General features: G+C 48.0%; 1 long non-coding RNA gene across 1 annotated transcript; it reads left to right on the forward strand.

Moving 5' to 3' along the window:
• The first annotated feature begins 4,879 nt into the window (after positions 1–4,879).
• Positions 4,880–48,650, forward strand: LOC117978601 (uncharacterized). The gene is made up of 5 exons (XR_008622941.1): positions 4,880–6,097; positions 6,499–6,814; positions 8,772–8,885; positions 9,460–9,536; positions 39,706–48,650. It is a non-coding gene; the product is annotated as an uncharacterized LOC117978601 (long non-coding RNA).
• The last annotated feature ends 23,086 nt before the right edge of the window (positions 48,651–71,736 follow it).

A 71,736-nucleotide genomic window follows, 5' to 3' on the forward strand; every position in this document is an offset into this window, starting at 1 on the left:
GATTGATGTCTCATGCCTTTCTAAAATGTATAAAACCAAGTTTTGCCCCAACCACCTTGGGTACGTGTCATCGGGACCTCCTTAGGGTGTGTCACAGGTGCCCGTCGTCAACCCTGAAAAGATAAACTTTCTAAACTTACCGCCACCTGTCTGACGTCTTCAGGGTTCACAAAAGCAATGGCAAAAACCACCATTAGTTTTCTTCAATCTGATGGAAGGGTCACCTTAACGTGAGGACGAAGCTCTGCTTTTTTTTTTTTTTTCTTTTATCTTGCCCAAATGCCTATCTAAGGGAGCTGGAAAGTCATGCCCTAGAAACCATCCATTCTCATTTGATTTATTTTTTTTTGAGACAGAGTCTCTCTCTGTCGCCCAGGCTGGAGTGCAGTGGCACAACCTCGGCTCACTGCAGCCTCCGCCTCCCAGGTTCAAGTGACAGGAAATAAAAGTGTCTGAACCACAAGGGCAGATCACCTGAGACTCTGTTACATGCGTGAGTTTTCAAAAACGTGTTAAAAATATAGCCGTCCAAAATGCACCTTCTTTTGGACTCTCCAAGTATTTATTTTAGCCTGGTGATGTTTCTTCTCTCCAGTGCTGTTCTGAAGGGGCCAGAAGGACTCAACTCCAACTGACTGCACTATTCTCAGTGCACCCAATCCCACAGCCCGGCACAATTGACATCGTTGCGTTATGTGCTGACTGTAATCATATGATTTTTGGTGGGAAATGTGTAAATGCAGATGCTGAAAGTAAACACAGCTGTGTTTTCCTAGTGTGTCCCTGTTGAAAATAATTTTGGATAATTTGAGCGATTGTATTTCATCGACAATGTCATTAGCCCTGGCAGCAGGTTGGAGGGTTTTTGAAAACACAGTGAACCAGGCGGGGTGGCTCACGTCTGGAATCCGAGCACTTTGGGAGGCTGAGGTGGGTGGATCGCTTGAGGTCAGGGGTTTGAGAACAGCCTGGGCAACATGGGGAAACCCCATTTCTACCAAAAATACAAAAAAACTACCTGGGCATGGTGTAAAAATTATGGAGTAAAAATAATTCAAGTTGTGAAATACTCCGTATGATACAATGTATCTACAAAACTTACAAAAGCAATCTATGTTGTTATAAGCACTTATTAATAATTATATATATTATATATGTCTCGCATGTACAGAAAAATATATACAGACGTATAGAGTTAGTAATATGTATTTATAGACACACATATCATATGCACAGTTTGAGTATATACACATCTACATGTACAAACAGTTTGTACACACACACACACAGACACACACATACACACACATCTCAAAATAGCATTTCCTGGGCAGGGTGGTGTGCACCTGTAATCCCAGCTACTCGGGAGGCTGAGGCAAGGGAATGGCTTGAACTCGGGAGGTGGAGGTTGCAGTGAGCTGAGATCATGCCACTGCACTCCAGTCTGGGCAACAGAGTGAGACTGTGTTTCAAAACAAACAAACAAAGAGACAGCCTCTTTTCGATGCAAAATAGAATAACACACGTCACCCATCCTGGAGCCCTAGATCTCCAAGTTACTTGGTGTCTGGACCTCTGAGAGGGAAAACATCCAAAAACGATTTAGCCAGGCAGGCACGGGTGGCCCATGTCTGTAGTCCTAGCTACTTGGGAGGCTGAGGCAGGAGGATGACTCCAGCCTGGGGGAAACTGCAACACCCTGTCTCAAAAATAAATAAAGATTAATACAATAAAATGAAAACCGAATGAATGGAACAGAAACAGGGCCTCCTCTCTATGATTGTACGGCTGCATATTGAAGGGAGATGGGTCTTTTCCCATCTCCTAGGTGATGTTTGTTCATAGTTCATATAAGAGATTTACGGCTGGGCGCGGTGGCTCACGCCTGGAATCCCAGCACTTTGGGAGGCTGAGGCGGGCGGATCACAAGGTCAGGAGGTCGAGACCATCCTGGCTAACACGGTGAAACCCCGTCTCTACTAAAAATACAAAAAATTAGCCGGGCGTGGTGGCGGGCGCCTGTAGTCCCAGCTACTTGGGAGGCCGAGGCGGGAGAATGGCGTGAAGCTGGGAGGCGGAGCTTGCAGTGAGCCGATATTGTGCCATTGCACTCCAGCCTGGGTGACAGACTGAGACTCTGTCTTAAAAAAAAAAAAAAAAAAAAAAGGGAGATTTATAAGGAAGTCACTAAAGGCTTTATTAATAATTATTATTATTGTGGTAAAAATCACATAACATAAAATCCACCCTAACTTTTTTTTGTAAGTGGTTTGGCAAATACACCTGCCACACAATTCCAAGAACCAGCAATTTGTCAGCAAGTCGGAATCAGAGTATTCTTACTTCTTGCCTTGAGAGGCTGCTTCTCAGCACAGGCAAAGCTGGATATAAAGACAGAAGGGTACGGATAACTGGAGTGAGGAGTGGGATGATAAGGAGATAAGCTGTCCTCATTCGTCTAAACCTGAGTGTCATTGCGGAGTCAACCACCACGTGCTGTACATAATCTGCTCCCTTTGTGGGGACGATGAGAAGTTTCTGGAACCAGCGTGAAGCAAGGACAATCCCCAGGGCAGAATGACTAAGCCACCAGGAATTCATTGTGGGGACGGTGAGAAGTTTCTGGAACCAGTGTGAAGCAAGGACAATCCCCAGGGCAGAATGACTAAGCCACCAGGAATTCATTGTGGGACGGTGAGAAGTTTCTGGAACCAGTGTGAAGCAAGGACAATCCCCAGGGCAGAATGACTAAGCCACCAGGAATTCATTGTGGGGACGGTGAGAAGTTTCTGGAACCAGTGTGAAGCAAGGACAATCCCCAGGGCAGAATGACTAAGCCACCAGGAATTCATTGTGGGGACGGTGAGAAGTTTCTGGAACCAGTGTGAAGCAAGGACAATCCCCAGGGCAGAATGACTAAGCCACCAGGAATTCATTGTGGGGGCCGTGAGAAGTTTCTGGAACCAGTGTGAAGCAAGGACAATCCCCAGGGCAGAATGACTAAGCCACCAGGAATTCATTGTGGGGGCCGTGAGGAGTTTCTGGAACCAGTGTGAAGCAAGGACAATCCCCAGGGCAGAATGACTAAGCCACCAGGAATTGAGCCTAACAAATATTTAAGTATACCCTACAGTATTGTTAAACGAACATACCTAGGACAGGTGCAGTGGCTCAAGCCTGTAATTCCAGCACTTTGGGAGGCCAAGGCGGGCGGATCACGAGGTCAGGAGTTCGAGACCGGCCTGGCCAACATGATGAAACCCCGTCTCTACTAAAAATACAAAAATTAGCTGGGGTGGGCGGATCACCTGAGGTCAGCAGTTCGAGACCAGCCTGGCCAACGTGGCAAAACCGCATTTCTACTAAAAAGACAAAAATTATCTGGACGTGGTGGTGGGAGCCCATAGTCCCACCTACTCGGGAGGCTGAGTCAGGAGAATCACTTGAACCCAGGAGGCAGAGGTTGCAGTGAGCAGAGATTGCACCACTGCACTCCAGCCTCGGTGACAGAGCGAGACTCCGCCTGAAAAAAAAAAAAAAGTAAGCAGTGCTGCTGATTTCCACAATCAATATGACATTATTCTGACCCATGGGGAAACATGGCAGGAAACCTCATCCCGAAGCTTTTCCCAGGAACCACAGCCCTGAGCCATCTGAGAAGGACAGAGCACTGGGAGGCAGGTACCTGAGGGTATCGTGCAAAGCAGCCCTGTTCAAAAGACCGGGATCCTGGGGACCAGGTAAGAACAGGTGTGTCCCAGAGCAGCCTCTGCCTCTCAGCAATATCCAGCGTGCCAGGAGTCAGGGCCCCTGGGTGTCAGTGCGGACTCCTGTAACGTCAGTGACCTTCTAACCTCAAGCGGGTTACAGCCCATCCCTGGGTGTTAGCTTTTGGGGCTATGATGAGTGGACATGAGGAAGACTGTCTCAGGGGTCTCTGCATGCCTGCAGGGCTGGTTCCCTATAGATAGGTAATGGGCAATGGGGCCCTCACTGCTGGGCTGGCAGGAGAAGGGATTTATGGATATAACAAGGGACTGAGTGTCCTTGAAGCACAAATAGGACGTTAAGAGGTGGTGGGAAGAGCGAGTGTCTCTCTAGCTTCAACCCTCTTCCTGTTTGCCCCGAGAATACTCACGGGCTGTACTTGTGGCAGCAGCATTTACTCTGAGATAACATTGCCACACAGTATCTTTTGTTTTTTTTGAGATGGATCCTCGCTCTGTTGCCCAGGCTGGAGTGCAATGGTTGTGATCTCGGCTCCCTGCAACCTCCGCCTCCTGGGTTCAAGCAATTCACCTGCCTCAGCCTTCCGAGTAGCTGGGATTACAGGCGCCCGCCACCACGTCGGGCTAATTTTTGTATTTTTAGTAGAGACGGAGTTTCACCGTCTTGGCCAGGCTGGTCTTGAACTCCTGACCTCAGGTGATCCGTCCACCTTGGCTTCCCAAAGTGCTAGGATGACCGGCGTGAGCCACCGTGCTCAGCCTCTGTATGTCATTTTTATGATTATTTTCTCATCATTCTAATATGTCAGCTTTGGAAACGGAAGACGTCATCCTATTTATACCATTCTGTCTTAATAGTGGTATTTCCATTTGAAATATAATCATTCTCGATCGCTGAAAATGTCGAATCCTAGAAAACATATCATTGCCACATGTGATATTAACATCGTTCTACAACAGTTGTTGGCTGAAGGTTCGTTGGATGAATCCAATTTTTCCAAACCAGATGAGTCTGATGATTCAGGCGATTCTGATGTAACATCTTTTTGGAAATAAATCCTAGAGCAGGTTTTATATTTTACGTTCATGTTGAAAATCAGTTAGATTTATGATGGAACATGTTTATGTAAAATTAAATGCGTGCTGGCGGAGAGAGCTCAGTTTATTTTTCTAAATGAGAAACATCTCCAACTCACCTTCTCTCTCTAGGGTGCCTGTGTGATACCACATGACGCTCAAGGCCCCCTGAGTCTCTTCCCCAATTTTAAGCCTGTCCCCAGCCCAGAGGTGTTGACGCCCTTTGCCATCATCCACCTTCTCAGCCTGTGCACGCACTTGGCTCACTCTTGCGTTTTGAGGACGTCCATGGTGCCTGATACACAGTAGGTGCCTAATCACTGTTTTCTGGAATGCTTCCATGAGCTCACCCCAGGCAGAGCAGGGCTCTGCCTTCCGCGGAGCTGCCTTCCCCAGCTCTGCGCTGGGCTCCGGGGCAAAGCAAATGGGTAGACGAATTTGCAAATTTGCATTTCTGCATCTCCACCGTTCCATCGCCCCCGGAGTCTGACTCACACTTCTGCCGTATTCTCTTTCTCCGATCGTCTCCCTCATGCCTTTATTAGTCCACAGCAGTGTGCAGCAGGCTGCTGGATGCTGAAGAGATAAAGGATCGTGGCAAACAGAAGGGGTGCACATCCTGAGTCCCAGTACCTACGAGTGAAACCCTGTTTGGACACAATTTTTTTTTTTTTTTGCAGGTGAAACTAACTTAACATGAGATCATCCTGGATTAGGGTGGGTCCTAAATACAACGACAGATGTCCTTCTAAAAGACAGAAGAGGAGACACACACACAGAGGAGAAGGCCACGTGGAGATGGAGGCAGAGACTGCAGTGACGCGGCCACAAGCCCAGGGATGCCTGGAGCCCCCAGGAGCTGGGAGAGGCAGGAAGGACCCTCCCCTAGATTCTCTGGAGGGAAATGGATACAATTGTAGTGGACTGAACTGTGGTTCCCCCAAAAGACATGTTCATGTCCTAATCCCCAGAACCTGTGAATGGGACCTTATTTGGAAAAGGAATCTCTGCAGATGTAATTGAATGAAAGATTTCAAGATAAGATCCTCTGGAATTATCTGGGTGGGGCATAAATCCAATGACAGGTGTCCTTGTAAGAGACAGAAGAGGAGACACAGACACAGAGGAGGAGGCCACGTGGAGACGGAGGCGGAGACTGGAGTGATGGGGCCACAAGCACAGGGACACCTGGAGCCCCCAGGAGCTGGGAGAGGCAGGAAGGACCCTCCCTGAGAGCCTCTGGAGGGAACTGGATACAAGCGAAGTAGATTCAACTGTGATCCCCCAAAAAGGTATGTCCATGTCCTAATCCTCAGAATCTGTGACTGAGACCTTATTTGAAAAAGGGGTGTTTGCAGATGTAACTAAATAAAGGACCTGAAGATGAGATCATCCTGAATTATCTGTGTGGTCCCTAAATCAATGACAGGTGTCCTTCTAAGAGACAGAGAGGAGACAGACACAGAGGAGAAGGCCACGTGGAGACAGAGGCAGAGACTAAAGTGACGCACCCACAAGCCCAGGGACACCTGGAGCCCCCAGGAGCTGGCAGAGGCAGAAAGGATCTTCCCCTAGAGTCTCTGGAGGGAGCATGTCCTTGAGATACCTTGATCTGAGACTACCAGCTTCCAGGACCGGGGGAGCATAGATTCTTGTAGTTTTAGCCACCGAATTTATGGCATTTTTTTTGCAGGAACCCCAGGAAGCTCCTGAAGCAATCTGCCCTTCCATCTCTGTGTCTGGCAGACACTACTGTGTGATTCCAGCGGGACAGCACCCACCACACTCACCTTCATTGCTCAGGGGGAAGGAACAGTCAGTCAGCTGTGAGCCACCAGAAGCCAAGAGTTTTCTTCATTTAGTTGCATCAGCTCTTCCTGGCAGCGTATGGATTTCCTGCAAAAGTGGCCTCATGATTTACTTAGGGAAACAACTCCAAGGATGGGAGATGGCTGCTCTCCACAATTTCCCTCCTGCAGCTAGAAAGGAAGTCAGGACTGTTCTGTGGGGTAAGTGAGATCAATAGTGTGCTTTCTTTTGTTGTGAGATGGAATCTCGCTCTGTCGCCCAGGCTGGAGTGCAGTGGCTCCATCTTGGGTCACTGCAATCTTCACCTCCTGGGTTCAAGCGATTCTCCTGCCTCAGCCTTTCGAGTAGCTGGGATCACAGGTGTACTGATGATTAATAAAGAAAAATAGAATTAAATTGATGATGCTGAGAAGATATTTTTTAAAAAGACTGATTGTATTCTGTTTACATGATATGCATGTAAAACAAAATCACATAAACTAATTAAAAACAAAACGAGAGGCCAGCCACGGTGGCTCACGCCTGTAATCCCAGTACTTTGAGAGGCCAAGGTGGACAGATCACCTGAGGTCAGGAGATCGAGACCATCTTGGCCAACATGGTGAAACCCCGTCTCTACTAAAAATACAAAGAATTAGCTGGGCGTGGTGGCGGGTGCCTCTAAATAGTCTCAGCTAGGTGGGAGGCTGAGGCAGGAGAATTGCTTGAACCCGGGAGGCGAAGGTTGCAGTGAGCTGAGATTGCACCACTGCACTCCAGCCTGGGTGACAGAGCGAGACTCCATCTCAAAAAAAAAAAAAAAAAGAAATGGAAATATCGGGCAAGAACTAGTCAACATCCTGCCAATGAAGTAACATTCGTGTGTGGTGCAAGAGTGTTTAGGGAGAAAAGCTTGCAACAATGTATTCTACATCAATAAAAGTAAAACTGTTTGAGGACGATGTAAGAGGTCAGTGTTCAATTCCCTGTACCATCATTAAACAGAAATGTGTGAAGAACCAGAGAATCAACCAGGTCAACTTGTTCAACGTATTGAGATTGCAAATATATTATGGAGTAAAAATAATTCAAGTTGCAAAATACTCCATATGATACAATTTATCTACAAAACTTACAAAAGCAATCTATGTTGCTATAAGCACTTATTAATAATTATATATTATATATGTCTCGCATGTACAGAAAAATATATACAGACATATAGAGTTAGTAATATGTATTTATAGACACACATATCATATGCACAGTTTGAGTGTATACACATCTATGTGTACAAACCGTGTGTGTACACACGCACACACATGCACACACATCTCAAAATAGCATTTCCTACTGAATGACGACATTGCCTGGTGACAAAAGAAGAGGTGCTTAACTTTATATAATATTACACATTTCAAAGTTGGATATGTTCACAAATTACTTACATAAATAATAATATTACAGAATAAACAATTCCCTAATAATTATTATATTTTTTTGAGACAAAAAAATTAGCCAGCTGTGGTAGTGCATGCCTGTAATTCCAGCTACTCGGGCGGCTGAGGCAGGAGAATGGCTTGAACCCGGGAGGCAGAGGTTGCAGTGAGCCAGGATGGCGCCATTGCACTCCAGCCTGGGCAACAAGAGTGAAACTCCACCTCAAAAAAAAAAAAAAAAAAAAAAAAGGTAAAGGCACAAACAACAGTCAATGGAATATATTTGGACAAGTATCCCCTCAAAAATCAACACCATGCTGAGGTCACATTTTTGTGATTTGTATTTGAATTGGAAAAGAGTGACTACATCCTTTTAGCCCAAATCATGCTGAAAGCAGTATTTACAACTTACTGCACAAACTGTTGCTAACCAAATACCATACTGAACACTAAATCAATCGTTAGTCACGATGCTGAACTAACTGTAATGGATAACAAGTAATCGGGATGCCATAATTGCATCTATCCCGACTATGTACGAAACCCACAAGGCCCTGATAACAGCCCCTTTTCCCCAAACTGTGGGAATTTCAGTTGCTTTCAGATCCAGCTGAACTTCATGAGATTCGCCAAGCAGTGCTTTGGAGCAGGAGTTGTTAGTAAAATAACAAGTAGGGATCTTTAGGAAAACTCTAAAAATTTGCTCATTTACACTCTGTGGATTGTATTTTCACAACAGGCTACTAGGAAACAGCCCTTAATCCAAAGTGGAATCTAACATCTGGGGAATCAGCCGTATCTGCCTGTGAGAAAGAAAGGGAGAAGCCATTCTTACATCAGCCCATGGTCCAAGGTCAGACAAGAGTCCCTTGCTTCTCTATGAAGTCTCCAATTTTCTCTTTCTTTTTATTTCTCTCTTTCTTTCTCCATCCCTGCCTTCCCTTCCCTTCCCTCCTTGCCTCCCTTCCTCCCTCCTTTCCTTCCTTCCTTCATTCCTTCCTTCCTTCTCTCGCTCCTTCCTTCCTTCCGTCCCTCCCTCCTTCCCTCCTTCCTTTCTTTCTTTTCTTTTCTCTTTTTCTTTCTTTCTTTCTTTCTCTTTCTTTCTTTCCTTCCTTCCTTCTTTCTTTTTCTTTCTTTTTCCCTTCTTTCTTTTTGTTTCTTTCACTCCTCCCCCATCCTCCTCCTTCCCTCCCTACCCCCTCTTTCACTCTTGCTTGCTTTCTTGCTTGCTTGCTTTCTGAGACCCCTTTCCCCATGTGATGAAAGCTCAGAAGCCTCCATCTAGACATGGTGCAGACATACTCATACGTGCAAAGTTTTGCACCTAATTTCAGATGATTCATGAGGCCCCCAGACCCTTTCCTGGACCCTATATTCCAGAATAAAATGTACCTTCTAGCTTTCACACAATTTCTTCCATGACCTAGGAATTCGACAGCGAAGACCCAAGATACTTCCAAGAGAAAGGCACGGTCCATTGAAGATTCTTTATAACCTCGGAAAGGTAAAGAGAGTCTTTATTTATTGAAGATGAAGATCCCTGAGTATTATTTTTTATGGCACCTCCGTGGGCTATGATGGGTGACCCTGAGGGTCTCTGCAGCCCTGAAGTGGGACGGATTTTTCTACTGAATCATGGCAACACTGAATAGGAGGTTGTCTCTTACCTCTGTCTGTTGATTTTCACTGTTTCCTTTCTCTTTGTGTTTTAAAATTTTTGTCTTTTGTGGGTACATGGTAGGTGTATATATTTATGTATATGTTGTGTGGATATATAGTAGCTGTATATATTTAGGGTGCGTGAGATTTTATTATTATTATTATTATGCTTTAAGTTCTGGGGTACATGGGCAGAACGTGCAGGTTTGTTACACAGGTATCCATGTGCCATGGTGGTTTGCTGCACCCATCAACCTGTCATCTACATTAGGTATTTCTCCTAATGCTTTCCCTCCCCTATCCCCCCACCCCCCGACAGGCCCTGGTGTGTGATGTTCCCCTCCCTGTGTCCATGTGTTCTCATTGTTCAACTCCCATTTTTCACACCCACACTGGGTGTGTCTGCGAGGGTGTTTTGGGAAGAGATGAGCATTTGAATAGGTAGACTGAGTAAAGACCACCCTCACCAATGGGGATGGGTACTGTCCTCTCCACTGAGGGATTTGCAGAGAATGAAAATGCAGATGAAGGGAGACTATATTCTCTTTTCCTTACCTGGAACCGGGACCTCCAGCTTCTCATGCTCTTGGACATTGGTGCTCCCGGTGTTTGGGCCTTGACCTCCGTTTTTGTATACATCAGATATCACACACAGTCAACATGGCATAATTCATGTTCAATGCACCGTGCAGAGAGGATGTTTTGATACAAGCATGCAATGCTATGAAGCATTGCATCACATCGTGGAGAATGGAGCTTGCATGCCCTCAAGCATTTATCCTTTGTGTTACAAACAATCCAGTTATACTCTAATATGATTTGGCTGTGTCCCTACTCAAATCTCATCTTGAATTGCATCTCCCATGATTCCCATGTGTTGTGGGAGGGACTGGGTGGGAGATAAATGAATCATGGGGCTGGTTTCCCCCAGACTGTTCTGGAGGTCGTGAATAAGTCTCATGAGATCTAATGGTTTTATCAGGGGAAACTGCTTTCACTGGGCTCTCATTGTCTTCTGCCTGCCACCATGTAAGATGTGCCTTTCTCCTTCCACGATGACTGTGAGGCCTCCCCAGCCACGTGGAACTGTGAGTCCATGGAACCTCATTTTCTTTATAAATTTCCCAGTCTTGGGTATGTCTCTTTTTTTAAATAAATTACCCAATCTAGGGTATGCTTTTTTTTTTTTTTTTTTTTTTTTTTGAGACCAAGTCTTACTCTGTTGCCCAGCCTGGACTGCAGTGGTGCAATCTCAGCTCACTGCCACCTCTGCCACCCATGTTCAAGTGATTCTCCAGCCTCAGCCTCATGATTAGCTGGGATAACAGGCACGGGCCACTACACCCAGCTAATTTTTGTATTTTTAGTAGAGATGGGGTTTCACCATGTTGGCTAGGCTGGTCTCAAACTCCTGACCTCAGGTGATCCTCCCACCTCAGCCTCCGAAAGTGCTGGGATTACAGGAGTGAGCCACCATGCCTGACTGGGTTTTTTTTTTTTTTTTTTGAGACTGATTCTCGCTCTGTCACCCAGGCTGGAGTGCAGTGGCATGATCTCGGCTCGCTGTAACCTCCACCTCCTGAGTTCAAGCAATTCTCCTGCCTCAGCCTCCTGATTAGCTGGGATTACAGGCATGGGCCACCACGCCCGGCTAAGTTTTGTATTTTTACTAGAGACGGGGTTTCACCATGTTGGCCAGGCTGGTCTCAAACTCCTGACCTCAGGTGATCTGCCCACCTCGGCCTCCCAAAGTGCTGGGATGACAGGTGTGAGCCACCGCACCCGGCTTTGGGTATGTCTTTATCAGCAGCATGAAAACGGACTAATACATACTCTTTTAGTTATCTTAAAATGTGCAATTAAAATATTTTGACGATAGTCACCCTGTTGTACTATCGAATACTAGGTATGAATAATTACATCACGGAGAATGGAATTCTTTTTCTATTTTCTTTTATCTTTTTCTATTTTCTTTTCGATGAAATGAAGCCTCAGATGAGTGTCCGACTGTGATAAGCTCTTCCGTGCCATTTTCAAACTCTCTTGTCCTGTCTTTCACTCCTTAGGCAACATGCTCTCTTCTTCGTTTTCAAACTACACTCTCAATACTGTCATACCAGGAAAAAAAGAGAAAAGCATCTTTTAGTGAACAATTGGGTGAATTTGGGTAATTTAGCCAGCCATACCAGGTGGCATTATTCATATTCAGAACACTATTTTTTTTTTAGATGGAGTCTCACTCTGTTGCCCAGGCTGGAGTGCAGTGGCGCCTTTTTGGCTCACTGCAACCTCTGCCTCCCAGGTTCAAGCAAAACACGATTTTTTTTTTTTTTTGTATAGAAGAAATGTCACACTCACATTGCATCTTTGAGCCAACCTGCATTTTCTCCTCTGCAAGACTGACCTCCGGAGAAAAAGGGAAGTGCAGATATAAGTGGTGTTCACCTGAACAGAATTAGGGGCAGCTAATCCCGACCTCACAGCTATTGTCACCGTTACACAAATCAAAACAGAAGCGAGAGGAATGTGACAAACAGAGCATGGAGGAGAAGAACCCTGGCTGGAGAACCAAAGGGCAGATTCAGTGAATGAGACTGACAGAAGAAAAGCCGAGGATGAAATGAAAGACTCCAGGGTGGCAGCTATGGAAAAAAAAAAATACAGACAGAGGGCACTGAGAAACAGAAACAAAGAAGAAAGGGAGAAAATTAAAGTTTATTTGTAAAAGTGTGTTTACTGGCCGGGCGCAGTGGCCCACGCCTGTCATCCCAGAACTTTGGGAGGCCGAGGCGGGTGGATCACAAGGTCAAGAGATCGAAACCAGCCTGGACAACATGGTAAAACCCCATCTCTACTAAAAATGCAAAAATTAGTCAGGCATGGTGGCGTGCGCCTGTAATCCCAGCTACTCAGGAGGCTGACACAGGAGAATCACTTGAGCTCGGGAGGCGGAGGTTGCAGTGAGCCTAGATCGCGCCACTGCGCCCCAGCCTGGCAAAAGAGCGAGACTCCTTCTAAAAAAAAAAAAGAAGTGTGTTTACTATTTCTTCCTGGGACAAAGGATGGTTGGCGATGTGGGGGCTTCCTGAATATGAAGACAGGGATGTACAGTTTGCAGACACCTGTAGCTATGACTGTTGACATGTCTAGTGAAACGGCTCAGGTTAGCACGGTGATGATATAAGCTTCACCGTGAGCCCACAAGGTGGCATGTTGTATGGGGCCCAGGCCTGCCTTTAGGAGACTGTATTTGTCAGTTCTCAGCCGGTTATAAAGAAATACCTGGCCGGGCGCGGTGGTTCACACCTGTAATCCCAGCACTTTGGGAGACCGAGGCGGGTGGATCACCTGAGGTCAGGAGTTCGAGACCAGCCTGGCCAACATGGTGAAACCCCGTCTCTACTAAAAATATAAAAATTAGCCGAGCATGGTCACGGACACCTGTACTCCCAGCTACTCAGGAGGCTGCGGCAGGAGAATCGCGTGAACCCAGCAGGTGGAGGTTGCAGTGAGCTGAGATAGCACCACTGCACTCCACTCTGGTCAACAAAGAGCGAAACTCTGTCTCAAAAAAAAAAAATTTCCACAAAAAAATGTTAAAATTAGTGGGGCATGGTAGTGCATGACAGCAGTCCTAGTTACTCGGGAGGCTGAGATAGGAGGATTACTTGAATCTGCAAGGTTGAGGCTGCAGTGGGCTGTGATTGTACCACTGCACTCCAGCCCGGGTGACAGAATGAAGTCTTGTCTCAAAACAACAACATAAACAAAAACAGAAATAAGGACAGAGGGCTGGATGTGGTGGCTCACGCCTGTAATCCCAGCACTTTGGGAGGCCGATGCCTGCGGATCACCTGAGGTCAGGCGTTCAAGACCAGCCTGACCAACATGGTGAAACCTCGTCTCTACTAAAAAATACAAAAATCAGCCGGGTGCGGTGGAGCATGCCTGTAGTCCCAGCTACTCAGGAGGCTAAGGTGGGAGAATCGCTTGAACCTGGGAGGGAGAGGTTGCAGTGAGCCGAGATCATACCACTGCATTTCAGCCTGGACGACAGAGCAAGACTCGGTTTCAAAAAAGACATAAGGGCAGAGTTTGCATCTACTGTGAGAAGGGTAATTACGCCAGTTACTAACAGGTATTCTGCTTTTTAATTAATTAAGTAATTAATTGACTAATAATTAGTTGAATTAATTAATTGACTAATTTATTGAGATTCCAGCTCTGTCGCCCAGGCTGAAGTACAGTGGCGCGATCTCAGCTCACTGCAGCCTCTGCCTCCTGGGTTCCAGCAATTATCATGTCTCAGCCTCTCAAGTAGCTGGGATTACAGGAGCGCCCCCACCATGCCTGGCTAATTTTTGTATTTTTAGTGGAGACAATGTTTCACCGTGTTGGCCAGGCTGGTCTCGAACTCCTGACCTCAGGTTACCCACCTGCCACGGCTTCTGAAAGTGCCGGGAAAACAGGCGTGGGCCGTGATGCCTGGCCAGTAGCTGTTCTGCTTTGAAAAGGAGAGTGAGGATTCACTTAATGAGAATTTTCTCTGGTGCAAGAATGAAACAAGAAAAACAAAGAAACAGACAAAAACGGGAGCTAGGGTTCACTTTAAAGCAAGCAGAAAAACGGAAACACACGTGATACAGGTGTGCCAATGACGTGCCTGGAGGTTTATGTCAAAGGGAGAGAAAATACAAAAAGAGCGAAAGGCCAGGTGCCATGGCTCACGCCTGTAATCCCAGCACTTTGGGAGGCCGAAGTGGGTGGATCATGAGGTCAGGAGTTCAAGACCAGCCTGATCAGCATGGTGAAACCCCGTCTCTACTAAAAATACAAAATTTAGCTGGGCGTGGTGGTGGACGCCTTTAATCCCAGCTACTCTGGAGGCTGAGGCAGGAGGATGGTGTCAACCTGGGAGGCAGAGCTTGCAGTGAGCTGAGATGACACCACTGCACTCCAGCCTGGGCGACAAGAGTGAAACTCCGTCTCAAAAAAACAAACAAACAACAACAACACAATCTGAGAGGTTTTTAATGGTGGTAAAATACACAAAACACACAATTTACCATTTTAACCATTTTATAGTGAACCATTCAGTGGTGTTTACTGCGTTCATGATGTTGTGTGATCACCCCCTGTATCCAGTTCCACAACATTTCTGGCACCCCCAGAGGAGAACCCATTCCCATTTGCAGGCACCCCCCTTCCCCTCATCCCTCAGCCCCTGGAAATGACCCAAATGTCCAACAGTGGATGACTGGATACTCACAATGTGGTTTATCTGTACCATGGAATATTATGCAGCCATGAAAAGGAATCAAGCTCTGATATGTGATTCAGCCCAGATAAGCATCGTTCCATTTTACTCTGCAGGTCACAGGGCCGTTTAAAGAAACACCTTGTGGTTAGATGAAAATAAAAGGGATACTCGGCCGAGCACGGTGGCTTATGCTCGTAATCCCAGCACTTTGGGAGGCTGAGGCAGGCCGATCACAAGGTCAACAGATGGAGACCATCCTGGCCAACACTGTGAAACCCTGTGTCTACTAAAAATACAAACACAAAAAAATTCGCTGGGCATGGTGGCATGCACCTGTAATCCCATCTACTCAGGAGACTGAGGCAGGAGGATCGCTTGAACCCAGAAGGCAGAGGTTGTAGTGAGCCAAGATTGCACCACTGCGCTCCAGGCTGGTGACAGAGCCAGACTCATCGCAAAAAAAAAAAAAAAAAAAAAAAAATACTCGTGATTACAAAGGATAACTAACTATAGACAGTGTTTGTAGGCATTCAGCTAAGCACCTGTTGCATGCATCCTTCCAGGTATTATCTCTTAATTCTTACAGCAAACTTTGCAGGTGTACGCTACCATCATCCCGGCCAGCCCACGGCCACGTTGTCACCAACAACTGAGTTCACCTGCAAGCAGGCCCCTCCCAGATGCATCAAAATCTCAACCCTGAATTCTTAAAAGCTGCACGACAGTGTCTCTCTCCCTGTGTCCTCACTTTGAGGAGACAAGACAGGGCTATGCAGAGAAGTGAACGGTGTTAGTGACGGACGGTTCTGGGTTTTGACCCCATCTCATTTCACGTTCCCTTTGCCGTGGGTATCTCAGTATCTCACAGCCTGATCTGCTGAGTTACCCTGACGTCGGCGGCTCAGAAAATAGAGATAAGAACAGAGATAAGAAAGTAAAAGGATATAGAGAGATGGACCTAATAGAATTCAGAAGCTGCTCTCAAGACGAGAATAAAGATTTGGGGATATGGATTGCCAGACACAGTACGTAGTGTGGTGGTTTCTTTTGAGGGCTGGGTATGAGAGAAAAGTGGAGAGAAGGAGAGGAAGAGAGAGAGGGAAGAAGGGGCATGGAGAAGACAGAGGAGAGAGAGAAAAAAGGAGAGAGGAAGAGAAACGGAGAGATGGAGAGTGGGGTAGAGAGGGAGGAAGAAAGAGAGAGGGTGAGAGGGGGAAGAGGGAGATTTTGAGAGAGAGAAAGAGAGAGGGAGAGGAGGGAAAAAGAGAGAGGGGAAACATACTGAGAAAGAGAGAGTCAGAAAGGAGAGGGAAAGAGAGAGAGAGAAAGGAGACTGAGAAAGGAGAGGGAAAGAGAGAGAGAAAGGAGAGAGAGGGAGTGGGGGAAAGACAGAAGAGAAATACTGAGAGAGAGAAAGGAGAGAGAGGGAGTGGGGGAAAGACAGAAGAGAAATACTGAGAGTGAAAAAGGAGAAGGAAAGAGAGACAAAGAGGGAGAAAAGACGGGCTGGGCGTGGTGGCTCACACCTGTAATCCTATCGCTTTGGGAGGCCGAGGTGGGAGGATTGCTTGAGGTCAGGAGTTCGAGACCAGCCTGGTCAACATGGCAAAACCCCATCTCTACTAAAAATACAAAAATTAGCCGGGTGTGGTGGCTCGCACCTGTAATCCCAGCTACTCGGGAGGCTGAGACAGGAGAATCAGCCCTCCTGAACTGAACCCGGGAGGCAGAGGTTTCAGTGAGCTGAGATTGCACCACGGCATTCCGCTCTGGGCGGCAGAGTGAGACTCCATCTCATGATCTCACGGAGGCAGGAAATGGAAGGTTACACCCATGTCGACTGTTTCACCAGCTTCTGTGAATTGAGCTGGGACGAATCATCAAGTTGAGGTTAAAACAGTCTCATATTCACAATATACAAAGAACTGAAACAGCTACAACAACAAACAAATAACACTATTAAGATGTGGGCAGGCCGGGCGCGGTGGCTCACAACTGTAATCCCAGCACTTTGAGAGGCCAAGGCGGGCAGATCCTGAGTTCAGGAGATCAAGACCATCCTGACCAACATGGTGAAACCCCATCTTTACTAAAACACAAAAAATTATCCAGGTGTGGTGGCTCGTGCCTATAGTTCCTGCTATTTGGGAGGCTGAGGCAGGGGAATCGCTTGAACCCAGGAAGTGGAGGTTGCAGTGAGCCAAGATGGAGCCACTGCACTCCAGCCTGGAGATAGAGCAAGACTCTGTCTCAAAAAACAAAAAGCAAAAAGAAAGTTACATTGGTTTTTAATCTACCATCCGTTTTTGTGGGTGACAGAAACATGATTTGTTTGCAGCAGAGTGGGGCTCCCTTCTTTGTTCCTGATCTCAGAGGAAAGATCTTGGTCAGTCTTCCATCCTATGAGTTACGGTTAGCTGTGGGTTTTCTGTCGAGCCCACTGTAGGGTTAAGCAGACTTGGCTCAGCATTTTTATTTCCAAGTTGATTTTCATTTTTGTCAAGTACTTCTGCTGCATGTTTTGAAAAGATCGTACACATTTTTCTCTTTAGTGGCTTGGTTGAGCTAATTACATTGATTTTTTCGATGTTAAAAAACAGCCCTTCTTGTGTTCATAAAATAAACCTCACAGGGTCATGGTGCCATATATCCAGACAGTGTTTTCCTTGATTTGTTGATAACGCTGTTGAGAATTTCTGCTTCTGGGTGAATGACGAATATCTGTCTGTGGTTTTCTTGTCTGACATTTTTCCTCTTTATGTTGATATTGTGGTAATAATGTTGGCTTTATACGATGGGTTGGGAAATGCTGTGTTCTTCTATTTTGGGAAGTGTTTGGGTAAAATTAGGTATCTTCCTCCAATAACTGTTTAATGGAATTGGCCAGGTGTGTTGGCACATGCCTGTCATCCCAGCACTTTGGGAGGCCAAGGCAGGTGAATCACGAGGTCAAGAGATCGAGACCATCCTGGCCAACATGGTGAAACCCCGTCTTTACTAAAATACAAAAATTAATTGGGTGTGGTGGTGCGTGCCCGTAGTTTCAGCTATTTGGGAGGCTGAGGCAGGAGAATTGCTTGAACCCAGGAGGCGGAGGTTGCAGTGAGCTGAGATCATACCACAGCACTCCAGCCTAGCGACAGGGCGAGATTCAGTCTCAAAATAAATTTTTTTTTTGATAGATATAGAACTATTCAGGTTATCGGTTTCTTCTTGAGTTAGGTTTGGTAGTGTGTGTCTCTCTAGGACTTTGCCTTTACATCAATGCTACCAATTTTATGTGCATAAAATCATTTGTAGTATCCTTTCATTACCCTTTTAGTATCAATAGGGGCTACAGGGATGTCCCTCTTGCATCCCTGATACTAGTGACGTTTATGGTTTATTTTTATTTTTTTCTTTCTGGTGAAAGCTCCATCCATATGTTTGATCCCTTCCATGAATCTGATTTTAGATTTATTCATTTTTTCATATATTTTTTTTTCTGTTTCTAATTATATCTTTATTATTTCTTTTCTTCTGCCTGACTTGGCTAAACTTTTCTCTTCTTTTAATAAATTTTTTAAGGATAGGACATCAGATAATTGATTGCAGACATTTTTCTAAAAAAAAAGTAAGCATATTATCTAATAAGTATTAGAATGTATTATAGAATATAAGCATTATATTATGTATATGCAATAAATTTTTTCAAAGTACTCCTGTACCTGTTTTTTTTTTTTTTTTGAGATGGAGTCATGCTCTGTCGCCCAGGCTGGAGTGCAGTGGCTTGATCTCAACTCACTGCAACCTCTGCCTCTTGACTCACTGCAACCTCCACCTCCCGGGTTCAAGCGATTCTCCTGCCTCAGCTTCCCAAGTAGCTGGGACTACAGGCACGCACCACCACGCCCAGCTAATTTTTGTATTTTTAATAGAGACGGGGTTTCACCATGTTGGCCAGGCTGGTGTCAAACTCCTCACCTAAAATGATCCACCGCCTCTTTGGCCTCCTGAAGTGCTGGGATTACAGGTATGAGCCACCGCGCCAGGCCCCGTGTTTCTCGACTTTTGATACATTGGTAATCTCATTTTCATTCAATTAAAAGTATTTCAAAATTTCCCTTCTTGCTTCTCCTCTGACCCATGAGTCATTTAGCTGATAACTTTTTAGTGTCCAAATATGTGGGCATTTTCCAGATATCTTCCTGCTGTTGATTAATGGTTTCATTATTTATAGGACTGTAGCAAGTATTATTTTAATTGTTTTAAATTCGTTAAGGTTTGTTTTACAGCTTAGAATATGTTGTATCTCTGTGGCATTCGCTGGGTACTTAAACTTCGTGCATTTTCTGCTGTCGCTTGGTGGAATGTTCTAGAAATGTCCATTGAGTCATTGATTGATTGGTTGATTGATAGTATTATTATTATTATTATTTTGAGACAGAGCCTCTCTCTGTCCCCCAGGCTGGAGTCCAGTGGTACGACCTCAGCCCACCACAACCTCCACCTCCCAGGTTCAAACGATTCTCGTGCCTCAGTCTTCCAAGTAGCTGGGATTACAGGTGCCCGCCAGTACGACCAGCTAATTTTTAGTAGAGAGGGGATTTCACCAGATTGGCCAGGTGGGTCTCGAACTCCTGGCCTCAAGTGATCCACCCGCCTCAGCCTCCTAAAGTGCTGGGATTATAGGTGTGACTCACCATGCCCAGGTGATAGTATTATTATTACTATTACTATTATTATTTTGAGACAGGGCCTTGCTCTGTCGCCCAGGCTGGAGTGCAGTGCTGTGATCTCGGCTCACTGCAACCTCCACTTCCCAGGCTCAAGGATCCTCCCACCTCAGCCTCCCGAGTACCTGGAACTATAGGTGTGCACCGCCATAGCCACCTAATTCTTATATTTTTTGTAGAGATGGAGTTTCGCCATATTGCTCAGGCTGGTCTCAAACTCCTGGACTCAAGCCATCCACTTGCCTCGACCTTCCAGAGTGCTGGGATTCCAGGCATGAGCCACCGTGCTCGGCCTAATGATTGATTGTGTTATTAAAAAGTCTCTACTTGATGTATCAATTATTGAAAGAGGAATGTTCGTGTTCCCAACTCTCAGGCGACAGAGAGAGACCGTATCTCTAAAAAGAAATGAATTATGCATTCACCTATTTCTCCTCTCAATTCTGTATCTTCTTTCGCTTTATGTATTTCGAGGATTTGTTTTGCGTTGAATACATCATCAAAATCATTTCGTCTTCTTGGTGAATTGCCCCCTTTGTCATTAGATAATGTCCCGTTTTACCGGTGGTAATTGTTATTCTTCTGAAGTGTACTTTGCCTGACGTTAACAGGATCTCTCCACTGCGTTTCCGTCTTTCTTTCTTTCTTTTTTTTCTTTTTTTTGAGATAGAGTCTTGTTCTGTCACCCAGGCTGGAGTGCAGAGGCACGATCTTGGCTCACTGCAACCTCCACCTCCCAGGTTCAAGCGATTCTCATGCCTCAGCCTCCTGAGTAGCTGGGATTACAGGCACATGCTACCACACCTGGCTAACTTTTATATTTTTAGTAGAGATGGGGTTTCACCATGTTGGCCAGGATGGTCTCGAACTCCTGATCTTGTGATATGCCCGCCTCGGCCTCCCAAAGTGCTGGGATTACAGGCATGAGCCACCACGCCCAGCCCCATATTTTCATATTGTTGCGGTAAACTGAGGAACGGAGAGACCAATACGGAGTATAGCAGGATTTGTTTATTTTAGGTACACACCTGCTCACAGGACTCACATCCAAAAGCTGAGCCCTGAACAAAGACAGAGCGGGGTTTTTATAAGCGGCTTTACAGAAGCAAAATAAAAGCAGTTAATCCTACAGTGGCAGGTCACGTCATCTATAGCATCACATAAGCTGTGACTGCGTAGCTGGTGGCCTTGTAACTGCATTGAAAGAAAAACAAGAACTGGCTAAATACAGACATTCGTAAAGCATGATCATGCTAATTATGCTTAAGAAGGCTGGGAAAAGGGTAACAGTGAAAGAATCTGTCTTTCTCTTTTTTCCTTCACCCTTGCTCTGGGAGGGAGGTGGGGTGTCTGGAGCCCATTCCTTTGGCCTTGGCTATTCGGACAGCCTTGTCTTCTAACTGTCCTTGAAGTGAGCTGCTAGGAGAGGAAAACTTCTTCTTTTCTTTCTAACCCTCACCTTGCCACATTCTGGGCCTTAGAGTTTACTTTTCTTGGAGTGAATAAATGCAGTACTTATTATTATTATTATTATTATTATTATTATTTTGAGGCAGAATCTCACTCTGTTGCCCAGGCTGGAGTGCAGTGGCACGATCTCGGCTCACTGCAAGCTCCACCTCCCAGGTTCACACCATTCTCCTGCCTCAGCCTCCCCAGCAGCTGGGACTGCAGGTGCCCGCCACCACGCCCGGCTAATTTTTTGTGTTTTTAGTAGAGATGGGGTTTCACCGTGTTAGCCAGGATGGTCTCGATGTCCTGACCTCGTGATCCGCCCGCTTCGGCCTCCTAAAGTGCTGGGATTACAGGCGTGAGCCACCGCGCCCAGTCCTTATTATGATTATTTTAAATTTCTGCCTCAGTATGTTTCTATTCCCGTATGTTTGCCTTTGCTACAAGGAGAAAATATGGAAAATATGTACTAAGCCTCCCTGGCTGTTTTGCAAATAGAAAACCCACAGTTGCAATGGAAAAACCCAGCGGGCTGCCGAGGTAAATAGCATCTTGGATGCTCCAGCTTGATACTAATAAAAGTAAAAATGGCAGGATTAAAAAAAAAAAAAAAAAAGACCAGGGTTTTCCTTTCTTGCTTGCAAACAAGGGAACCCAATAACATGTTTGGTGAAAGGGCCACATAGATTACAGCATTTGTACAAGAAAAATATTAATTCTAGCTGCTTTGCTGGGAAGATGCATTCTTTTTTTTTTTTTTTTTTTGAGATGGAGTTTCACTCTGTTGCCCAGGCTGGAGTACAGTGGCGTGATCTCGGCTTGCTGCAACCTCTGCCTCCCGGGTTCACGCCATTCTCCTGTCTCAGCCTCCCGAGTAGCTGGGATTACAGGTGTGCGCCACCATGCCTGGCTAATTTTTGTATTTTTTAGTAGAGATGGAGCTTCACCATATTGGCCAGGCTGGTCTCGAACTCCTGACCTCGTGATCCGCTGGCCTCGGCCTCCCAAAGTGCTGAGATTACAGGCGTGAGCCACTGCACCCAGCCTATGCATTCATTTTTTAAAAATGAATGTATTTCCATAAAATTTCCACAGAAATTGCAAAGTAACTGGGCCATGATGTCTTAATTTTTCCCTGCAATTGAGATGTCTGAACACATATGATTCCAGTAATTACAAAGTACATTTTAATATCCAGATGACAGGTAGCTTGAATTTTCCTCCTTGCTTGGAGGATTGTCCAAGCAATGGAGAAACCACATCGTTTCATCAAGGGCTTTACCGCTGAGTCCACGAGGGGATAGCAGAGCTTGGGCTTGCAAAAAATATGGGGCAGGGTGGGTTGAGAGGCCAGTTTGGCCTTCACGTTCTCTCCTGTACCACACCATGCACAGTTTAGCCAGGACTCAAAGGAGATGGCCGCTGGAGTCTCAGCCGCTGATTCTCGTTCCCCAGCTGACTTTACTGGGAAGAGGGAACAGGTACACCTTGTTTATCTCCAGGAGGTGGAATAGGATTAAATGTGGTTCTGCAGAAATGCAGGTGACAGTTCAGTCCAAATGGGGATTGTGATGTGGATATTTGTCCTTCACTGCCTCCTATGTAACAAGAGACCTGGAGGTCTCGGCCGGGCGCAGCGGCTCAAGCCTGTTATCCCAGCCCTTTGAGAGGCCAAGGCGGGTGGAATACGAGGTCAGGGGTTTGAGACCAGCCTGGCCAGCATGGTGAAACCCCATCTCTAATAAAAATACAAAAATTAACTGTGTATGGTGGTGAGTGCCTGTAATCCCAGCTACTGGGGAGGCTGAGGCAGGAGAATCTCTTGAACCCAGCAGGCAGAGGTTGCAGTGAGCCGAGATCGCGCCACTGCACTCCAGCCTGGGCAACAGAGCAAAACTTTGTCTCAGAAAAAAAAGAGAGAGAGAGAGAGAGAGACCTGGAGGTCTGACACTTACAATCACTGCTGATGTGGCTGGTACAGGACACACACGTAAACAATCCATAAATACACAGCAAACAGCCTGCTGGCGTGGCTGGTACAGGACACACACGTAAACAATCCATAAATATGCAGCAAACAGCCTAGTTATTTGACATGGTGCAAACACAAAACAAAATATGATTCTTAAATATTTTCTTTAGTTGAAGAATATGAGCCTGGCTGAGAGACGCTCATTAACCAGGTTAGATAATAGCAAAATTACAAAGAATCTCTGTGCAGAATTTGAGTGCTGTTTCCCCTGAATGCCTGTCTGTGGGGTAAGTGTTAGAATCATCAAAGGAATTGGTTAAAAGTACTATGAGGCCAGGCATGGTGGCTCATGCCTGTAATCTCTGCACATTGGGAGGCCAAGGTGGGAGGATCGTTTGAGCCTAGGAGTTCAAGACCAGCCTGGGCTATATAGGAACAAGCCCCTCTCTGCAAATAAATAAATAAATAAATAAATAAATAAATAAATAAATAAATAAGCTCGTGTTTGGGTGCACACCTGTAGTCCCAGCTACTCAGGATGCTTTGATGGGAGGACTGCCTGAGCCCAGGAATTCAAGAACAGCCTGGGCAACATAGTGAGACCCCTGTCACTACAAAAATAAAAATAAAAAAATCAGCTAGGTGTGGTGGTGCACACCTGTAGTTTCAGCTACTCAGGAGGCTGAGGTGGGAGGGGGGGATCACTTGAGCCCAGGAGTTTGATGCTGCAGTGAGCCATGATCACACCACTGCACTCCAGCCTGGGTGACAGAGCAAGAGCTTGTTTCTAAACAATTAAAAATTAATAAATCATTCTACTATAAAGACACATGCACTCATATGTTTATTGCAGCACTATTCACAATAGCAAAGACTTGGAACCAACCGAAATGTCCATCAATGATAGACTGGATGAAGAAAATGTGGCACATAGACACCAAGGAATACTATACAGCCATAAAAAAGGATGAGTTCATGTTCTTTGCAGGCACATGGATGAAGCTGGAAACCATCATTCTCAGCAAACTCACACAGGAACAGAAAACCAAACACCACATGTTCTCACTCATAAGTGGGAGTTGAACAATGAGAACACATGGACACAGAGAGGGGAACATCACACATCTGGGCCTGTTGGGGGCTGGGGGACAAGGACAGGGAGAGCATTAGGACAAATACGTAATGCACGCGGGGCTTAAAGCCTAGATGATGGGTTGATGGGTGCAGCAAACCACCATGGCACATGTATACCTGTGTAACACACCTGCACATTCTGCACATGTATCCAAGAACTTAAAGTAAATGAACAAACAACAAAAAAAGCATACGATAGACCTGGTGTCTAACCGAGTTATGGTCGTCGGAGATAGAAACCAGGAATATGCATTTTTATGGTACATCTGGAGTGAATTTGATGTACAGTCAGGCTGAGGAAACACTTCATGAAAGACGTCAGAAGACACAGATGTAAAACTCAACTGCTTTATTCATCCACTTGTGAGCCCTGGAGTTTCAGACGTTTGATAAAACAGGATGTTCATGGGGCCTGCCTAGTGCCTGGCGTCCGGAGAGAGTTCAGCGACAAAACAAATCTGAAAGTCCCTAAGAACTTGCGTTCCAAGACACAAACACACGACCTGCTCTGTGGATGTAACGACTTACGAGAAAAATGAAGTGTCAACATTTCGCACTAGCAATGTCCAAATAGGCAATCTAATATCAGATACATCGTCTCTGGGAGAGAAATGGAGTGAGTTCCCCAGAGGACAAAGAGAAATGGGGGTTTCTCCTACTCCCCTCCACCCAGGAGGTTTGACAATGCTGTTAAGAGTTCCCATATCATCCACGGGCAGAGTCGTTCTGAAAGCCAGAGGCGTATCTCACGGGAGCCAAGAGAAAAGGACGACACGTAAAATGGGAAGGATAAAAGGGAATAGACCCCCCAGTTGTGTGAAATGACGAAGTTCCCTGTCTGGGAAAACACCAGGTAATTATGTCCTATCCCTCAGCAGATTTCTCCTTCCTTCCTTCCTTCCTTCCTTTCTCTCTCTCTCTCCCCTCCCTTCCTCCCTCCCTCCCTCCCATGTGGCCAGGCTGCTCTCGAACTCCTGACCTCAAGTGATCTGCTTGCCTCGGCCTCCCAACATGCTGGGATTACAGGTGTGAGCCACCATGCCCGGCCTCAAATCAGAAAGTCTCTGAATCCACCTATGACCTGTGGGCCCCCGCTTCCAAATATCCCACCCTTTTAGGCCAAAACCAACGTATAACCTTCTTGTACTGTTTTATGACTTTACCTGTACCTTCTGCCTTCCTGAAATGTATCCCTGCTTGGGGTCAGGTGTGATGGCTCACACCTGTAATCCTAGCACTTTGCAGGACTGAGGCAGGAGGATCGCCTGAGGTTGGGAGTTTGAGGCCAGCCTGAGCAATCTAGTGAGACCCCATCTCTACAGGAAAATAAAAGAATTAGCCAGGCATGGTGGTGCACACCTGTGGTCCCAGCTACCTGAGAGACAGCGATGGAAGAATGGTTGCAGCCTGGGGGATCAAGGGTACAGTGAGCCGTGATGGCACAACTGCACTCCAGCCTGGGCGACAGACAGAGACCGTATCTCTAAAAAGAAATGAATACTTTTTAAAAAATTAAAAGCAGCCGGGCGCAGTGGCCCAAGCCCGTCATCCCAGCACTTCGGGAGGCCGAGGTGGGTGGATCACAAGGTCTGGAGTTCGAGACCAGCCTGGGCAACATGGTGAAACCACGTCTCAACTAAAAATACAAAAATTAGCTGGGTGTGGTGGTGGGTGCCTGTAACCCCAGCTACTGGTGAGGCTGAGGTAGGAGAATCGCTTGAACCCGGGAGGCGGAGGTTGCAGCGAGCCGAGATCACGCCACTACACCCAGCGTGGCAACAGTGAGACTCTGTCTCAAAAAAAAAAAAAAAATTAAAATTAAAAGCCATTAGAGGAGTCAGGGCTTAAGCATGAACTGCTCGATTCTCCTTGCTTGGCCCCTGCAAATAAACATCCCGTTTACTCCCACTGCAAAACCTCGGTGTGGATGTTTGGCCTCACGGTGCCCGGCTGGTGGACGCCAGTTCTGATCAGTAACCATTTTTGAAAAAATGCAGCAGGAAAGCGCCCGCCGCTGGATCTGAGCATCCTCTCTGGAGGTTCACTGTTAGCAGCAGAATCCGAACCTGAGCCAATTCTCTTCCCTCAAATCAGCAAGGGTCACAAAGACACTTGACAGACCAGGCAGGGAGGAACAGCTCCTGGGGGCCGCAGCTGGGCGTCGCTGATGTAGAAATGATTCCACACTGAGTCCAAGGGGAAGGATGGAGCAGGGAACGGGAGGAGGCTGAGGGGTTGCCGTGGGGATGACGCTGCCTGGAGATGAGCTGTCATCTTGTGGCAGATGACCAGGCTGCCTGGGAGGACTCAGCGAGTGCATCTCTACTGACACCAAGGTCAGGAGCCAAGTACAAGGGCAGGGTTTTTAGGGCAGACACAGCCTCACAACTCTCTCTTGCACGCTCATCCAGGGAGAAAATCCAGCCCCACGGAAAGAGGCTGGAGGCAGAGGGCCAAAGGAAGCAAACAGGAATGGTAGAAAGACACCATTTGTGCAGTCTCTTCAGAAACAGAGACACACCCATCACTTAAGAAGCAGGATGCTCCATCTTGCACCCTGTCTGTTCTGCAAAGAGGATTTCGGGCAGCAGACGGGACAAGCTGCCAGCGTCTCTGCTGTAAGGATGAGGCGCTGACAAAATGCCAAGGGGATGCTTTCACATCTGCAGTCCAATGACAGAGACTCGTAGGCGATCAAATGGAAGCAAGGGAGACTCGAGGCAGAGGTGAATGAGGACTCAAGTGAGCAATGAGCTTGACACCCTTTGAAGCGAGTGGAAGGGCAGCTTCCAAAAAGATAGGTCCGTGTGCCAAGCCCTGGTACCTGCAAATAGGACCTTATTTGGAAGTAAGAACTTTGCAGATGTCTTTAGTTAAAGTGCTCCAGATGAAATCATCTTAGATTCAGGTGCACCCTAAATCCAGTGAGCAGCGTCCTTTTAAGAGGCAGAAAACGGGCTGGGCGCAGTGGCTCAAGCCTGTCATCCCAGCACTTTGGGAGGCCGAGGCGGATGGATCACGAGGTCAGGAGTTCCAGACCAGCCTGGCCAATGTGGTGAAACCCTGTCTCTACTAAAAATACAAAAATTAGATGGGTGTGGTGTCGTGCACCTGTAGTCTCAGCTACTCGAGAGGCTGAGGCAGGAGGATTGCTTGAATTTGGGAGGTGGAGGTTGCAGTGAGCCGAGATCGTGCCACTGCACTCCAGCCTGGTGACAGAGAGAGACTCTCTCAAAGAAAAAACAAACAAACAAACAAACAAACAAAAACAGAGACAGAAAAGGAGGCAGAGACATAGAGAAAGCCACGTGGACATGGAGGCAGAGACTGGAGTGATGTGGCCACAGTCCCAGGGACATCTGTGGAGCCCCCAGGAGCTGGGAAAGGCAGGAAGGATGTTCCTCTATAGCCTCTGGGGAGAACTGGATATAATTATACTGGATGGAACAGTGGCCCCTAGAAAGATCTGTCCACATCCTAAAGCCCAGAACCTGGCAATGAGACCTTATTTGGAAATAGGGTCTTTGCACATGTGATTAACAGAAGGATCTTGAGATGAGATCATTCTGGAGTAAGGTGGGCCCTAAGTCCGATGACAGGTGTCCTTCCAAGAGACAGAAGAGGAGACACAGACACAGAGGAGAAGGCCACGTGGAGACGGAGGCAGAGACTGGAGTGATGCGGCCACAAGCCCAGGGATGCCTGGAGCCCCCAGGAGCTGAGAGAGGAAGGAAGGACCCTCCCCTAGAGCCTCCAGAGGGAACTGGATACAACTGTACTAGATTCAACAGTTGTCCTGGCAAAAGATATGTCCAGGTTCTGATCCCCAGAACGCATGGATAGCACCTTAATTGGTAGTAAAGCGCTTAGTATGTGTAATTAGTTAGGGGTCTTGAGATGAGATCATCCTGAATTAGGGTGGGCTCTAAATGCAATGGCAGGTGCCCTTGTAAGAGACAGAAGAGGAGACACAGTCACAGAGGAGAAGGCCACGTGGAGAAGGAGGCAGAGACTGGAGTGATGGGGCCACAAGCCCAGGGACACCTGGAGCCCGCAGGAGCTGGGAGAGGCAGGAAGGACCCTCCCCTAGAGCCTCCGGAGGGAGCACAGACGTGCAGGCACCTTGATCTCAGACTTCTGGTCTGCAGAAATGGGAGCGAATAAACTTGTGTTCAGCCCTGCAGTTTGTGGTAGGTTTTTAGAGCAGCCCTAGGAAAGTAGCATCCAGTGTTACAGACTTAGGAGAAAAAGTATTCTATCATCCATGGGACTCATGCAAATGCACACTTTTATTGGCTACAGACACCTGTCTGTTCAATCATCCACTCCACAGGTTTTATTTATTATTTATTTTTTTGAGACGGAGTCTCACTCTGTTGCCCAGCCTCGAGTGCAGTGGTGCGATCTCAGCTCGCTGCAGCCTCCGCCTCCGAGGTTCAAACGACTCTCTGCTTCAGCCTCCCGAGTAGCTGGGATTACAGGTGCCTGCCACCATGTCCAGCTATTTTTTTTTTTTTTTTTTTGACGGAGTCTTGCTCTGTCGCCCAGGCTGGAGTGCAGTGGAGTGATCTAGGCTCACTGCAAGCTCCGTCTCCCTGTTTCATGCCATTCTCCTGTCTCAGCCTCCGGAGTAGCTGGGACTACAGGCGCCCGCCACCACGCCCAGCTAATTTTTTTTTGTATTTTTAGTAGAGATGGGGTTTCACCGTGTTAGCCAGGATGGTCTCGATCTCCTGACCTTGTGATCCGCCCGCCTCGGCCTCCCAAAGTGCTGGGATTACAGGCATAAGCCACTGCACCTGGCCCACAGTTTCTTAGTGCCTCCTGAGAGCACGGCTTTTGGCTAAATTGAAGACACCAACTGCACTCCTGGCTGTGCAAAGGCTTTGAGCTCCAGACTTAATTAATATTCACATATTGATCCTTGTAAGCTCTCAGGGTCCAGGGAGAGCCATGTGAGTCTTCCTAACTTCATACACTTTGCACACAATACACAAGTCTTTCCCAGTGTTTGGCCAGTTCTCTAGTAAGGAGAAGCTGTGTGTGTCGGCTCGGGCTGAGGCTGGGCCAAAGTGTATGGATCTGGGGGGATGGAGTGAGAATCGGAAGAAAAGTTTCATCAATTCAGGTTGTAGATATAGTTAGTTAGGGATCTGGAGAAGAGTCATCCTCGATTAGGGTAAACCCTAAATTGAATGGCCAATGTCCCTGTAAGGCACAGAGGAAGGGACCGGGCATCGTGGCTCACACCTGTAATTCCAGCACTTTGGGACGCCGAGGCAGGCAGATTGCCTGAGGTCAGGAGTTCGAGACCAGCCTGGCCAACATGGAGAAACCCCCATCTCTACTAAAAATACAAAATTGGCCGGGTGTGGTGGTGCATGCCTGTAATCCCAGCTATTCGGGAGGCTGAGGCAGGAGAATCACTTGAATCCGGGAGGTGGAGGTAGCAGTGAGCCGAGGTCGTGCCATTGCACTCCAGCCTGGGCAACAAGAGCAAAACTCCTCTCAAAAAAAAAAGACAGAGGAGGAGACACAGACACAGAGGAGGAGGTCACATGGAGACAGAGGCAGAGACTGGAGTGATGTAGCCACAAGCCCAGGGACGCCTGGAGCCCCCAGGAGCTGGGAGAGGCAGGAAGGATCCTCCCCTAGAGCTTCTGGAGGGAGCATTTCCTTGAGACACCTTGATTTCAGACTAGGGAATTTTGTCTAGACTGGCAATGGGACAAGAAATTCAGCTCATCATTTACTAGACAAAGGTGGGGAATTTGGAGGTTTTGGATCTGGCTTTGTCTTAAGTAGAAAAAGAGACATCCACAAGTCTTATATGTAAGGCCTATGGGGAAGGGAACTCTTTGGAATAAGGTATTTTCTAGAAGACAAGGGTCAGGGTATTTCTTGGTTAGGATGTTTTCCAGGAGCATAGGTGCTGTGGTCTGAATGTTTCTGCCCCTTCACATTCCTCTATTGAAATCCTAATTCTCCAGGTGATGATATGAGGAGGTGGGGCCCTTGGGAGGTGACAAGGTCGTGAGGGAGGAACCTCATGAATGGGATGAGTGCCTGGGTGAGTCCATTTTATGTTGCTATAAAGGAATGCCAGCTGGACGCGGTGGCTCATGCCTGTAATCCCAGCACTTTGGGAGGCCAAGGTGAGTGTATCACCTGAGGTCAGGAGTTCGAGACCAGCCTGGCCAACACGGTGAAACCATGTCTCTACTAAACATACAAACAATTAGCCAGATGTGGTGGTGGGCACCTGTAATCCCAGCTACTCGGGAGGCTGAGGCAGGAGAATGGCTTGAACCTGGGAGGCAGAGGTTGCAGTGAGCTGAGACTATGCCACTGCACTCCAACCTGGGTGACAGAGAAGACTCCATTCAAAAAAAAAACAAAAACAAAAAAGGAATGCCTGAGGCTGGGTAACTTATGAAGTGAAGAGATTTATTTGGCTCACAGTTTTGCAGACTGCACAAGGAACACCAACGTTGACTGCTAGTGAGGCTCTCAGGAAGATTTCAACCGTGGTGGAAGGTGAAGAGCAGCTGGCACGTCACAGGGTGAGAGAGAAGACAGGAGGGAGAAGGCAGGGAGGTGTCAGGCTCGTTTTAGCAACCCGATCTCAAGTAGCCAAATGTCCAACAATGATAGACTGGATTAAGAAAATGTGGCACATATACACGATGGAATCCTATGCAGCCATAAAAAAGTATGAGTTCATGTCCTTTGTAGGGACATGGATGAAGCAGGAAACCATCATTCTCAGCAAACTATCGCAAGGACAAAAAACCAAACACCGCATGTTCTCACTCATAGGTGGGAAATGAACAATGAGAACACATGGACACAGGAAGGGGAACATCACACACCGGGGCCTGTTGTGGGGTGGCGGGAAGGGGGAGGGATAGCATTAGGAGATATACCTAATGTAAATGATGAGTTAATGGGTGCAGCACACCAACATGGCACATGTACACGTATGTAAGTAACCTGCACGTTGTGCACGTACCCTAAAACTTAAAGTATAATAAAACATAAAAAAATAAAAAAAACTCTGGAAAAAAAAAAAAAAAGAAATCATCCATTACCATGGGGAGGGCTCCAAGCCGTGTATGAGGAATCCACTTCTGTGACCCACATGCCTCCAGCCAGCCCTACCTCCAACATTGGGAATCAGATTTCAGCGTGAGATTTGGAGGCAACAGATACGCACACGATTATCAGCGTCCTTATAAAAGAGACCCCACAGAGCTCCCTCGTCTCTTCCACCATGTGAGGACACAGTGGGAAGGTGCCGTCTATGAACCAGGAAACGAGACCCCACAGAGCTCCCTCGTCTCTTCCACCATGTGAGGACACAGTGGGAAGGTGCCGTCTATGAACCAGGAAACGAGAACCCACAGAGCTCCCTCGTCTCTTCCACCATGTGAGGACACAGTGGGAAGGTGCCGTCTATGAACCAGGAAACGAGACCCCACAGAGCTCCCTCGTCTCTTCCACTATGTGAGGACACAGTGGGAAGGTGCCGTCTATGAACCAGGAAACGAGAACCCACAGAGCTCCCTCGTCTCTTCCACTATGTGAGGACACAGTGGGAAGGTGCCGTCTATGAACCAGGAAACGAGACCCCACAGAGCTCCCTCGTCTCTTCCACCATGTGAGGACACAGTGGGAAGGTGCCGTCTATGAACCAGGAAACGAGAACCCACAGAGCTCCCTCGTCTCTTCCACCATGTGAGGACACAGTGGGAAGGTGCCGTCTATGAACCAGGAAACGAGACCCCACAGAGCTCCCTCGTCTCTTCCACCATGTGAGGACACAGTGGGAAGGTGCCGTCTATGAACCAGGAAACGAGAACCCACAGAGCTCCCTCGTCTCTTCCACCATGTGAGGACACAGTGGGAAGGTGCCGTCTATGAACCAGGAAACGAGAACCCACAGAGCTCCCTCGTCTCTTCCACCATGTGAGGACACAGTGGGAAGGTGCCGTCTATGAACCAGGAAACGAGAACCCACAGAGCTCCCTCGTCTCTTCCACCATGTGAGGACACAGTGGGAAGGTGCCGTCTATGAACCAGGAAACGAGACCCCACAGAGCTCCCTCGTCTCTTCCACTATGTGAGGACACAGTGGGAAGGTGCCGTCTATGAACCAGGAAACGAGACCCCACAGAGCTCCCTCGTCTCTTCCACCATGTGAGGACACAGTGGGAAGGTGCCGTCTATGAACCAGGAAACGAGAACCCACAGAGCTCCCTCGTCTCTTCCACTATGTGAGGACACAGTGGGAAGGTGCCGTCTATGAACCAGGAAACGAGAACCCACAGAGCTCCCTCGTCTCTTCCACCATGTGAGGACACAGTGGGAAGGTGCCGTCTATGAACCAGGAAACGAGACCCCACAGAGCTCCCTCGTCTCTTCCACTATGTGAGGACACAGTGGGAAGGTGCCGTCTATGAACCAGGAAACGAGAACCCACAGAGCTCCCTCGTCTCTTCCACTATGTGAGGACACAGTGGGAAGGTGCCGTCTATGAACCAGGAAACGAGACCCCACAGAGCTCCCTCGTCTCTTCCACCATGTGAGGACACAGTGGGAAGGTGCCGTCTATGAACCAGGAAACGAGAACCCACAGAGCTCCCTCGTCTCTTCCACCATGTGAGGACACTGTGGGAAGGTGCCGTCTATGAACCAGGAAACGAGAACCCACAGAGCTCCCTCGTCTCTTCCACCATGTGAGGACACAGTGGGAAGGTGCCGTCTATGAACCAGGAAACGAGAACCCACAGAGCTCCCTCGTCTCTTCCACTATGTGAGGACACAGTGGGAAGGTGCCGTCTATGAACCAGGAAACGAGAACCCACAGAGCTCCCTCGTCTCTTCCACCATGTGAGGACACAGTGGGAAGGTGCCGTCTATGAACCAGGAAACGAGACCCCACAGAGCTCCCTCGTCTCTTCCACCATGTGAGGACACAGTGGGAAGGTGCCGTCTATGAACCAGGAAACGAGAACCCACAGAGCTCCCTCGTCTCTTCCACTATGTGAGGACACAGTGGGAAGGTGCCGTCTATGAACCAGGAAACGAGACCCCACAGAGCTCCCTCGTCTCTTCCACCATGTGAGGACACAGTGGGAAGGTGCCGTCTATGAACCAGGAAACGAGAACCCACAGAGCTCCCTCGTCTCTTCCACCATGTGAGGACACTGTGGGAAGGTGCCGTCTATGAACCAGGAAACGAGAACCCACAGAGCTCCCTCGTCTCTTCCACCATGTGAGGACACAGTGGGAAGGTGCCGTCTATGAACCAGGAAACGAGAACCCACAGAGCTCCCTCGTCTCTTCCACTATGTGAGGACACAGTGGGAAGGTGCCGTCTATGAACCAGGAAACGAGAACCCACAGAGCTCCCTCGTCTCTTCCACCATGTGAGGACACTGTGGGAAGGTGCCGTCTATGAACCAGGAAACGAGAACCCACAGAGCTCCCTCGTCTCTTCCACCATGTGAGGACACAGTGGGAAGGTGCCGTCTATGAACCAGGAAACGAGAACCCACAGAGCTCCCTCGTCTCTTCCACTATGTGAGGACACAGTGGGAAGGTGCCGTCTATGAACCAGGAAACGAGAACCCACAGAGCTCCCTCGTCTCTTCCACCATGTGAGGACACAGTGGGAAGGTGCCGTCTATGAACCAGGAAACGAGAACCCACAGAGCTCCCTCGTCTCTTCCACCATGTGAGGACACAGTGGGAAGGTGCCGTCTATGAACCAGGAAACGAGAACCCACAGAGCTCCCTCGTCTCTTCCACTATGTGAGGACACAGTGGGAAGGTGCCGTCTATGAACCAGGAAACGAGAACCCACAGAGCTCCCTCGTCTCTTCCACCATGTGAGGACACAGTGGGAAGGTGCCGTCTATGAACCAGGAAACGAGACCCCACAGAGCTCCCTCGTCTCTTCCACCATGTGAGGACACAGTGGGAAGGTGCCGTCTATGAACCAGGAAACGAGAACCCACAGAGCTCCCTCGTCTCTTCCACTATGTGAGGACACAGTGGGAAGGTGCCGTCTATGAACCAGGAAACGAGACCCCACAGAGCTCCCTCGTCTCTTCCACCATGTGAGGACACAGTGGGAAGGTGCCGTCTATGAACCAGGAAACGAGACCCCACAGAGCTCCCTCGTCTCTTCCACCATGTGAGGACACAGTGGGAAGGTGCCGTCTATGAACCAGGAAACGAGACCCCACAGAGCTCCCTCGTCTCTTCCACCATGTGAGGACACAGTGGGAAGGTGCCGTCTATGAACCAGGAAACGAGACCCCACAGAGCTCCCTCGTCTCTTCCACCATGTGAGGACACAGTGGGAAGGTGCCGTCTATGAACCAGGAAACGAGACCCCACAGAGCTCCCTCGTCTCTTCCACTATGTGAGGACACAGTGGGAAGGTGCCGTCTATGAACCAGGAAACGAGACCCCACAGAGCTCCCTCGTCTCTTCCACTATGTGAGGACACAGTGGGAAGGTGCCGTCTATGAACCAGGAAACGAGAACCCACAGAGCTCCCTCGTCTCTTCCACCATGTGAGGACACAGTGGGAAGGTGCCGTCTATGAACCAGGAAACGAGACCCCACAGAGCTCCCTCGTCTCTTCCACCATGTGAGGACACAGTGGGAAGGTGCCGTCTATGAACCAGGAAACGAGAACCCACAGAGCTCCCTCGTCTCTTCCACTATGTGAGGACACAGTGGGAAGGTGCCGTCTATGAACCAGGAAACGAGACCCCACAGAGCTCCCTCGTCTCTTCCACTATGTGAGGACACAGTGGGAAGGTGCCGTCTATGAACCAGGAAACGAGAACCCACAGAGCTCCCTCGTCTCTTCCACCATGTGAGGACACAGTGGGAAGGTGCCGTCTATGAACCAGGAAACGAGACCCCACAGAGCTCCCTCGTCTCTTCCACTATGTGAGGACACAGTGGGAAGGTGCCGTCTATGAACCAGGAAACGAGAACCCACAGAGCTCCCTCGTCTCTTCCACCATGTGAGGACACAGTGGGAAGGTGCCGTCTATGAACCAGGAAACGAGAACCCACAGAGCTCCCTCGTCTCTTCCACTATGTGAGGACACAGTGGGAAGGTGCCGTCTATGAACCAGGAAACGAGAACCCACAGAGCTCCCTCGTCTCTTCCACCATGTGAGGACACAGTGGGAAGGTGCCGTCTATGAACCAGGAAACGAGAACCCACAGAGCTCCCTCGTCTCTTCCACTATGTGAGGACACAGTGGGAAGGTGCCGTCTATGAACCAGGAAACGAGACCCCACAGAGCTCCCTCGTCTCTTCCACTATGTGAGGACACAGTGGGAAGGTGCCGTCTATGAACCAGGAAACGAGACCCCACAGAGCTCCCTCGTCTCTTCCACCATGTGAGGACACAGTGGGAAGGTGCCGTCTATGAACCAGGAAACGAGACCCCACAGAGCTCCCTCGTCTCTTCCACCATGTGAGGACACAGTGGGAAGGTGCCGTCTATGAACCAGGAAACGAGAACCCACAGAGCTCCCTCGTCTCTTCCACTATGTGAGGACACAGTGGGAAGGTGCCGTCTATGAACCAGGAAACGAGACCCCACAGAGCTCCCTCGTCTCTTCCACCATGTGAGGACACTGTGGGAAGGTGCCGTCTATGAACCAGGAAGTGGGTTCTCCCCAGGCTCTGAAGCTGCCAAGCCTTGATCTTGGATATTCAGCCTGCAGAACTATGAGCAATAAACGGCTGTTGTTTATAAGCAATGTGATATTTTGTTACAGCAAACTGAAAAGGCTGACACACAGTAGTGGCTCTCAAGTACTTAGAACTGGAGTAACTTAAATGGTAGAAATGGATGCTTCCAGGGGCAGAATTTTTTTGTTTGTTTGTTTGTGTGTGTGTGTGTGTGTTTTGAGATGGAGTCTTGCTCTGTGGCCCAGGCTGGAGTGCAATGGCATGATCTCGGCTCACTGCAACTTTCGCCTCCCAGGTTCAAGCTATTCTCCTGCCTCAGCCTCGTGAGTAGCTGGGACTACAGGCGCCCGCCACCACACCCGGCTAATTTTTTGTATTTTTAGTAGCGATGGGGTTTCACCATGTTAGCCAGGATGGTCTCGATCTCCTGACCTTGTGATCCACCTGCCTCAGCCTCCCAAAGTGCTGGGATTACAGGTGCCCACCACCAAGCCCGGCTAATTTTTTGTATTTTTAGTAGAGACAGGGTTTCACCATGTTGGCCACGATGCCCTCGCTCTCCTGACCTCATGATCCACCTGCCTCGGCCTCCCAAAGTGCTGGGGTTACAGGCATGAGCCACCGCGCCCGGCCTCAGAAGTTTTAAAATCAAGGTGTTAGCGGGGGGGTTGGTTTCTTCTGCAGTCTGCAGTAGAACTGGTACCATGCCTCTCTGCTAGCTTCTGGTAGCTCCAGTCATTCCTTGACTTGGAGGTGGTCTTGTCTCCATCTTCAAGTTGTCTTTCCTCAGTGCATGGGTATGTGTGTCTCTTCTCCTCTTCACATAAAAATACTGATCTACAGCTGAGCGCGGTGGCTCACACCTGTTATCCCAGCAGTTTGGGAGGCCAAGGCGGGCAGATCATGAGGTCAGGAGATCAGGACCATCCTGGTTAACACAGTGAAACCCCATCTCTGCTAAAATAAAAAAAATTAGCCAGGTGTGGTGGCACGCACCTGTAATCCCAGCTACCTGGGAGGCTGAGGCAGGAGAATCGGTTGAACCCAGGAGACGGAGGTTGCAGTGAGCTGAGATCACACCACTGCACTCCAGCCTCAGCAACAGAGCGAGACTCTGCCTCAAAAAAAAAAATGCTGATCCTCTCACATTAAGGTCCAGGAGATGTACAGTCGGCAAAGCTGACCGTCTTCAGTGAGATATTATGGTGTAGATATCATCAAACCATTATCCTTTCTCTTATGTTGCCTCTTGAATCATTCAATTTGCCTTCTAAGCCTTTTCAAAAGTCCTAATGAAGCTGCCCAAAGCATTGGTTACTTTATGTGATGTTCATAAAATAAATTAACTCCATTCCTGGGCTAATAATCAAAGAGAGAGATTCATGTCCTTGATCAATAGTTTCAATGATAACACAGGAAGAGGCTTGGTCTGCTGTGAATACAAGGAGCACATAACTTCCTGTATCTAGCAGAAAGCACAGGAGCCAACCAAATCCAAGATCAAAACTCATCATTTTCAAAGCATTTGCTTGGGGCAAGGACTGTGCCTGACAAGCTGATTACTCAGCTTGTTGCCAGTGGGAGGTTCCTGGTTTTCCTCTTGCATTTTCCAGCTGATGTTCACAGTCACATCGTTATGTATTCAGACAAGCGGATGGATTCTCAGGTGTTCTTGAAAAATGAAGTTGAGTGAACCAAAAATGACCCGGGCACTTGTACCCTAAGACCTCTTTCTTTCTCGCTTTCTTGCTTTCTTTGCTTTCTTTCCTTTTCTTTCCCTTCCTCCCTTCCTTCCTTCCTTCCTTCCTCCCTTTCTTTCTTTCTTTCTTTCTTTTTTCTCTCCTTCCTTTGTTCATTCCTTCCTTCCCTTCCTTCCCTTCCCTCCCTCCCTTCCTTCCTTTGTTTCCCTTTCCTTTCTATCTTTCTGTCTCTCTTTCTCTTTCTCTCTCTGTCTTTTTTTCTCTCCTTCCTTCCTTCATTCATTCCTTCCTTCCCTTCCTTCCCTTCCCTCCCTTCCTTCCTTCCCTCCTTCCTTCCTTTGTTTCCCTTCTTTCCTTTCTCTCTCTCTCTTTCTCTCTATCTCTTTCTATCTTTCTCTCTCTTTCTTTCTTTCCTTCCTTCTTTCCTTCTTTCTTTCTCTCTCTCACTCTCAGAGTCTTGCTCTGTCACCCAGGCTGGAAGTACAGTAGTGCAACTTGGCTCACTGCAGTGTCCGCCTCCCAGGTTCAAGCAATTCTCCTGCCTCAGCCTCTTGAGTAGCTGGGATTATAGGCGTGTGTCACCACACCTGGCTAATTTTTGTATTTTTAGTAGAGACGGGGTTTCACCATGTTGGCCAGGCTGGTCTTGAACTCCCAACCTCAGGTAATCCGCCCACCTCAGCCTCCTAAAGTGCTGGGATAACAGGCGTGAACCACTGCGCCTGGCCTCCCTAAGACATTTTTAAGGAGTGTTCACCTTTCAAGGCTCATTGGAAAATCCCACCATCCAGACAACACTCACGTTGACCTGCGTGATGAAGTACCAACCTGTGTTGGTTGATACTTCCAAACAACAGATCAACTCTGTGTCAGGCTGAAAGGAATCCAGAGCTGTAAGGATGTGATGGAGTGACTGACTGGCTTAAAAGACTGGACAATGGATTACATCGAGGACTTTAGGGCAATTTATCTATTCTAGTTCTAATTCCAGTTCAGATTCCACTATGTTTCAGCACAGTGCCTCATCTTAACTAGTCTCCATGAACTTCAAAACAATCTTTGCCGCATTTCAATTCTACTTCCAGGGACTTTAAGAGCGTGGCTTGTATGTAGTGTGATAATGACCAAACATCCTCGGTGTAAGAGTTAAAGAGGGCCAGGCACGGTGACTCACACCTGTCATCCAGCACTTTGGGAGGCGGAGGCAGGTGGATCATGACATCAGGAGATCGAGACCATCCTGGCCAACACGGTGAAACCGTGTCTCTACTAAAAATACAAAAAAGCCGGGTGTGGTGGCGGGCGCCTGTAGTCCCAGCTACTAAGAGGCTGAGGCAAGAGAATGGCGTGAACCCAGCAGGTGGAGCTTGTGGTGAGCCAAGATCGCGCCATTGCACTCCAGCCTGGCCACAGAGTGAGACTCTGTCTCAAAAAAAAAAAAAAAAAAGAGTTTAAAGAAAGAGAAAAGAAACACGGAAAGCAACTCAACAGTCAAAGACAGGTTTATTTTGGAGGATAAATCTGAGATGGGCTTCTGGCTGATTTCAGTCAGGAGTGTTCTTTCTTAATAGATCAAGAGTATTTAAGGGTTTAGGAAGGGGGGAGGTTATCACGTGTTTGGAATGTTTGTACGTGAGGGGAAAGTTTATTTTGGGACGGGAATGTCTCTGGTCAGAGGGGAGGCTATCTCAGGGTTGGCATGTTTCTGCTTGGAAGTGGGTTTATCTTAGGGATGGAATGTTTCTGGTTATGCTGACATTAGCCATTAGGCTGATGTTTGGGGGCTGGATTTGGGCGATTTTTTAATCAAGGGGAACTTCAAATGGCAGTGTTTGCCCAAGAGGGTGAGGCTCCTGCTTTGCCACTTAGGAAGCTCTGAAAGGTCTCAGGGGGTGGCCTGGTGAATTTCCCTGGCATCTGAGAAGTGGTTCTCTTTCCAGCTCCCCTAAAATTAACAAGGCTGCCTTTTTTTAAAAAAAAATTATTTTATTTTATTTTTTATATGTATTTATTTATTTATTTATTTATTTATTTATTTTTTGCTTCTCAGGCTGTGAAGGACTGGCAGATAGTCAACCATCCGTCCAAGCTCCATTCCACCTCTTGGCTTGAGCTTGGCTTGAGGAATCCCTCCACCATGTCACTTTACAGCCTTCTGGTCGAATCCGGGAACATTCCACTGACCTTGCATTTTTTCCTCCTGCTGAGTCACGTGACTCACCAAGTCCTGGGCCAACCAAAATGGCCGAGGCCACAGGGAGCATGGACCAGGCCACCCATGAGACTATCATGGGCAGGTACTCTTTCTCAAGCATCTAATTTTTTTTTCCTGCCTCCTTTTGACCTAACCATGTTTCTCACTGCCATTTGCTCATCTCTGCTTTGGACAGCTTCTGACCCATTGCTCAGACAATAATATGGTTCTTTTTTTTGTTTTGTTTTGGATGCAGTCTCGCTCTGTTTCCGGGCTGGAGTGCAGTGGCATCATCTCGGCTCACTGCAACCTCCGCTTCCTGAGTTCAAGTGATTCTCCTGCCTCAGCCTCCCGAGTAGCTGGGACGACAGGCACATGCCACCATGCCTGGCCAACTTTTGTATTTTTAGTAGAGATGGGGTTTCACCATGTTGGCCAAGATGGTCTCGATCTCTTGACCTCCTGATCCTCCCACCTCGGCCTCCCAAAGTGCTGGGATTACAGGCGTGAGCCACCATACTCAGAAAATAATATGGTTCTTTCTCCTTTCCCACAGAGATCACCTCCCAGCTTGGACCAATCATTTGGGCCCCAGGTAGAGGCCTCTAGGTCTATAGCTGCGGGTTTGGAGTGATGAAGCTTGCCCGGTAGATAGACAAAGCTCCCAGTACCATCCTGAGACACACTGATGTTCCCCTGGCTCTCTGAAGCCTCTGTCACAGTTCCTCCAGCTGAGCTAGCTCTCCATACCTCTGGCCACCCCATAGCAACCCTCAGTTCCCCCAGACGCTCCCTACTCAAAGTGTGGTCTATGGACCAGTGGTATTTGCATCACTGGGTACCTTACTAGACATTCAGCATCTCAGGCTTCCCTAGATCCACTGAGTCAGAATTCCAGTTTCACAAGCACGAGGAAGGTTTGAGAGCCGCCATGCTGGCCATCCTGCCCATGGTGGGAGACAGCTGTTGAATCCTATCAAGGAATCCGAGATGGTGGTTAGTTGTGTAACCTGTTTCTTGCTCTTCTGACAGAATTCCCGCAGTGGCCCACGCCTGTCATCCCACCACTTTGGGAGGCCGAGGTGGGTGGATCCCTTGAGGTCAGGAGTTTGAGACCAGCCTGGCCAACATGGTGAAACCCTGTCTCTACTAAAAATACACAAATTAGCCGGGCATGGAGTCTGAGGCAGGAGAATCTTTTGAACCTGGGGGGCGGAGGTTGCGACGAGCCGAAATCATGCCACTGCACTCCAGCCTGGGCAAGATAGTAAGACTCTCTCTCAATAATAATAATAATAATAAAATAAATAAATGCACACACTGCCTTTACAAAACCCTCTAGTGTGCAAGTCCAGCCACAGACAGAAAGGCTAAAGAGGTTTTTGGTTGGGAGAGATTTTTTCCTTTTCTTTCTTTTTTTTTTTTTTGAGACGGAGTCCCACTCTGTCACCCAGGCTGGAGTGCAGTGGTGCGATCTCGGCTCACTGCAAGCTCCGCCTCCTGGATTCACGCCATTCTCCTGCCTCAGCCTCCCGAGTAGCTGGGACTACAGGCACCAGCCATCACACCCAGCTAATTTTTTGTACTTTTCTTTTTTGTATTTATTTATGTTTTTGAGACAGAGTCTGGCTCTGTCACCCAGGCTGGAGTGCAGTGGTGCGATCTCGGCTCACTGCAACCTCTGCCTCCCGGGTTCAAGCCATTCTCCTGCCTCAGCCTCCGGAGTAGCTGTGACTACAGGCATCTGCCACCACACCCAACTAATTGTGGTATTTTTAGTAGAGACGGGGTTTCACCATGTTGGTCAGGCTGATCTCGAACTCCTGACCTCGTGATCCACCAGCCTCGGCCTCCCAAAGGGCTGGGATTACAGGCATATGCCACCATGCCCAGCCCATTTTGTGCTTTTCAATGTGTATCGTACAAGGGTTGAATTTCACCCAGGTGCCAGAGTTAACACGGTAGTTGTTTATACTATTGGTCACGTCCTCTGGGGGTTTTCTTCAACTGAGTGAACAAAGCTATGCAGGAATTTAAGGCAGGGAAGAGCGCCATGCTGTTTCATTCCAATCTATAGCTTTCCACATTGCCACCCGTCTGCCAGCCTCCAGCAAAGAAACCGTCCGTCAATGCAAAAGCATCGCCCACACATATCCCATTTCTGCCTTGAAACTGTCTCTGGTGGGCCGGGCGCAGTGGCTCACGCCTGTCATCCCAGCGCTTTGGGAGGCTGAGGCGGGCGGATCACGAGGTCAGGAGTTCGAGACCAGCCTGATCAGGAGTTCGAGACCAGCCTGACCAACATGGTGAAACCCTGTCTCTAAGAAAAATACAAAACTTATCCGGGCACGGTGGCTCATGCGTGTCATCCCAGCACTTTGGGAGGCCGAGGCGGGTGGATCACGAGGTCAGGAGTTCGAGACCAGCCTGACCAACATGGTGAAACCTCGTCTCTACTAAAAATACAAAACTTAGCCGGGCACGGTGGTGCACACCTGTAGTCCCAGCTACTCAGGAGGCTGAGGCAAGAGAATTGCTTGAACCCAGAGGCAGAGGTAACAGTGAGCCAAGATCGTGCCCCTGCACTCCAGCCTGGGTGACGGAGCAAGAGTCCATCTCAAAACACGAAAACAAAAAAACAAAAAAAGAAAAGAAACTGTCCCTGGTACCATCTTCTGGTGTTGAGGAAGTTGCCCTTAAAAATAATTTTGCAGGGGGCGGGCGCGTTGCCTCATGCCTGTAATCCCAGCACTTGGGAGGCCGAGATGCGTGGATTACTTGAGGTCAGGAGTTCCAGACCAGCCTGACCAATATGGTGAAAACTCATCTCTACTAAAAAGGCAAAAAAATTAGCCAGGCATGGTGGCACATGTCTGTAATCCCAGCTACTTGGGAGATTGTGGCAGGAGAATCACTTGAACCCGGGAGGCAGAGGTTGCAGTGAGCCAAGATCACACCACTGCACTACAGCCTGGCCAACAGAATGAGACTCCATTTCAAAGAAAAAAAGGTATGTTGTGGTCTGCACATTAACTACAAACATAAAAACAGCCAGAAATGATGTTGAAAGGAATCCTGTACAATGAGTACAGAAAGAATTTTCTACTAAAGAAAACAAAGAAAAACAAAAAGACAAAAATCTAGGTCTCCAGGTGCGGTGGCTCGCGCCTGTAATCCCAGCACTTTGGAAGGCAAAGGCAGGTGGATCACCTGAGGTCAGGAGTTCGAAACCACCCTGGCCAACATGATGAAACCCTGTCTCTACTAAAAAAGAAAAAAAAAAATACAAAAATTGGCCAGATGTGGTGGTAGGCACCTGTAATCCCAGCTGCCCAGGAGGCTGAGGCAGGAGAATCACTTGAACCCGGGAGGCAGAGGTTGCAGTGGGCCGAGACCACACCACTGCACTCCAGCCTGGGCTATATAGAGAGACTCCCTCTCAAAACAAAAATGATAATAATAATAAATAATCTAGGTCATCTACAGAGTCTGCTTTGTATTAATCAAGTTGTCATGAAAAGAAAAAACTTAAGGAGAAAAATGCAGACAGTGAACACATTATGGATAGATGGGATTTGCTATGGCAGTAGATTTTTGGATCAATGTATTGTATTGCACTCTGCGTACTGGATTTCCTCTTCTCATAAAATCCAAAAAACACACAGAAGAAGGTATAATGATTCAAACAGCAAATTAAAGATCAATGGATTTTTTTTTTTGCCAACATTTCCTGGACTGTTATTGATATGAATGTACTTGAGTCCACTATTTCTACAATCATCAAACACTCCTTAAAGAAAAACATAAACCCAGTTATTTTTCTGTATTTATAAGACTCTAAGGAGATGCTTCTGGCTTGCACAAAAGCCACAGAACAGAGTGTGATTGATGGGAGCTGTAACAGGGCTGCTGGCTGCTTAAAACTGACAAAGGCGGGAGAAGATGTGGAGAAATAGGAACGCTTTTACACTGTTGGTGGGAGTGTAAACTAGTTCAACCACTGTGGAAGACAGTGTGGCAATTCCTCAAGGATCTACAACTAGAAATACCATTTGAACCAGCCATCCCATGACTGGGTATATACCCAAAGGAATATAAAATTTTTGCAATATACCCATCTGACAAAGGGCTACTATCCAGAATCTACAAAGAACATTAACAAATTTACAAGAAAAAACAAACAATGCCATCAAAAAGTGGGCAAAGGATCAGAACAGACACTTCACAAAAGAAGACATTTATGCAGCCAACAGACACATGAAAAAATGCTCATCATCACTGGCCATCAGAGAAATGCAAATCAAAACCACAATGGGATACCATCTCACACCAGTTAGAATGGCAATCATTAAAAAGTCAGGAAACAACAGGTGCTGGAGAGGATGTGGAGAAATAGGAACACTTTTACACTGTTGGTGGGACTGCAAACTAGTTCAACCCTTGTGGAAGACAGTGTGGAGATTCCTCAAGGATCTAGAACTAGAAATATCATTTGACCCAGCCATCCTACTACTGGGTATATACCCAAAGGACTATAACTCATGCTGCTATAAAGACACATGCACACGTAAGTTTATTGCGGCACTGCCCACAATAGCAAAGACTTGGAACCAACCCAAATGTCCATCAATGATAGACTGGATTAAGACAATGTGGCACATAGACACCATGGAATGCTATGTAGCCATAAAAAAGGATGAGTTCATGTCTTTGCAGGGACATGGATGAAGCTGGAAACCATCATTCTCAGCAAACTATCGCAAGGACAGAAAACCAAACAGTGCATGTTCTCACTCATAGGTGGGAATTGAACAATGAGAACACTTGGACACAGGGTGGGGAACATCACACACTGGGGCCTGTGGTGGGGTGGGGGGAGTGGGGAGGGATAGCATTAGGAGATATACCTAATGTAAACGACGAGTTAATGGGTGCAGCACACCAGCATGGCACATGTATACATATGTAACAAACCTGCACGTTGTGCACATGTACCCTAGAACTTAAAGTATAATAATAATAAAAAATTGACGAAGGTGGAGAACCACATCTTTGGGCCAACAATACTAGCTTGCATTCACCTCCATCTTCAACCAACAATCTGATTTTCTGGGTACAGTGGCTCATGCTTGTAATTGCAGTAACTTTGGGAGGCTGAGGTGCAAGGATCACTTGAACCCAGGAGTTGGAGACCAGCCTGGGCAACGTAGTGAGACCTCAGCTCTACAAAAAATGATAAAATTAGCCAGGCACGGTGGTGCATACCTGTAGTCCCAGCTACTAGGGAGGCTGAGGCAGGAGGATTGCTTGAGGCAGGGAGTTTGAGAGCTGTGAGTGTGCCACTACACTCCAGCCTGGACAACAGGGAAAGACCCTGTCTCAAAAAAGAAAACAAACAAACAAACAAACAAACAAACAAAGGAATCTTCACTGGGTGCAGTGGCTCACACCTATAATCCTAGCACTTTGGGAGGCAGAGAGGGGGCAGATCACCTGAGGTCGGGAGTTCGAAACCAGCCTGGCCAATATGGTGAAACTCTGTCTGTACTAAAAATAAAAATAAATTAGCTGAGTGTGGTGGTGCACATTTGCAATCCCAGCTACTTGGGAGAGTGAGGTGGGAGAATCGCTTGAACCCAGGAGGCGGAGGTTGCAGTGAGCCGAGATCGCACCACTGCACTCCAGCGTGGGTGCGACAGATCGAGACTCCATCTCAAAAAACAAAAAACAAAAACAATAACAACAACAAAAAGAAAGGAATCTTATTTCTTTCTTAGGCTGAGTGTGTACACTCCATATCCAAGCTATTTATGTGGTGGTCCCTGCTGCTCTGATGTTTGTGAGACAGAACGTTGAAATATAAATATCTGGCCGGGTGCGGTGGCTCACACCTGTCATCCCAGCACTTTGGGAGGCCAAGGCGGGTGGGTCACGAGGTCAGGAGATCGAGACCATCCTGGCTAACACGGTGAAACCCCGTCTCTACTAAAAATACAGAAAAATTAGCCGGGAGTGGTGGTGGACGCCGGTAGTCCCAGCTACTCGGAAGGCTGAGGCAGGAGAATGGCGTGAACCCAGGAGGCGGAGCTTGCAGTGAGCCGAGATTGTGCCACTGCACTCCAGCCTGGGTGACAGAGCTAGACTCCGCCTCAAAAAAAAAAAAAAAAAAAAAAAAGAAAGAAAGAAAGAAAAGAAAAAAAGAAAAGAAATATAAATATCTGTGCTTTTTAAAAATTTTTCCCTATGTCCTTGTGACAGTCAGTGACAGTTCTCTAGGCTGTGTAGGAAGGAGGAGATGGGGACAACCCCATGAATTAAGTATAACAGCTCTTCTCCCCCGCTTCCAAAACCCACTCCCTGGTCATGGAGTGGGCGTGGGGGGGCCTGTCTCTTGGAGTGGTTCAGGAAGATGACCTTCGCCGTGACACCCCGTCTAATACCCCCCCGCTCTGTGCCATCTTCCAACCAGGACTGGGGTACAGTCTGTCTAATTCTGGGGTTCAGCTCCTTGTATAATAGCTGCCTCTCTAAACCACATGCTCCCATGTAGCCTGGGCAGGCCATTACCCCCTGGCTAATTTCTCTGCGTCTCCCTTCCTTTCTCTTCCTCATTTGCTCCAAAGGGTTTGGAAAGGGCTGTCCCGGTGCGTCTTCACATTCTAGCGATTGCAATTGTCAGCACAGAACAAAATAACCTAGAACCAGTTGCTTCAAGAATGTTTAATAATATGGCCCCAAGAAAATGTGTGAAATTTTTTTTTTTTTTTTTTTTTTTGAGACAGAGTCTCATTCTGTCACCCAGGCCGGAGTGCAGTGGTGCGGTCTCGGCTCACTGCAACCTCTGCCTCCCAGGTTAAAGCAGTTCTCCTGCCTCAGCCTCCCTAGTAGCTGGGACTACCGGCGCCCACCACCACACCCGGCTAATTTTTGTATTTTTAGTAGAGATGGGGTCTCACCATGTTGGCCAGGCTGGTCTTGAACTCCTGACTTCAGGTGATCCACCCACCTCGGTCTCCCAAAGTGTTGGGATTACAGGCGTGGGCCAGCGCACCTGGCCAGATTTTTTTTTTTTAATAAATCCTTAGTATGGCCCTTACCGACTTTTCCCCTATATCATGCCTGGGACCAGTAGCTCATCTTGCTTCCAGAATCCATGCACGGCAACTTTGTCAAAAGCTGCCTTGTTTTTTGGCAGCCATGCAGGAAAGCCAGGCTGATTGCTGATGTGGGAATGGTACCAGCAATTTGTTCTCTTTGCGAAGGAAAATCACTATGTTGGTTTTCCAGCGTGATTGTTCTTTTGGAGTCTGTCTCATCCAGAAAACAAAACAAAAAAAAGCACCTCACATCCAAAACGCCACCACCCTCTCAAAAGGCAAAAAAGCTCCCGTCCCTAAACGTGCTTAAATTTTCCTGTTAAGGTGAGTGCTATGAAATGGTGTCGACGTAACACTGCAACATTGCTGCAGATTTTCAGTACAGTTTATTATTCCTAGTTATCAAACCAACAGTACATGCAAGACCAGCTCCTTGCCAATGGGAGTTTGAGGCCCAGTTGAATTTTTGGAATCATCTCAGAAGTTTCCTTATTTTATTTTATTTATGTTATAGTTTTTTGAGATGGACTCTCGCTCTGTCGTCCAGGCTGGAGTGCAGTGGCGCGATCTCTGCTCACTGCAACCTCCACCTCCCAGGTTCAAGCGATCCTCCTGCCTCAGCCTCCTGAGTAGCTGAGACTACAGGCGCCCGCCACCACGCCCGGCTAACTTTTTTTTTGTATTTTTACTAGAGGCGGGGTTTCACTGTGTTAGCCAGGATGGTCTTGATCTGCTGATCTCGTGATCCGCCCGCCTCAGCCTTCCTTTCTTATGACTTAAATTTAAAACCACTTATTAAGACCAAGCACAGTGGCTCACGCCTGTAATTCCAGCACTTTGGAAGGCCGAGGCGAGTGGATCACCTGAGGTCAGGAGTTCAAGACCAGCCTGGCCAACCTGGCAAAACCCCATTTCTAGTAAAAATACAAAAATTAGCCGGGCATTGTGGCAGGTGCCTGTAATCCCAGCTACTCGGGAGGCTGAGGCAGGAGAATCGCTTGAACCTGGGAGGCAGAGGTTGCAGTGAGCCAAGATTGCGTCACTGCACTCCAGCCTGGGTGACAGAGCGAGACTCTGTTTCAAAAAAAAATAAATAAACAAATAAAATTACATATTTAAAAAGCAGTTCCTTGGTATGAGGTTTTAATTTGTGTTTAGACGTTACCTTCATTGTTCTTTCTCACAGAAAAGCCTCAGAGAATGCTTGTTATTATTGAATCCAATTTTGAAGTAAAAAAAAAAAAAAGTAGGAAATAAAAGAATGAGGCCAGGAACAAAGCTTGGGCTGCATATTTTACAGCTGCCAATTTAAAAATCAATTTCAATTTTTTGATGTTTTCATTGTTTTATTTTTATTGATATTTATTTATTTAGAGACAGAATTTCATTCTTATTGCCCAGGCTGGAGTGCAGTGGTGCAATCTCGACTCACTGCAACCTCCTCCCCCTGGGTTCAAGTGATTCTCCTGCCTCAGCCTCTCGAGTAGCTGAGACTACAAGAGTGCACCACCACGCCTGGCTAATGTTTGTATTTTTAGTAGAGATGAGGTTTCGCCATATTGGCCAGGCTAGTCTTGAACTCCTGACCTCAGGTGATCCGCCCGCCTCGGCCTCCCAAAGTGCTGGGATGACAGGCTTGAGCCACCATGCCTGGCCTGTTCTCATTGTTTTAAATAATGCAATGTAATCTCTTAAAATTTTAAAAGAATGCACTTTGTGTTAATATTACAAATAAAAATTGCATCTATTTATGGCATGCAACGTGATGTTTTGATACAGATGCACATTGTGGAATAACTAAATCAAGCTAAACTAAATCCTTCCTGCCTCTCCCAGCTCCTGGGGGCTGCAAGTATCCCTGAGTTAGTCTGCGGTTACATCACTCCAGTCTCTGCCTCCCTCTCCAAGTGGCCTTCTCCTCTTTGTATCCAACTTTCCCCCTTCTTATAAGGCACCAGCCCTTGGATTAGGGCCCTCCTGAATCCAGCATGACCTACTCTTAACCAAGTACCTTTGCAATGACCCTACTTTTCGATAAGCTCTACATTCAAGATTCTGCGTGAATGTGGATTTTACGGGAGGACCTTGCTCAACCCAGTATAATCATTTTCCAAGTTTTGACTTTCCATCTCAAACACAGTTCCCAGGCCTTTGCATTTTGTATCTTCTCCAAAATTTTTTTTGTTTTTTTAAAGACATAGCGTCACTTTGTCTCCCCGGCTGGAGTGAAGTAGCGCGATCTTGGCTCACTGCAACCTCCGCCTCCTGGGTTCAAGCAGTTCTTCTGCCTCAGACTCCCAAGTAACTGGGATTATAAGCATGCGCCACCACACACGGCTAATTTTTGGCATTTTTAGTAGAGACGGGGTTTCACCATGTCGCCCAGGCTGGTCTTGAACTCCTGACCGCAAGTGATCCGCCAGCCTTGGCCTCCCAAAGTGCTGGAATGACCAGCACTATTAATTTTTTAAGAGATGGTGTCTTGCTCTGTATGTAGCCAAGGCTGGAGTGGAGTAGCATGATCAGGGCCTCTATTTCATAAGCTCAAACAATCCTCCTGCCTCAGCCTCCTGAGTAGCTGAGACTACAGGCATGCACCACCACGTCCAGCTAAGTTCTAAAAATTTTTTGCAGGCTGGGTGCGGTGGCTCACACCTGTAATCCCAGCACTTTGGTACAGCATAGCAAATGCATGCCCTTTTCTCTGTCCACTAAACCTACCCTGGCCCTGCCTCTGTGAATATTTTGCTGCCTTTCCTGCCATCTTGGGATGGACTGGTCAGCGGAATCTGGGAGGACTCATGACTTTCTTCTTGGGGCACTGTCTCTCCTAGTTTTCCATCACTCTTTTTCTTTTCTTTTCTTTTTTTGAGACAGAGTCTCGCTCTGTCGCCCAGACTGGAGTGCAGTGGCGCGATCTTGGCTCACGGCAACCTCCGCCTCCTGGGTTGAAGTGATTCTCTTGCCTCAGCTTCCCAAGTAGCTGAGCTTACAGGTGCCCGCCGCCATGTCTGGCTAATTTTTGAATTTTTAGTAGAGACAGGGTTTCATCATATTGGTAAGGCTGGTCTTGAACTCCTGACCTCAGGTGATCCACCCACCTCAGGTTCCCAAAGTGCTGGGATTACAGGTGTGAGCCGTTGTGTCTGGCCCCATCACTCTTTCTTTGCTCACTCCTTATTCTTCTTTCTTGAGGATTCAGTCTCCTCTGTCTGACTTTTAACCATCTTTTTTTTTTTTTTTTTTTTTTTGAGACGGAGACTTTCTCTGTCACCAGGCTGGAGTGCAATGGCATGATCTAGGCTCACAGCAACCTCTGCCTCCTGGGTTCAGGTGATTCTCCTGCCTCAGCCTCCCACGTAGCTGGGACTACAGGCATGTACCACCATGTCCGGCTAATTTTTGTATTTTTACTAGAGGTGGGGTTTCTCCATGTTGGCCAGGGTGGTCTCGATCTCTTGATCTCGTGATCCACCCGCCTCGGCCTACCAAAGTGCTGGGATGACAGGCGTGAGCCACCATCTTAATTTCCTTAAGGTGAGTCCTAGACCTTCCTTGCCGTGTGCTGCTGGACGCAATTTTGTCTTCACTCACAACACGATCCACCAATGACTCTCAGACGAGTATCTCCAATTTTGTCTTCACTCACAACACAATCCACCAATGACTCTCAAACAAGTATCTCTGCCCAGCTGGCTCTACCTCTGCAAATCTCATTGCTTTCTCAACAGCGAACCTTGAATGAGTCCCGGGTATGTCTGAAACAACCCCCTAGACTATCCTCCGTGTCTCTGTCTGTTTGCAGGGCTATACATAAGTACCTCAAGCTGGGTAATTTAGAAAGAAAAGAAGGCTGGGAGCAGTGGCTCACACCTGTCATCCCAGCACTTTGGGAGGCTGACACGGGTGGATTGCTTGAGGTCGGGAGTTCTAGACCAGCCTGGCCAACATGGTGAAACCCCATCTCTACTAAAAATACAGAAAAAAAAAAAAAAAAAAAGCTGGGCATAGTGGCAGGTGCCTGTAATCCCAGCTACTTGGGAGGCTGAGGCAGGAGAATTGCTTGAACCTGGGAGAAGGAGGTGGCAGTGAGCTGACATCACGCCATTGCACTCCAGCCTGGGCAACGAGAGCAAAACTTCATCTCAATGAATGAATGAATGAATCAATCAATCAATCATTCAATCAATGAAATAAAGGTTCATTTGGCTCCCAGTTCTACAGGGTACACAGGAAGCATAGCGCCCACATCTGCTTCTGATGAAAACCTCAGGAAACTTCCACTCCTGGTGGAAGGGGACAGAGAGCTGGCGTGTACAGAGAACACACAGCACAAGAGACACAGCTGAGGTGCCAGGCTGTTTTCAAAAGCCAGCTCTTCTTGGAACTAAAAGTAAGAAATGCCCATCAATGATAGACCGGATAAAGAAAACGTGGCACATAGACACCGTGGAATACTATGCAGCCATAAAAAAGGATGAGGCCATGTTCTTTGCAGAGACATAGATGAAGCTGCAAACCATCATTCTCAGTAAACTAACACAGGAACAGAAAACCAAACACTGCACATTCTCACTTATAAGTGGGAGTTGAACAGTGAGAACACAGGGACACAGGGAGGGGAACATCACACACTGGGGGCCTGTCGGGGGGTGAGGGGCTAGGGGAGGGAGAGCATTAGGAGAAATACCTAATGTAGATGATGGGTTGATGGGTGCAGCAAACCACCATGGCACATGCATACCTATGTAACAAACCTGCACGTTCTGCACATGTATCCCCAGAACTTAAAGTGTAATAAAAAATAAAAATAAAATAAATTAAGTAAGAACCCACTCACTGTCTTGAGAATGGCACCATGCCATTCATGAGGGATTTAACCCCATGACCCAAACACCTCCCGCCAGGCCCCGCCTTCAACACTGGAGATCAGATTTCCCCATGAGACTTGGTGGGACCAGACAAACTATATCCATACCAGAGAATGTCCAAAGTTGATCGTCTCCAGGAATCCCTGTGTTAGGAAATCAGATTGGGTAAGCCAGAATCTCACAGTCAACTTATCCACATGCCACAACGTGGAGAGAAAAAACAGAATCCATCTTTTAGTCTTCTTAGGAAGGAGAAAACTTTCCCCCAAAGCTATACCCACAGGAGAAGGTCTCTCCCATATTATTGGACAGGGTTCAGTTGCATGTGCTTTTCTAAATCAATCATTGCTGAAGGATCAGCCCTGGAGGGCAGGTAGAAGCAGCCTCCTTGCAGCACAGACTCAGAAAGGAGGAGGCTGGGCGCAGTGGCTCATGCCAGTAATCCCAGCACTTTGGGAGGCTGAGACAGGTGGAGCTCCTGAGGTCAGGAGTTCGAGACCAGCCTGGCCAACATGGTGAAACGCTGTCTCTACTAAAAATACAAAAAATGTTTAGCCAGTTGTGGTGGCGCGTGCCTGTAATCCCAGCTACTTGGGAGGCTGAGGCAGGAGAATCACTTGAACCTGGGAGGCGGAGGCTACAGTGAGCTGAGATTGCGCCACTGCACTCCGACTTGGACAACAAGAACAAAACTCCGTCTCAAAAAACAAAAACAACAACAAAAAAAAAAAAAAAAAGGAGAGACAGAGAAAAGATGAACAAATCAGAGATCTGTTCAGAAGAGGAGGATGCATTTCACAGGCAATGTCCATCCTACAGAGACCCCACTAGCTTTGTTATCTTTATTGCCCCCACCTGCTTGGCAGCAATATTGCTACAGCTGTTAAGTTTCTGCGCTCTTATAGACGGGTCTCAGAAACAGAGACCTCTGCATTTACAAGACGAATGTTTCCAAATGTGCATGGAATTGGATTTTTTAGAGGCGTGGAGATTTAAATCCGATGTACAAAAGCATTTCTTCAGAGCTTAATTACAAATTTACCCCAAAGGATTTATTTCTGACACATTTCATTTCTTCATCCAAATATCCAGAAAGTGGAAAACAGAGAGCTGTGTGCATAGCTTTGATTATGTCAGCATCTAAATCAAGACACTTGTTTGGTTTTAAATTAGTGGAAATTTGGCTTTTGTAGGGAAAAAAAAAACACGAAAACATCGTTTGGGGAAAGAACTTCATCTGGAGTCAGAAAATTGTCATCAGTTAAGGAGAAATAAATACCTCAAATTTGCCACATGAAAATGGATGTTATGGTAGATTTAGTCTATTTTTTCTTTCAGCAGATAAAAACACAATTTATCAAAGAGGCACTTGGAAAGTTGAAATCACAGCGACAGTTTCAAGAGAGGCAAAAGGATTTTGAATTATTACCTGTGACATCAAGTCAATATATAAAAGAATAATTTGCCATCTCTGTATATTCCTTGTGAAATATATTTTAGATTATAGTGTTACAGATAATTACAAACATAAAGATTAAAAAAAACCCAAGGATGAATGTGAAGAATACATTTCCCCTTCAGGGTAGTAATTACCTCTGAAGAGAGGAGGGGTAAGGGATGATTTGGGGTCTTCAAATATCTTGCACATATACACACACCCATTTCTCCCCCATACAAATACCTTTTGAAAGAGAATGTTAAAATGCAGTCTCCAACAGACACCAAGATAAAACATGTTTGAAATTTCAAGGTGAGATACACATCATCATACATACATTTACAAACAAGAAGAAAAAAATATGAAACCATTCCCTAACTCTTTACCTTTGCTCCACATTTAAAAACTATGAAAACATGCAAACAATTGGTTGTGAAATCTTTTCTTAGAGAAGTTTTCTGCTAAGAGCCTTTTCCCACCCTAGAAGATGCCTGCTTTCTGTATCAGTCAGCTACACCTGAAGTTATGCTGGATAATAAATAGTCCTAAATCTCAATTCTCTACCATAATAAGTATTTATTTCTTTTTTAAATATGTGAGTCTACCAGTCAGCTAGGTTGGTGCAGATATAGGCTGGGTTACCCCAAGCTAAGCTGAAGGTTGGATTCATGTCTATGCCACATACTGTCATCATTTTGGGACCATAGGGTTTGTCTGTGTCCCCACCCAAATCTCATCTTGAACTGTAGCTCCCGTAATGCCCACATGCCATGGGTGGAACCAGTGATTATCCTGGGCACATTTCTCTAATGTTCAAATACAGACGTGCAGAGGAAAAGTCCAACCATGTGATATGGTTTGGCTGTGTCCCCACCCAAATCTCATCTTGAACTGTAGCTCCCATAATGCCCACATGCCATGGGAGGAACCAGTGGTTATCCTGGGCACATTTTTCTAATGTTGGAATACAGACGTGCAGAGGAAAGGTCCAACCATGTGACAGGGTTTGGCTGTGTCCCCACCCAAATCTCATCTTGAACTGTAGCTCCCATAATGCCCACATGCCATGGGAGGAACCAGTGGTTATCCTGGGCACATTTTTCTAATGTTGGAATACAGACATGCAGAGGAAAAGTCCAACCATGTGATAGGGTTTGGCTGTGTCCCCACCCAAATCTCATCTTGAACTGTAGCTCCCATAATGCCCACATGCCATGGAAGGAACCTGGTGGGAGGTAATTGAATCACGCAGGCTGGTTTTCCCCATGCTGTTCTCGTGATAGTGAATAAGTTTCATGAGATCTGGCGGTCTTCTGCCAAAAACAGACTGATGCAATCAATGTCTCCTTAATTGGGAGACATCATGGAGAGTTCCCCTGCGTAAGCTTTCTTGCTTGCCACCATGTAAGACATGCCTCTGCTCCTCCTTCACCTTCAGCCATGATTGTAAGGTCTCCCCAGCCATGTGGAACTGTGAGTCCATTAAACCTCTTTTTTTTTTTTTAATAAATTACGCAGTCTCAGATATGTCTTTATTAGTAGCATGAGAACGGACATAACACACTATGTCAATCCCTGTTGTGCCTCCACCGAGGCAGAAATTTAAAAAATAATAAGTCCTGCATTTATTCACTCCAAGAAAAGTCAAAGCTAAGGCCCAGAATGTGGCAAGGCAAGGGTTAAAAAAAAAAAAAGAGAGAAAAGAACAAGTTTTCCTCTGCCTACCAGCTCACTTCAAGGATAGTTATAAAGTAACACTGTCACAGTAGCCAAGGCCAAAGGAATGGGCTCCAGACACCCCACCCGCCTTCCAGAGCAAGGTTGAAGGAAAAAAGAGAAAGACAGATTATTTTACTGTTACTCTTTTCCCAGGCTTCTTAAGCATGACTATGTTTTACAAATGTCTGTATTTAGCCAGTTCTTGTTTTTCTTTCAATGCAGCTACAAGGCCACCAGCTATGCAAGGTCACGAGTTATGTTATAAGGCCGCTTATGAAACCCCCGCTCCGTCTTTGTTCAATGCTGAGCTTTTGAAACGCGAGTCTGCTGAGCCAGTGTGTAGCTAAAAATAAACAAATCCTCCTGTACTCCGTATTGGTCTCTCCGTTCCTCAGTTTACCGCAACACCACTGACCAACATTCTATAAGCAAAAACAAATCAGATGTCAGTCCAAAGTTAGTGGGGGCAGGAGGCGTGCTTCTCCCGTGGGGCATGAGCCAGAGACCAGGTAGAGAGGAAGAAGAATTGTGAAGAACTAATAGACTCTCCCACACCTAACTTTTAGCCTGGTAAGAGCGGACTTCAGATGACCGACCCTCAGCACTTGATACGTATACCAGACACACTACATTTCCCTCTGTTTGATCAAATTTACATCTCCAAGAGGCTGATGACTTTGGATTTCATCACCCAAGGTTTCTGGAGCTTTTCTATGTGAATTCAGGGAAGGAGAGACAGTGACCAGGCCGGGTGTGGTGGCTCACACCTGCCATCCCAGCACTTTGGGAGGCCGAGGCGGGCGGATCATTTGAGGTCAGGAGTTCGAGACCAGCCTGGCCAATATGGTGAAACTCCGTCTCTACTAAAAAGTACCAAAAAATTAGCTGGGGGTGGTGGTGGGCACCTATAGTCCCAGCTACTGGGGAGGCTGACTCAGGAGAATCTCTTGAACCCGGGAGGCGGAGGTGTCAGTGAGCTGAGATTGTACCACTGCACTCCAGCCTGGGTGATGGAGGGAGACTCCATCTCAAGAAAAAAAAAAAAAAAAGACTCTAACAAGTAATGGAAGGCGGGGAACGAAAAGGAGTGTTGGATGTTTATTCTCTGGGTCATTCCATGTTTGGACATATATGGATTTATCTGTGTCCTTCATCAACTACGTCTTTTGTTGGGCAGCCTCTCTGCTGCAGGCGGCCCTTGCTGTTAAATGAGCCTTAACAGTATCTTGACCTCATTGTCTTTTGACCTGGAAGCTCAGGGGTGATAAAACTTCTCTGCTATGTTAGTAAGCTCTGGGAGGATCAGCAGCCACTGGGAATTTTCTTAACCCTTTCCGTTTATCTGTGCAGGGTTTTAAAAATCCTAAATGAGCAAGCTAGCCATTTTCTGCTAAAAACCAGGCTGATGCAATCCATGCTTCCTCAATTGGGAGATATCATGGATTTGGGTGTTACCAACATGTAGGGAGAGTGACAAACCAGCAGATTAATCAACCTGGCAGTAGATTCGCAGAAGAAATAGTGCCTGTTTGTAGAGTTTCTGAAAATCAATCAGTTTCATGGATTGATTAATGTCTTATACTCTCTTACTGCATTCTGAATGGATTGCTGTTCAGATCTCTTTTCCTGAGATGTTTTTTATGATGATCTTTGGAATTTCGTCTGCCTCTCTCCTATGTTGGATCTCCCCAATCCTATATCCTTGTATTTCTCCTTTGTATTTCTTTCTTTTCTTTTTCTCTTTTCCTTTCCTTTCCCCTTCCTTCCTTTCTTTCTTTTTTTCTCTCTCTCCCTTTCCTTCCCTTCCCTTTCCTTCCCTTCTGTCCGTCTCTCTCTTTCTCTCTTTCTCTTTCCTTCCTTCTTTTTTCTTTCCTTTCTTTCCTTCCTTCTTTTCTTTCTTCCTTTCTTTCTTCCCTTCCTTTCCTTTCCCTTCCCTTCCTTCCCTTACTTCCTTCCTTTTCCTTCCTTCCTTCCTCCTTTCTTTCTTTTTTCTTTCTTTCTTTCTTTCTTTCTTTCTTCCCTTCCTTTCCTTTCCCTTCCCTTCCTTCCCTTCCCTCCCTTCCTTCCTTCCCTTCCTTCCTTCCTTCCTTCCTTCCCTTCCTTCCTTCCTTCCCTTCCTTCCCTTCCTTCCTTCCTTCCTTTCCTTTCCCTTCCCTTCCTTCCCTTCCCTCCCTTCCTTCCTTCCTTCCCTTCCTTCCTTCCTTCCCTTCCTTCCCTTCCTTCCTTCCTTTCCTTTCCCTTCCCTTCCTTCCCTTCCCTCCCTTCCTTCCTTCCCTTCCTTCCTTCCTTTCCTTCCTTCCCTTCCTTCCTTCCTTTCCTTCCTTCCCTTCCTTCCTTCCTTCCTTTCCTTCCTTCCTTCCCTTCCTTCCTTCCCTTCCTTCCTTCCTTCCCTTCCTTCCTTCCTTCCTTTCCTTCCTTCCCTTCCTTTCCTTCCTTCCTTCCCTTCCTTCCTTCCTTCCTTTCCTTCCTTCCTTCCCTCCCTTCCTTCCTTCCTTTCCTTCCTTCCTTCCTTCCTTCCCTTCCTTCCTTCCTTCCTTCCCTTCCTTCCTTCCCTTCCTTCCTTCCCTTCCTTCCTTCCTTCCCTTCCTTCCTTCCTTCCTTCCTTCCTTCCCTTCCTTCCTTCCTTCCCTTCCTTCCTTCCTTCCCTTCCTTCCTTCCCTTCCTTCCCTTCCTTCCTTCCTTCCCTTCCTTCCCTTCCTTCCTTCCTTCCCTTCCTTCCTTCCCTTCCTTCCCTTCCTTCCTTCCTTCCCTTCCTTCCCTTCCTTCCTTCCTTCCCTTCCTTCCTTCCTTCCTTCCTTCCTTCCCTTCCTTCCTTCCTTCCCTTCCTTCCTTCCTTCCCTTCCTTCCTTCCTTCCTTCCTTCCCTTCCTTCCTTCCTTCCCTTCCTTCCTTCCCTTCCTTCCTTCCCTTCCTTCCTTCCTTCCTTCCTTCCCTTCCTTCCTTCCTTCCTTCCCTTCCTTCCTTCCTTCCTTTCCTTCCTTCCTTCCCTTCCTTCCTTCCCTTCCCTTCCTTCCTTCCTTTTCCTTCCTTCCTTCTTTCTTTCCTTCCTTCATGACTATTGTTTCCTTTTCTTCTCCATTTGTAATTTTTAATCACATTTTACATCCTTCTTTCCATATTCATGCCAATGCCTATTTGCATTTACTAGTATAATCTTCATAAATCTGTAAACACCGTACAGTTAAATTAAGAATGCATTTCTGCCTCACGGCCTTCATGTCGAATTAACAAGGTAAATCTCCCCTGAGCCGGCAACGTACATATTGATTTCTTCCATTATTATTTCCAAACACGACGTTTCATTTTCATGAATGTTTCTCTCTGGTGGCTTTATCTGTGCTGTGCAGGCTCCCATAGAAATGGTTGTAATTAAAAAACAATAACAACCATTCTGTATGTGAAGACACTTCATGCCTGACTTTGAAAGCATAAGAAGATGTAAAAGTGGGTCTTTTGGTGGATTTCTTTTTCTTGCCTTCGGTGTCTACATCATGAGGAATGACGCGTATATCATCCTGCTTTGGAAGCTGGAAGATGAGCTGCATTGTGTTACTAGCACCCAAGCGAGGCAGACAGATGGCTTCTCTCCCATCGCTCACAGCCTCCAGGGAAAGAGGTTCCCAGCACCTCCCTGAGGGCAATTTAAAATTAAATTGGAGGACACAGAAGCCAACTCCTCGGAGAGCTGTCACTTTTGGAGAACCCCATACGTGACAATGCATAACTTTCCATCAGCGTTCAACACAGCTCAGCAACATTCTTGAAGGCGCCTTCCAAAATTCATTCCAACACATTACAGCCCAAAACCTTCTCCAATGGACGACATGGCCAAGATGGCCCGTGCTGCCTTGAGTTTCTCTGACTTCCCTGGCTTTGGGAATGCATTTAGAGCCTCCTGGCCAGGTCGCAGCCTGGATTCTATCCATGGAGGCCACGGCAAAGGTCAAGTGTAAGAAAATTATATTGGAGGCCGGGCCCAGTGGCTCCTGCCTGTCATCCCAGCACTTAGGGAGGCCGAGGTGGCTGGATCACTTGAGCTCAGGAGTTGAAGACCAGCCTGGCCCACATGGTGAAACCCTGTCTCTACTAAAATATGAAAATGAGCTGGGAGTGTTGGTGGACACCTGTAGTCCCAGCTACTCGGGAGGCTGAGGCAGGAGAATGGCTTGAACCTGGGAGGCAGAGGTTGCAGTGAGCCGAGATTGTGCCACTGCCTTCCAGCCTGGGTGACAGAGCAAGACTCTGTCTCAAAAAGAAAGAAAGAAAATTATATTGGAGACGAGAGCTGCCACCGTTCCGCTGTCTTCCTCATAGTGCTTGGGTATGACCAGACATCAGCTCACCTAATCCCTCACTCCCTGTCTCCCAGCCACCTCCTTGAGTCCCAGAGCCGGCTCTTCCACCAACTTGAACTGCAAAGGGTCACAACGAGGTGGTTCTGTTACATGACCGTACTCCAGCTCCATCTAAGTACCATGTATAACTTTTTAATTTTTTTGGAGACGGAGTCTCGCGCTGTTGCCCGGGCTGCAGTGCAGTGGCGTGATCTTGGCTCACCGCCACCTTCGCCTCCCAGGTTCCAGTGATTCTCCTGCCTCAGCCTCCTGAGTAGCTGGGACTACAGGTACCCACCACCATGCCCGGCTAATTTTTGTGTTTTTAGCAGAGACAGGGTTTCGCCATGTTGGCCAGGATGGTCTTGAACTTCTGACCTCAAGTGGTCTGCCTGCCTTGACTTCCCAAAGTGCTGGGATGACAAGCATGAGCCACCACACCTGGCCTTTTTGTATTTTTAGTAGAGACGGGGTTTCTGCATGTTGGCCAGGCTGGTCTCGAACTCATGACCTCAGGTGATCCACCTGCTTCAGCCTCCCAAAGTGCTGGGATGACAAGCATGAGCCACCACACCTGGTCTTTTTGTATTTTTAGTAGAGACGGGGTTTCTCCATGGTGACCAGGCTGGTCTCGAACTCCTGACCTCAGGTGATCCGCCCGCTTCAGCCTCACAAAGTGCTGGGATGACAGGCATGAGCCACTTCGCCTGGCCCGTGCATGACTTTCAATATGGTGACCCCATCGGATAACATGGATATCGTCGTTTCAGCCTCATTGAAGCAAATTAATTTATCATTATGAGCTGGGAAGCATGAATGAACTAACAATAGATTCTCTGAAGACCTTTCAAAGCAGTCCTGTGTTATTCCACCCACCCTAGACCTGGCGGGCACCACACACCCACTCCCACCTGGAAATCTGAATGGGACCCAAGTCCATGGGCTAGCCAATTAAGTGAGCCTTTTCTGCTACTTTTCTGCTACTGTGTGGTCGAACCCAAGTAAGTTCACTTATCTAATTAGTAAAGATTACATAAAGATTCTGAATGTTTACACGTGTAAATAATCTTTATTCCAAGCTGGGCGCGGTGGCTCACGCCTGTAATCCTAGCACTTAAGGAGGCCGAGGCAAGCAGATCATCTGAGGTCGGGAGTTCAAGACCAGCCTGGCCAACATGGCAAAACCCTGTCTCTACTAAAAATACAAAATTAGCTGGGCGTGGTGGCAGGTGCCTGTAGTGCCAGCTTCTCAGGACGCTGAGGCAGGAGAATTGCTTGAACCCGGAAGGGGAGGTTGCAGTGAGCTGAGATCATGCCACTGCACTCCAGCCTGGGCAACAAGAGAGAAACTCTGTCTCAAAAAATAATAATAATAATAATCCTTACTCCAAAAGATCATTTTTCCAAGTAAGTTCATACTTCCATGTTTGGATATGAGTTTAAACAAGAGCAGATGCCTCCAACTTATGGAGAATGGCCAGGTCTCACCCACTGTCTCGAGTGAGTGGAAAAATAGTAGACCCTGTTTTCAATATTGACCCAGTATTTGCTAAACATTGAAATCATCCTCCCTGGGTTTTCCGTAAAGCTGAAAGCAGCCAGTTTCACGATGTGTGTGGGAATTTAAGATATGAATGTCATTCACAGTCCATTGCTTTTTCACTTTTTTTGTTTGTTTGTTTTTTGAAACACACTCTTACTTTGTCGCCCAGACTGCAGTGCACTGGTATGATCTCGGCTCACTGCAACCTCCGCCTTCCAGGTTCAAGCAATTCTCCTGCCTCCGCCTCCTGAGTAGCTGGGATTACAGGTGCGCACCACCACGCCTGGCTAATTTTTGTATTTTTAGTAGAGACAGGGCTTCACCATGTTGGTCAAACTGGCCTCAAACTCCTAACCTCGTGAATCCGCCTGCCTTGGCTTCCCAAAGTACTGGGATTACAGGTATGAGGCACCACACCTGGCCCCTCCACCTCCCAGGTTTAAGCGATTCCCCTGCCTCAGCCTCCCAAGTAGTTAGGATTACAGGTGCCCGCCACCATGCCTGGCTAACTTTTGTATTTTTAGTAGAGACGGGGTTTCACCATGTTGGCCAGGCTGGTCTCGAACTCCTGACCTCAGGCGATCCGCCGGCCTTGGCCTCCCAAAGTGCTGAGATTACAGGCTTGAGCCACTGTGCCTGGCCGATCTGATGGATTGATAAAGGGGAGTTTCCCTGTACACTCTCTCTTGCCTGCCGCCATGTAAGGCCGCCATGTAAGGTGTGGCTTTGCTCCTCCTTCACCTTCTGCCATGATTGTGAGGTCTCCCCAGCCATGTGGAACTATGAGTCCATTAAACCTCTCTCCTTCATAAATTACCCAGTCTCAGGTGTTTCTTTATAGCAGTATGAAAATGGACTAGTACAAGATGTTATTCCAAGGAAGTTTGCTGAATTCAGACCATTTCAGTGTCTCATAAGCTTTGTTTTTTATTTTATTTTATTTTATTTTATTTTATTTTTGAGACAGGGTCTCCCTCTGTCCCCCAAGCAGGAGTGCAATGGCACAATCTTGGCTCACGGCAAACTCCACCTGCCAGGTTCAAGCGATTCTCCTGCCTCAGCCTCCCGAGTGGCTGGAATTACAGGCACGTGCCACCACGCCCAGCTAACTTTTTTGTTGTTGTTGTTGTTTTGGTAGAAATGGGGTTTCACCATGTTGCCCAGGCTGGTCTCGAACTCCTGACCTCACGTGACCCACCCGACTCGGCCTCCCAAAGTGCTGGGATGAGCTTTGTTTTTGTTCCATGCATATTAGTTTGCTAGGGCAACTCTAACAAAATACCACAGACTGAGTGGCTTAAACAACACAAATTTAGACTCACTGTTCAAGGGCACTCTAGACGTCTGAGATTAAGGTGTCCACAGAACTGCATTCCCAGTGAAGGGCCAAGGGTCCGTTTTTCCCGTCTCAAGGACACTATTACAATTTGCATTTGGTTTGTTTGTTGCAGTTGATAACTTTGCCACGCTCACTTTGGCAGCACATATAACTAAAATTGGAATGATAAATTTGCCCTATTATTTTAAACATTTTTACTTTTAACATTAGTACATTTAAATTGCATTTATTTATCATGCACACTATGTGCTTTTGTAACATCTACACACATTGTGGAAAAGCTAAATGAAACTATTGTACACACGCTTTTGGACAGCAGGGTTGTAAAATTGCGATGAGCCACCCAGGTGGACTGAAGGCCGAGAGATGCCTTTGAGTCTATGAGGATGACCTTAGAAAAACACAGTCCATTGCAGGCCGGGCGTGGTGGCTCACGCCTGTCATCCCAGCACTTTGGGAGGCTGAGATGGGTGGATCACGAGGTCAAGAGATCGAAACCAGCCTGGCCAACATAGCGCAACCCCGTCTCTACTAAAAAAAAAAAATACCAAAAAAATTAGCAGGGCATGGTGGCGGGCGCCTGTAGTCCCAGCTATGTGGGAGGTTGAGGCAGGAGAATCGCTTGAACCCGGGAGATGGAGGTTGCAGTGAGCCGAGGTCACACCACTGCACTCCAGCCTGGGCGACACAGTGAGACTCTGTCTCAAAAAAAAAAAAACAAAAAGAAAGAAAAGAAAAACGCTGTCCACCAGGAAACGACTCTTTCATGGTTGAGTTTCAATTTTCAGGTGCAGGAATGAAATACCTGAATACTTTTGATCAATGCATGTTAGTTTGCTGGGACAGATCTAACAAAAATGCAGCAAACTGAATGGCTGAAATAACAGAAGTGTAGACCCTCTCAGTTCTGGAGTCCAGACATCAAAGTTTAAAGTGTCTGAAGAACTTTGCTTGCTCTGAAGCTCCCAGCCTGTTCCTTTACCCTGTCAAGAACCCTATTACAGTTTACAGTGCACCAATCCTCAGGGTTTGCTTGTTTATTGCAGTTGGTAAATTTGCCCTATTGTATTTAAAGTTTTATCGTTTTGAAATGGACAGATTTAAATGGCATTTATTTACCATGGCACACTATGTTCTTTTGCAATATATATACACATGCTGGAACAGCTAAATCAAGCCAATGTACATATACTTTTGGACAGCAGGGTCATAAAATCGTGCTGGTGGAATGAACGCAGGTGGAATTCTACCCAGATGGGACAGCAGGGTTGTAAAGTTGTGATGACCCACCCAGGTGGACTGAAGGCCGAGAGATGCCTTTGAGTCTATGAGGATGACGTTAGAAAAACACAGTCCATTGATTGCAGGCTGGGCGTGGTGACTCACGCCTGTCATCCCAGCAGTTTGGGAGGCTGAGGCGGTCGGATCACAAGGTCAAGAGATTGAGACCATCCTGGCCAACATGGTGAAACCCTGTTTCTACTAAAAATGCAAAAAATTAGCTGGGCGTGGTAGCATGCACCTGTAGTCCCAGCTACTTGGGAGGCTGAGGCAGGAGAATCGTTTGAACCCGGGAGGTGGAGGTTGCAGTGAGCCAAGACTGCACTAGCGGACTCCAGCCTAGGCAACAGTGAGACTCTGTCTCAAAAAACAACAACAAAAAACGCTGTCCAGCATGAACCTACTCATTCGTAGTTGAGTTTCAATGTTCAGGTGCAGGAATAAAATGTTAGTTTGCTGGAGCAGATCTAACAAAACACAGAAAACAGAATGGCTTAAATAACAGCAGTGTAGATTCACCCAGTTCTGGAGTCCAGACGTCTGAGATTAAGGTGTCTGTAGACCTGCGTTTCCTCTGAGGGATCCAGGGAGGAATCCTTCCTTGCCTTTTCTGGCAAGGAAGAAAAACACTGTCCATTCCAGTCCGGGTGCAGTGGTTCATGCCTGTTAATCTCAGCACTTTGGGAGACCAAAGCAGGCAGATCATGAGTTCAAGAGTTTGAGACCAGCCTGGCCAACATGGTGAAACCCTGTCTCTACTAAAAAAAATACAAAAAAAAAAAATTAGCTGGACATGGTGGTGGGCACCTGTAATCCCAGCTACTTGGGAGGTTGAGGCAGCAGAATCGGTTGAACCCAGGAGGCGGAGGTTGCAGTGAGCTGAGATCATCTCACTGCACTCCAGCCTGGGTGACAGAGTGAGACGCTGAGACTGTGTAAAAAAAAAGAAAAAGAAAGAAAAAAAAAGAAAAAGAAAAGGAAAAAAAAAAGCTGTGTACCAGGAACCGACTCATTCATAGCTGACTTTCAATGCTCAGGTACAGGAATGAAATGTTAGTTTGCTGGAGCAGATCTAACAAAATACAGAAAACAGAGGGGCTTCAATAACAGAAGTGTAGATTCACCCAGTTCTGGAGTCCAGACGTCTGAGATTAAGGTGTCTGCAGACCTGCGTTTCCTCTGAGGGATCCAGGGAGGAATCCTTCCTTGCCTTTTCTGGCATCTGTTACTTCCTTGACTTCGGGCAGCATCACTGCAAAGTTCCCATAGCTTCTCGCCATTCACATCCCATTTCCCCCTTTTCATGAAGACATCAGTTGCTAAGGACTAAATATCTGTGGCCAGGCTCAGTGGCTGATATAGTTGGCATGTTTGTCTTCTCCAAATCACATGCTGAAATCTGATCCCTGATGTTGGAGGTGAGGCCAGGTGGAGGTGTTTGGGAATCATGCTGAAATCTGGTCTCCACTGTTACAGGTGAGGCCAGGTGGAAGTGTTTGGGTCTCATGCTGAAATCCGGTCTCCAGTGTTAGAGGTGAGGCCAGGTGGAGGTGTTTTTGGGTATCATGCTGAAATCTCGCCCCAGTGTTGGAGGTAAAGGGAGCTGCATGGAGGTGTTTGAGTCACATGCAGAAACCTGGTCCCCAGTGTTGGTGGTGAGGCTGGATGGAGGTGTTTCGGTCTCATGCTGAAATCTGGTCCCCAGTGCTAGGGGTGGGGCTGGGTGAGGGTGTCTGGGTCTCACGCTGAAATCTGGTCCCCAGTGTTGGAGGTGAGGCCGGCCGGACGGAGGTGTTTGCGTCTCATGATGAAATCTTGTCCCCAAAGTTGGAGGTGAGTCTGGATGGAGGTGTTTGGGTCCCATGCTGAATTCTGGTCCCCAGTGTTAGGGATGGGGCTGGGTGCGGGTGTTTGGGTCTCATGCTGAAATCTAGTCACCAATGTTGGAGGGGGTGCTGGGTGAGGGTGTTTGGGTCTCATGCTGAAATCTGGTCCCAAGTGTTAGGGGTGGGACTGGGTGAGGGTGTTTGGGTCTCATGCTGAAATCTGGTCCCCAGTGTTGCAGGTGGGTCTGGGTGGGGGTGTTTGGGTCTCATGCTGAAATCTGGTCTCCAGTGTTAGAGGTGAGGCCAGGTGGAGGTGTTTGGCTATCATGATGAAATCTCGCCCCAGTGTTGGAGGTGAAGCCGGCTGGATGGAGGTGTTTGAGTCTCATGCAGAAATCTGGTCCCCGGTGTTGGTGATGAGGCTGGATGGAGGTGTTTGGGTCTCATGCTGAAATCTGGTCCCCAGTGTTAGGGGTGGTGCTGGGTGAGGGTGTCTGGGTCTCACGCTGAAATCTGGTCCCCAGTGTTGGAGGTGAGGCTGGCCGGACAGAGGTGTTTGGGTCTCATGATGAAATCTGGTCCCCAGTGTTAGGGGTAGGGCTGGGTGCGGGTGTTTGGGTATCATGCTGAAATCTGGTCCCCAGCGTTAGGGGTGGGGCTGGGTGGAGGTGTTTGGGTCTCATGCTGAAATCTGGTCCCCAGTGTTAGGGGTGGTGCTGGGTGAGGGTGTCTGGGTCTCACGCTGAAATCTGGTCCCCAGTGTTGGAGGTGAGGCTGGCCGGACAGAGGTGTTTGGGTCTCATGATGAAATCTGGTCCCCAGTGTTAGGGGTAGGGCTGGGTGCGGGTGTTTGGGTATCATGCTGAAATCTGGTCCCCAGCGTTAGGGGTGGGGCTGGGTGGAGGTGTTTGGGTCTCGTGCTGAAATCTGGTCCCCAGCGTTAGGGGTGGGGCTGGGTGGAGGTGTTTGGGTCTCGTGCTGAAATCTGGTCCCCAGCGTTAGGGGTGGGGCTGGGTGGAGGTGTTTGGGTCTCGTGCTGAAATCTGGTCCCCAGTGTTAGGGGTGGGGCTGGGTGGAGGTGTTTGGGTCTCATGCTGAAATCTGGTCCCCAGCGTTAGGGGTGGAGCTGGGTGGAGGTGTTTGGGTCTCATGCTGAAATCTGGTCCCCAGCGTTAGGGGTGGGGCTGGGTGGAGGTGTTTGGGTCTCATGCTGAAATCTGGTCCCCAGTGTTAGGGGTGGGGCTGGGTGGAGGTGTTTGGGTCTCATGCTGAAATCTGGTCCCCAGCGTTAGGGGTGGGGCTGGGTGGAGGTGTTTGGGTCTCATGCTGAAATCTGGTCCCCAGCGTTAGGGGTGGAGCTGGGTGGAGGTGTTTGGGTCTCATGCTGAAATCTGGTCCCCAGCGTTAGGGGTGGGGCTGGGTGGAGGTGTTTGGGTCTCGTGCTGAAATCTGGTCCCCAGCGTTAGGGGTGGGGCTGGGTGGAGGTGTTTGGGTCTCGTGCTGAAATCTGGTCCCCAGCGTTAGGGGTGGGGCTGGGTGGAGGTGTTTGGGTCTCGTGCTGAAATCTGGTCCCCAGTGTTAGGGGTGGGGCTGGGTGCGGGTGTTTGGGTCTCATGCTGAAATCTGGTCCCCAGGGTTGGAGGTGGGTCTGGATGGAGGTGTTTGAGTCTCAGGCTGAATTCTGGTCCCCAGTGTTGGAGGTGGGTCTGGATGGAGGTGTTTGAGTCTCACGCTGAATTCTGGTCCCCAGTGTTAGGGGTGGGGCTGGGTGAGGGTGCTTGGGTTTCATGCTGAAATGTGGTCCCCAGTGTTGCAGGTGGGTCTGGGTGGGGGTGTTTGGGTATCATGCTGAAATCAGGTCTCCAGTGTTAGAGGTGAGGCCAGGTGGAGGTGTCTGGGTATCATGATGAAATCTCGCCCCAGTGTTGGAGGTAAAGGCGGCTGCATGGAGGTGTTTGAGTCTCATGCAGAAACCTGGTCTCCAGTGTTGGTGGTGAGGCTGGATGGAGGTGTTTGGGTCTCATGCTGAAATCTGGTCCCCAGTGTTAGGGGTGGTGCTGGGTGAGGGTGTTTTGGCCTCACGCTGAAATCTGGTCCCCAGTGTTGGTGGTGAGGCTGGATGGAGTTGTCTGGGTCCCATGCTGAAATCTGGTCCCTAGTGGTGGAGGTGGGTCTGGGTGAGGGTGTTTGGGTATCATGCTGAAATCTGGTCCCCAGTGTTGGAGGTCGCTCTGGGTGAGGGTGTTTGGGCCTCATGCTGAAATCTGGTCCCCAGTGTTGGTGGTGAGGCTGGATGGAGGTGTCTGGGTCTCATGCAGAAATCTGTTCCCCAGTGTTGGAGGTAGGTCTGGGTGGAGGTGTTTGGGTCTCATTCTGAAATCTGGTCCCTGAAGTTTGAGGTGAGGCCAGGTGGAGGTGTTTGGGTCTCATGCTGAAATCTGGTCCCCAGTGTTAGGGGTGGTGCTGGGTGAGCGTGTTTGGGTCTCATGCTGAAGTCAAGTCCCCAGTGTTGGAGGTGGGTCTTGGGGAGGGTGTTTGGGTCTGATGCTGAAATCTGTTCCCCAATGTTGCAGGTGGGGCTGGGTGGAAGTGTTTGGGCCTCATGATGAAATCCGGTACCCGTTATTGGAGATGGGGCTGGGTGTGGGTGCTTGGGCCTCATGCTGAAATCTGGTCTCCAGTATTGGAGGTGAGGCTGGGTGGAGGTGTTTGGGTCTCATGCTGAAGTCTGGTCCCCAGTGTTGGAGGTGGGGCTGGGTGAGGATGTTTGGGTCTCATGCTGAAATCTGGTCCCCAGTGTTGGAGGTGGGTCTGGGTGAGGGTGTTTAGGCCTCATGCTGAAATCTGGTCCCCAGTGTTGGTGGTGAGGCTGGATGGAGGTGTGTGGGTCTCATGCTGAAATCTGGTCCCCAGTGTTAGGGGTGGGGCTGGGTGAGGGTGTTTGGGTCTCATGCTGAAATCTGGTCCCCAGTGCTGGAGGTCGGTCTGGGTGAGGGTGCTTGGGCCTCATCCTGAAATCTGGTCCCCAATGTTGGTGGTGAGGCTGGGTGGAGGTGTCTGGGTCTCATGCAGAAATCTGTTCCCCAGTGTTGGAGGTGGGTCTGGTTGGAGGTGTTTGGGTCTCATTCTGAAATCTGGTCCCTGAAGTTGTAGGTGAGGCCAGGTGGAGGTGTTTGGGTCTCATGCTGAAATCTGGTCCCCAGTGTTGTGAGGCCGGGTGGAGGTGTTTTGGTCTCATGCTGAAATCTGGTCCCCAGTTTTGGAGGTGGGGCTGGGTGGAAGTGTTTTGGTCTCATGCTGAAATCTGGTCCCTGAATTTGGAGGTGAAGCCAGGTGGAGGTGTTTGGGTCTCATGCTGAAATCTGGTCCCCAGTGTTGTTGGTGATGCTGGATGGAGTTGTTTGGGTCTCATGCTGAAGTCTGATCCCCAGTCTTGGAGATGGGGCTGGGTGAGGGTGTTTGGGTCTCATTCTGAAATCTGGTCCCCAGTGTTAGGGGTGGTGCTGGGTGAGCGTGTTTGGGTCTCATGCTGAAATCAAGTCCCCAGTGTTAGAGGTGGGTCTTGGGGAGGGTGTTTGGGTCTCATGCTGAAATCTGTTACCCAGTGTTGCAGGTGGGGCTGGGTGGAAGTGTTTGGGCCTCATGATGAAATCCGGTACCCGTTATTGGAGATGGGGCTGGGTGTGGGTGTTTGGGCCTCATGCTGAAATCTGGTCTCCAGTATTGGAGGTGAGGCTGGGTGGAGGTGTTTGGGTCTCATGCTGAAATCTGGTCCCCAGTGTTAGAGGTGGGGCTGGGTGGAAGTGTTTGGGTCTCATGCTGAAATCTGGTCCCTGAAGTTGGAGGTGAGGCCAGGTGGAGGTGTTTGTGTCTCATGCTGAAGTCTGGTCCCCAATGTTGGAGGTGGGGCTGGGTGAGGATGTTTGGGTCTCATGCTGAAATCTCGTCCCCAGTGTTGGAGGTGGGTCTGGGTGAGGGTGTTTGGGCCTCATGCTGAAATCTGGTCCCCAGTGTTGGAGGTGGGTCAGGGTGAGGATGTTTGGGTCTCATGCTGAAATCTGGTCCCCAGTGTTGGAGGTGGGTCAGGGTGAGGATGTTTAGGCCTCATGCTGAAATCTGGTCCCCAGTGTTGGAGGTGGGTCTGGGTGAGGGTGTTTGGGTCTCATGCTGAAATCTGGTCCCCAGTGTTGGAGGTGGGTCTGGGTGAGGGTGTTTGGGTCTCATGCTGAAATCTGGTCCCCAGTGTTGGAGGTGGGGCTGGGTGAGGATGTTTGGGTCTCATGGTGAAATCTGGTCCCCAGTGTTGGAGGTGGGGCTGGGTGAGGGTGTTTGGGCCTCATGCAGAAATCTGCTCCCCAGTGTTGGAGGTGGGGCTGGGTGAGGGTGTTTGGGTCTCACGCTGAAATCTGGTCCCCAGTTTTTGTGGTGGGTCTGGGTGAGGGCGTTTGGGCCTCATGCTGAAATCTGGTCCCTGAAGTTGTAGGTGAGGCCACGTGGAGGTGTTTGGGTCTCATGCTGAAATCTGGTCCCCCGTGTTGGAGGTGGGTCTGGGTGAGGGTGTTTTCGCCTCATGCTTAAATCTGGTCCCCATTGTTGGAGGTGGGGCTGAGTGGATGTGTTTGTGTCTCATGCTGAAATCTGGTCCGCAGTGTTTGAGGTGGGTCTGTGTGGGTGTGTTTGGGCCTCATGCTGATATCTGGTCCCCAGTGTTGCTAGTGAGGCTGGATGGAGGTGTTTGGGTCTCATGCTGAAATCTTGTCCCCACTGTTAGGGGTGGGGCTGGGTGAGCGTGTTTAGGTCTCATGCTGAAATCTTTTCACCGATGTTGGAGGTGGGTCTGGGTGAGGGTGTTTGGATGCCATGGGGAAATCTGTTCCCCAGTGTTGGAGGTGGGGCTGGGTGGAACTGTTTGAGTGTCATGCTGAAATCTGATTCCCAGTGTTGGAGGTGGGTCTGGGTGAGGCTGTTTGGGTCTCATCCTGAAATCTGGTCTGCAGTGTTGGAGGTGAGGCCGGGTGGAGGTCTTTGGTCTCATGCTGCAATCTGGTCCCCCATGTTGGAGGTGGGTCTGGGTGAGGCGGTTTGGGCCTCATGCTGAAATCTGGTCCCCAGTGTTGGAGGTGGGGCTGGGTGGAAGTGTTTGGGCCTCATGCTGAAATCTGGTCCCCAGTGTTGGATGTGGGTCTGGGTGAGGGTATTTTGGTCTCCTGCTGAAATCTGGTCCCCATTGTTGGTGGTGAGGCTGGATGGAGGTGTCTAGGTCTCATGCTGAAATCTTGTTCCCAGTGTTTGATGTGGGTCTGGGTGGAGGTGTTTGTGTCTTATGCTGAAATCTGGTCCCTGAGGTTGGAGGTGAGGACAGGTGGACGTGTTTGGGTCTCATGCGGAAATCTGCTCCCCAATGTTGGAGGTGGGGCTGGGTGGAAGTGTTTGGGTCTCATTCTGAAATCTCGTCCTCAGTGTTGGAGGTGGGGCTGGGTTGGGATGTTTGCATCTCATGCTGAAATCTGTCTCCAGTGTTGGAGGTGTGTCTGGGTGAGGGTGTTTGGGTCTCATGCTGAAATCTGGTCTCCAGTGTTGGAGGTGAGGCTGGGTGGAGGTGTTTGGGTCTCATGCTGAAATCTGGTCCCCAGTGTTGGAGGTGGGTCTGTGTGAGTGTGTTTAGGCCTCATGCTGAAATCTGGTCCCCAGTGTTGGTGGTGAGGCTGGATAGAGGTGTTTGGGTCTCGTGGTGAAATCTTGTCCCCAGTGTTAGGGGTGGGGCTGGGTGAGGGTGTTTGGTTCTAATGCTGAAATCTGACCACCAGTGTTGGAATTGGGTCTGGGTGAGGGTGTTTGGGTCTCCTACTGAAATCTGGTCCCCAGTGTTGGCGGTGAGGCTGGGTGGAGGTGTTTGGGTCTCATGCTGAAATCTGGTCCCCAGTGTTGGAGGTGGGCCTGGGTGAGGGTGTTTGGGCCTCATGGTGAAATCTGGTCCCCAATGATGGAGGTCGGGCTGGGTGGAACTCTTTGGATCTCATCCTGAAATCTGTTCCCCAATGTTGGAGGTGGGGCTTGGTGGAGGTGTTTGGGTTTCATGCTGAAATCTGGTCCCCAGTGTTGGAGGTGGGTCTGGGTGAGGGTGTTTGAGCCTCATGCTGAAATCTGGTCCCCAGTGTTGTTGCTGAGGCTCGATGGAGGTGTTTGGGTCTCATGCTGAAATCCGGTCCCCAGTTTTAGGGGTGGGTCTGGGTGAGGGTGTTTGGGTCTCTTGCTGAGATCTGGTCACCAATTTTGGGTGTGGGTCTGGGTGAGGGTGTTTTGGCCTCATGCTGAAATCTGGTCCCCCGTATTAGTGGTGAGGCTGGATGGAGGTGTTTGTTTCTCATGTTGAAATCTGGTCCCCAGTGTTGGAGTTGGGGCTGCGTGAGTGTGTTTGGGTCTCGTGTTGAAATCTGGTC

This window comes from Pan paniscus, chromosome Y, assembly GCF_029289425.2.
Source record: "Pan paniscus chromosome Y, NHGRI_mPanPan1-v2.0_pri, whole genome shotgun sequence".
Classification (NCBI taxonomy): Eukaryota; Metazoa; Chordata; class Mammalia; order Primates; family Hominidae; genus Pan; species Pan paniscus.